General features: G+C 36.5%; 1 pseudogene; it reads right to left on the bottom strand.

Annotated features, from left to right (window-relative positions):
• Positions 1 to 42552: 42552 nt before the first annotated feature.
• LOC123840852 (tigger transposable element-derived protein 1-like) lies at positions 42553 to 44316 on the bottom strand (annotated as a pseudogene).
• Positions 44317 to 72089: the final 27773 nt, after the last annotated feature.

Raw genomic sequence — 72089 nt, 5'->3', positions numbered from 1 at the left:
TCTGGTTCCATACAAATTTTAGGATTATTTGTTCCATTTCTTTGAAAAAAGTGGATGGTATTTTGATGGGGATTGCATTGAATGTGTAGATTGCTCTAGGTAGCATTGACATCTTCACAATATTTGTTCTTCCAATCCATGAGCATGGAACGTTTTTCCATTTCTTTGTGTCTTCCTCAATTTCTTTCATGAGTATTTTATAGTATTCTGAGTACAGATCCTTTGTCTCTTTGGTTAGATTTATTCCTAGGTATCTTATGGTTTTGGGTTCAATTGTAAATGGGATCGACTCCTTAATTTCTCTTTCTTCTGCCTTGTTGTTGGTGTATAGAAATGCCACTGATTTCTGTGCATTGATTTTATATCCTGCCACTTTATTGAATTCCTGTATGAGTTCTAGCAGTTTTGGGGTGGAGTCTTTGGGGTTTTCCACATTAGGTATCATATCATCTGCAAAGAGTGAGAGTTTGACTTCTTCTTTGCCAATTTGGATGCCTTTTATTTCTTTTTGTTGTCTGATTGCTGTGGCTAGGACTTCCAATACTATGTTGAATAGCAGTGGTGATAGTGGACATCCCTGCCACGTTCCTGACCTTAGGGGGAAAGCTCTCAGTTTTTCCCCATTGAGAATGATATTCGCTGTAGGTTTTTCATAGATGGCTTTTATCATATTGAGGTATGTACCCTCAATCCCTATACTCTGAAGAGTTTTGATCAAGAAAGAATGCTGTACTTTGTCAAATGCTTTTTCTGCATCTATTGAGAGGATCATATGATTCTAGTTCTTTCCTCTGTTAATGTAGTGTATCACGTTGATTGATTTGCGGATGTTGAACCAACCTTGAAGCCCAGGGATAAATCCCACTTGGTCGTGGTGAATAATCCTTTTAATGTACTGTTGGATCCTATTGGCTAGTATTTTGGTGAGAATTTTTGCATCCATGTTCATCAGGGATATTGGTCTGTAATTCTCCTTTTTGATGGGGTCTTTGTCTGGTTTTGGGATCAAGGTAATGCTGGCCTCATAAAACGAGTTTGGAAGTTTTCCTTCCATTTCTATTTTTTGGAACACTTTCAGAAGAATAGGTATTAATTCTTCTTGAAATGTTTGGTAGAATTCCCCTGGGAAGCCATCTGGCCCTGGGCTGTTGTTTGTTGGGAGATTTTTGATGACTGCTTCAATTTCCTTAGTGGTTATACGTCTGTTCAGGTTTTCTATTTCTTCCTGGTTCAGTTTTGGTAGTTGATACATCTCTAGGAATGCATCCATCTCTTCCAGGTTATCTAATTTGCTGGCATAGAGTTGCTCATAATATGTTCTTATAATTGTTTGTATTTCTTTGGTGTTGGTTGTGATCTCTCCTCTTTCATTCATGATTTTGTTGATTTGGGTCATTTCTCTTTTCTTTTTGATAAGTCTGGCCAGGGGTTTATCAATCTTGTTAATTCTTTCAAAGAACCAGCTCCTAGTTTCATTGATCTGTTCTTTTAGTTTCTATTTCATTGATTTCTGCTCTGATCTTTATGATTTCTCTTCTCCTGCTGGGTTTAGGCTTTATTTGCTGTTCTTTCTCCAGCTCCTTTAGGTGGAGGGTTAGGTTGTGTACTTGAGACCTTTCTTGTTTCTTGAGAAAGGCTTGTATTGCTATATACTTTCCTCTTAGAACTGCCTTTGCTGCATCCCAAAGATTTTGAATAGTTGTGTTTTCATTTTCCTTGGTTTCCATGTATTTTTTTAATTCTTCTTTAATTTCCTGGTTGACCCATTCATTCTTCAGTAGGATGCTCTTTAGCCTCCATGTTTCTGACTTTCCTCTTGTGATTGAGTTCTAGGTTGAAAGCATTGTGGTCTGAAAATAGTCAGGGAATGATCCCAATCTTTTGGTACCGGTTGAGACCTGATTTATGACCTAGGATGTGATCTATTCTGGAGAATGTTCCATGGGGACTAGAGAAGAATGTGTATTCCGTTGCTTTGGGATGGAATGTTCTGAATATGTCTGTGAAGTCCATTTGGTCCAGTGTTCATTTAAAGTCTTTATTTCCTTATTGATCTTTTGCTTAGATGATCTGTCCATTTCAGTGAGGGGGTGTTAAAGTCCCCCACTATTATTGTATTGTTGTCAATGTGTTTCTTTGCTTTTGTTATTAATTGCCTTATATAATTGGCTGTTCCCATGTTAGGGGCATAGATATTTACAATTGTTAGATCTTCTGTTGGATAGACACTTTAAGTAGGATATAATGTCCTTCCTCATCTCTTATTACAGTCTTTGGTTTAAAGTCTAATTTGTCTGATATAAGGATTGCCACCCCAGCTTTCTTTTGGTGTCCATTAGCATGGTAAATGGTTTTCCACCCCCTCACTTTCAATCTGGGGGTGTCTTTGGTTCTAAAATGAGTCTCTTGCAGACAGCATATCGATGGGTCTTGTTTTTTAATCCAATCTGATAGCCTGTGTCTTTTGATTGGGGCATTTAGCCCATTTACATTCAGGGTAACTATTGAAAGATAGGAATTTAGTGCCATTGTATTGTCTGTAAGGTGACTGTTACCATATATTGTCTGTGTTCCTTTCTGGTCTATGTTGCTTTTAGGGTCTCTCTTTGCTTAGAGGACCCCTTTCAAGATTTCTTGTAGGGCTGGTTTTGTGTTTGCAAATTCCTTTAGTTTTTGTTTGTCCTGGAAGCTTTTTATCTCTCCTTCAATTTTCAATGACAGCCTAGCTGTATAGAGTATTCTTGGCTGCATATTTTTCTCATTTAGTGCTCTGAATATATCCTGCCTGTCCTTTCTGGCCTGCCAGGTCTCTGTGGATAGGTCTGTTGCCAATCTAATGTTTCTACCATTGTAGGTTACATATCTCTTCTCCTGAGCTGCTCTCAGGATTTTCTCTTTGTCTATGAGACTCGTAAGTTTTACTATTAGATGTCGGGGTGTTGACCTATTTTTATTGATTTTGAGGGGGGTTCTCTGTGCTTCCTGGATTTTGATGCCAGTTTCCTTCCCTAAATTAGGGAAGTTCTCTGCTATAATTTGCTCCATTATACCTTCTGCCCCTCTCCCTCTTTCTTCTTCTTCTGGGATCCCAATTATTCTAATATTGTTTCGTCTTATGGTATCGCTTATCTCTTGAATTCTGCCCTCGTGATCCAGTAGTTGTTTATCTCTCTTTTTCTCAGTTTCTTTATTTTCCATCATTTGGTCTTCTATATTACTGATTCTCTCTTCTGCCTCATTTATCCTAGCAGTTAGCGCCCCCATTTTTGATTGCACCTCATTAATAGCCTCTTGATTTCTACTTGGTTAGATTTTAGCTCTTTTACTTCTCCAGAAAGGGTTTCTCTAATAACTTCCATGCTTTTTTCAAGCCCAGCTAGTATCTTTAAAGTGATGATTCTGAACTCTAGATCTGACATCATACTAATGTCCGTATTGAGTAGGTCCCTGGCAGTCGGTACTACCTCTTGTTTTTTTTGTTGAGGTGATTTTTTTCCATCTTGTCATTTTGTGCAGATGTGAATAGATTAATGAGAGAACAAAATGCTAGCAGAGTAACCACGTCCCCAGAAAATATACTCTAAACAAATCAGAAAAGACCTGAAGCAGTGGAAAAAGAAACGGAAAGAGAGAAAAAAGAAAAAGGTAAAGATAAAAACAAACAAAAAGCAACAAAACAAAACAACAGCAACAACAAAAAAACCAGAATGTGATCAAATATGATCAGGCTGGTATATAGATCAGTGCCACACACTAGATTTGGGGTGTATTTTGGTCTGTTAGAAGAAAGTGCCTCCCAAAATTTTAAGGAAAGAAAAACATATATGTACAAAAATAAGGGTTGATATGATGAAGGGATGGAATATGGCTGTAAAGATGGAAATTATAAAAAATTTTATAAAAGGAATTTATAAGAAGTTGTTTGAAAAAAGAAAGAAGAGGATTTAAAAAAAGAAAAAAGAAAAAAAAAGGGAGAGAATGTGATCAGGCAGGGGAGTAGAAAAAACCATATACTAGAGATTTAGGGTATATCTTAATCTGTTAGAAGAAACTATCTCAAAATTTTAAAGAGAGAACAACTTATATATATATATGCCAAAAATAGGGGTAACTACTATGAAGGGCTAGAATATGACTCTAAAAATGAAAAATAAAAATGTTTTTTTTAAAAAAGGGATTGATAAGATGTTCGTTGAAAAAGGGAAAAAGAAAAATTAAAAAAAAAAACAGTTAAAAAAATTAACTTTGAAAGACTAAAGGATCATGGTAAAAAAGCCATGAATTCTATGTGCAGTATTCCCCTAGCGCTGGAGTTCTGCCTTTCTCATTGATCGGTAAACTTGGTCTTGGCCGGCTGTTCTGGCTGATCTTCTGGGGAGGGGCCTGTTGCCGTGGTTTCCAAATGTCTCTGCCAGAGGCGGAAGTGCCCCGCCCTTGCCCCCTCCTGGGTAAGTAATCTGCTCGGGTTTGCTCTCCGGGGCTTTTGTTCCCTGTGAGCTTTCCGTAGAGCTTTGGAGGCCAAGAGTGAAAATGGCGGCCTCCCAATCTCCACCCCGGAGGAGCCGAGAACTCAGGGCCCCGCTCCTCAGTGAGCCCCCAGAGAAAAGCCTTCAGTCACTCCCGTCTCCCCGGTCTCCGGCTGCACTGCGTGCTCACCCGGCCTGTGACCGCGCGTTTCTATCTCTGGCACCCGACCCTGTGTGGAGTCTCCAAACCCAGCAGATCCCCGCAGTGCGCTCCCACGCGGCTCCTCCCGGGGGAGGAAGGTGAGTCTCCCCGGATCTGCCGCTTGTTGGGTCCCTGCTGGAGGAGCAGGGGCCCGACTGTGCCGCGGATCACGGTCAATGGCAACCCCGAGCTGAGAGCCCGCGCCTCGGCTCTGTCTCTGCAGCCGGCTTCCCCGATCTGATACCTGGGAGCTCTGCTGCACTCAGGCACCCCCGGTCTTTCTGTGACCCCGAGGGTCCAGAGACCACACTGTCCCAGCGAGGGTTCCACCCCTCCCCCCCCCCCCCCCCCCGCTTAGCCACTGGAGCAACATCCCTCAGAGGAACCCACTTCTAAAAGTTCCAATTTTGTGCTCCGCGGCTCTATGACTTGCCAGAAGCGACCGACGGAGGCCCCTCCCCCGCCGTCTATCCTCCCGAATATCGCCTCGGATTCACTTCTCTGCACATCCTACGTTCCAGAAAGTGGTCGCTTTTCTGTTCAGAGAGTTGTTGCTATTCTTTTCTTTGATCTCCTGTTGAGTTTGCAGGTGTTCAGAATGGTTTGATCCCTATCCAGCTGAATTCCTGAGACCAGACAAAATCCAGGTCTCCTACTCCTCTGCCATCTTTCTCCGCCCTATAATTTCTCTTTATTGATTGTCTCTAACTGATGAAACTTGCCATACTGGCTTCCTTTACTTCCTTAAGTGTGTGTGTGTGTGTGTGTGTGTGTGTTCTTTTTTTTTTTTTAGTTTTTAAAATGTGCTTAAAACGGGTGGATTGAAACAGTTGTCTGTTACATCCCACATCCAGACCCTTACGTGAAAAGTTTATGTTCTCTGATTTTTTTTTCCTTTTAAAGGTTCACACAACGTTGATTCTTTGCATATCTTGCAATTTTTGTTGAAAACTAGTCATTTTAGGTAATGTAGCAAATATGGATTCTGATTCCTTTCCCTCTTGGTTTTGTTTGTTTGTTTGTTTTAATTATTTGAATAGAGTATTTGAGCAAAGTTTACTTCCTTTGCTTATGAAGTTGTTGATGTCACTTCCCAGAGGGCACAACTGTGGGCATGCATGCAGTCACCATGGGATGGGAATGGTTTTAGTTCTCTTTTCCTGATCTCTATTTTCAGCTGTCTGCTGCATTTAGTTTCACATGCAGTTGTTAGGTTCCACTAATTCCCCCCTGATTGCTCTATTGTTGTTGACAAGGTCTTGGGACATAAATTGCTCTATAATTGGATCCTTTTAAACTTGTGTAGGTGTAGTATTTGAATTTTTTTCTGACCCCAGAAAGGCACTTCTTAGTTGTCTTTTTCCATAGCCCTCTCTGGTGAAGTGACATAGAGTTTAGCTTGTTGCTCTTAACTAAGAAGAGCTATTGATTTTCAGAGTGCCCTGAGGCCTGAACTTCCTCAAACTCTGTTCAAATAAAGTCAGTTCCTTTGGGGGAGGTTTGGAGTCCTCTTGTGGACTGCTTCTTTCCCTGCACAAAATCTCTGAGCCACTAGTCCAGTTGCTGGCCAGAAGTGATAGTCTCTGATCTTCTTGAATTGTCTCATTCTGTGTGGAACCTCTGTCCTACTAGCAAGATGTGATGATGAAAATTGGTGCCCTAGTATTTCTTGGTCTGTTGTGCTTGGGAGCTGGGTGAAGGGAGGGAGTCCCTGATCTCTTGGCTTCACCCTCTAGGAATTTAGTCTCTGCAAATTAAATTTGGAGAAGATGAGAAATGTTGGCATCCAGTTCCTCTTGATGAGGTGCCCTATCCCTTAAATGGGAGCTGAGGGAGAAGGTAGTTTCATCCCCTTGGTCACACAATTTCATATTTGACTTTCTGTTAAGCTGAGGTAGGGACAGGTGGAGGGAGCATATCACTGCTCAAGGGCGACAGACTCTTGCTATTATTACCAAATTTTAGTAGATTTTCCCAAATAAATATTCCATCACTTGCTGTAGGTCCTTATGACAATTTCCAGAGACCTTACTTTTTAAAAAAAATAGCTTTTACCAATTAGGCTGGTATCACTGGGTAGCAAATCTGTAGACTTCTTATACTGCCATACCAGAAGTGAAACTTTATTCCTTCTTTATTTTTCCTCCTGTCTTAAAGAGTCTTGTTATCTGGTTGCCTTATATCTGAAACTGCACACATATATATCTAATATTTATCACTAGGAAAAGGTTGGTAAATATAGAAAGACAGCCAATTATAATTGCCTTTTTTTTTTTTTAAAGACTTTATTTATTTGAGAGAGTGAGAGAGAGCATGAGCAGGGGGAAGGGGCAGAAGAAGAGGGAGAAGAAGGCTCCCCACTGAGCAGGGAGCCCGACATGGGGCTCCATCCCAGGACCCCAGCATTATGACCTGAGCCAAAGGCAGGTGCCTAACCAACTAAGCCACCCAGGAGCCCCTGTTTTCTTTTATAACATAAGCATTTTATCTTTGATATTTGATATTAGCAACATGATCATATTTTTTCTTCACAGAACTTATGCTATTTAGCACTGTTCTTTGTCTTTTAACTTTTAGAATATTGTTGTGCTTTCTTCTGATTTCCTGATCACTTTCAGCAGTTAGGTAGGAATTTATGCAGAACCATGGGAAATCAATAATATGTCAAAGTTAGTTTTAGCAATTAGGGGAAAATTCCTACATTTTTTTTTAAAGAACTAGTAAACCAACAACTGGGCTAAGGGCATTTCCACAAAATGTTTTTTTGTTTGTCTGTTTGTTTTTTTATCTTGAAACAACTTCTATGATCTATAATCCTGACTTTTTCTGATTCAGGTTCAATTCCAAGGAGTGCACATTAAATTCCAACTCTTACCTATCAAATAATCTTGAGTTTCATAACCTCTCTGATCCATGCTTTTCTCAGCTGCTAATGAGAATAAATGATAATTGCTCTTCCTTATAAGGTTGCCACAGGGACTTGATGAGGTAATGCAAATGAAAGCTCTTATAAAGTGAGAGACAGATGTTAGAACCCATTGTGATATTTTTGTGTGGAATATCCCAGGGCCTTAGAATGCGGACTTACAAGTACTTTATTGTATACACCCCACATGGGACAAAATACATTATATTATATTTCAATAAGTAATAAACTCTTAGAACTCTAATTTTGATGTTTTTAAAATGTACAAAAACTTTTAAATGTCAGTAGCCTGAAGGCACAACAAAAAGCAGCTTTCTTTAGTTAATGCAGTTACTAGTTACAGACGGCCCAAGAGAGAGAAGCAAATTAAAATATTTAATATGTCTAGTCCATGATAAATTTTTTCCTTACCTTTGTTCTTTTTAAAGAATGAATTCTAAAGAAAAGAGGAGTATTATTTCCACCAGTCTAATTTTCTATGTCTTGCTTTGGGATTCTAAGTTTTTTGATTAGCCACAGGATATGATGTCTAATATCTAAAATCTACATTTAGTCAAAGGTTACATTTATTTCCCAGGAGCTAATTTCTCATTTCTGGTAGCACACAGGCACACAAAATAAAACAAAAAAGATTTGCTACAGGTAATAAGAAAAAAATGTTATTTTGTGTAATTATTCTAAAGTTATGGGTAAATTGTAATAATGGCAACACTCTGAACTATCCTAGGATAATACATATTGAGACAAAGTCCTTTGCTTGTCATTTAGACTAGGACACATCGAAAATGAAGACTAAAGAGTATTGGGTGTTAGATAAAATAAAATAACGTAACTGAGGTCATGTGCAGACAAGACACAAGTTACCTATTACCTGTAAAGCCAAACCTTCAATCAGCCACCATTTGCTCACCTACGTGGTTTGGGGTATACATAGAAAAATGGAATCTGTCATGTCAAGTTAAGAACTCCTGATGCTTGGGCGCCTGGGTGGTTTGGTTGCTTAAGCGGCTGCCTTCGGCTCAGGTCATGATCCTGGAGTCCCTGGATTGAGTCCTGCATCAGGCTCCCTGCTCGGCAGGGAGTCTGCTTCTCCCTCTGACCTTCCCCCCTCTCATGTGCTCTCTCTCATTCTCTCTTTCTCAAATAAATAAATAAAATGTTAAAAAAAAAAAGAACTCCTGATTCTTAACAACCATGAGAAAAGAGGATCCAAATTATTTTCTAATAAATTTTCCATTTGCACTTTTTCCCAACAAAATAAATTCTTTCCATAAATACCTTTTTATCTAAAAGATAGTTTATGTACTATCAGTATTCCAAAATTCATTTTAGACATGCAAATTCTCAGATTGTTCTTTACCACCTGACACATCTTGATTCTCCATAGATTTTTTTCCCTGTCTTCATTTACTAAATTCAAAATGTTAGCAAAGGAAATTAACATGCTTATTTGTAGCAACAGATGCAGTCAAATCAACTTAACTTTGGAGGGTGTTTCTGATCAAGGACCTAAAAGAGGTTAATTAACATACAGTTCAAACCATCAATCAAAAACCAGGAGATACAGCTTTGCTAAAAGCCTTCATTAAGGTCTATTCCTTCACAAACTGTTGAGAAGTACAAATGAAACTCCTTTCTGAAACGTTAAACCCACCCCTGACACACACACCGCAATCGGCACGCAGCCCAGTATTTGTGAGTCGCAAGTCCTCACTATGAACTTTTACACATACACGAGGAAACACGATGAGTTACTCCCAGTATTGCTATCACATGCAAGAAGATTCTGATAATTTTAACTTTGCAAAAGATTGAACTTCTTTCGAATGTTTACATTCATGAGCAGCATGAAGTAATTGCAGATAGATGATTTTGAACTATGGGAGTGTTTGAAGGTTCTAGTAAGCTAGAACATAAGGCTGACTAGAAACAAATTTAGTTGACAGCATTTCACTGAAAGATAATTTGGCATTGTGGCTGCCAACCCACACTGAGCGATTCTGGAGGCAAAACAAAACACACCCACACCCACACCCACCCACACACGCATACACACAAATAGACCATAGACACCTCGTTAGAAACAGTGTTAACCATGTTAATCATCCTAATCCAGAAACTGTTTTAAACATATGGAAATAATGGGGGCGCCTGGGTGGCTCAGTTGGTTAAGTGACTGCCTTCGACTCAGGTCATGATCCTGGAGTCCCGGGATCGAGTCCCACATCGGGCTCCCTGCTCAGCCTCTGCCCTCTTCCCTCTCATGCTGTCTCTCATTCTCTCTCTCAAATAAATAAATAAATAAATAAATCTTAAAAAAAAAAAACATATGGAAATAATGAATGCTTGGAGAAAATGGAATCTCTATCTAGAAAACTTTTTTTTTTAATGTATCAGATTTTGTTCTTTCTTAGCTAATTTTTAAAGAGAACAACAGAAATTCCTAGATGCATATTGATTTTGTGGAAGTCTATATTAATTATTCAGAAGATAGCTAGAGATAAACAGGAAAACCTGGTGTTAGATTTCTGTTTTCATTCCTCCCTCCTGCCTATAGCTCTAGCTTGAGCCCCTATGACATCTTCTTGGGTTGATCATTTGGCCTTTTCCAGTATAGCCAGTATAATTCTCTTTGAACCAAGCTGAGTATTTCACAAATTTAATGACAAGTTCTGAGAGAAAATCCTAGCTGATTTTCTCTCAAGACATACCTGATTTTTTTACCTGTGTTAGCCATTACTGTAATAATCCCAAATACGATTTAAAAAATCAAAATCCTCCAAGTACAATTGGTAATATTTGCAACAAGAATTAATCTACAGATTAAGTATTGAAATCTGAATTTATATGATTTAGCTTTTCCACGTGAAGTCAATATATTCTGACAAAATTGTTTTATCTGGCTAATCTAATTTTCTCTCTCGTTATTGTTTCTTTACTTGGAAAAAACCAAAGTACTTCAGAATGTGAACATGACTTGGCCTACTAACAAACATACCAGGTAAAATTTTTGAGACTTTTTTTTTTAATGTAGCATGCACAAGTGTCATGAAACAATTTCCAAATTTGAATTTTGAAGATCAAAATCTGTTTAAAAATTGTTAATATCTTCTCCCAATGTTTCTTTGCCATCGTACTAGTCCTGATGATTTTGAAATTATAAACAGGCACCATATAAAATAAGAAACACTGAAAAATTTGGAAATTAAAAAATTTAGATTTTTTTTTGCATTGGGAGCAAATTTAGATTTTATACTACATCCAGATAAAGTAAAGCATTATGCAATATGATTTAGGAACAGATAGTTATTGTTGTCCATTAGAGGGGAAACTGTGACCTACCATAAATATTCATTCATTCATTCATGTGAGCCCCCATAAGTAAACAATTCCAAAGACATCACAAGATATTTAGACAGTTTATTTTGAAAGTGTGACATGTAGGATACCAGAGTCCTATGGGATAAAACTTACCTACATATGGAATATTAATGAAGAATATGATTACCTTGATTATCAAAACAAATTAAAAGTCATTTTCTATTTTGGTATATTGATATATGTTCTGTAGCAATATGCAGACGTAGATTAGAACTATCTAATTTTCTAAACTGATTTTAAAAATAGTAATTTTGGCTTAGTTTCCAGGACCAAAAAACATAGGATGTGAGAGAGACAGAAAAGAGCCATGGAGGTTGGTGCTTTTCTTGTCTTTAACAGTACATTTGTGAATTAGGGCTATTTTATGTAAACAACTTTTCCACATATGGGAAAAAATACAAAAGGAAATCTCTTCAGGTCTTGAGACCAGTTTTCACCAGATCCTTGATTTGATTTTTCTTTCTAACTTTTGGTTCTGTTGTTAACTATCTATACGCTGGAAAAAGCAATGAGGTGTAAGGTCTTGCAAATTAAAAAAAAAAATCTTGGGACACCTGGTTGGCTCAGTCAGTTAAGAGTCTGCCTTTGGCTCAGGTCATGATCCCAGGGTCCTGGGAGGGAAGTCTGCTTCTCCCTCTCCCTCTGCCCCTCCCCCCACTTGTGTGCTCTCTCTCACTCTCAAATAAATAAAATCTTTAGAAAAATAAAATAAAAATAAAACAAATCTTAAGAGAGTACACCATTAATGCAAGTAAGTAACTGTTTAAACATAAAAAATGATGATTTGGGCAGGATCCATACCTGTTTTCTGTTGTATGTTCCAACATGAGGTCATGGGTAACTCAGATTCCATATTTTACATAGTGTACTTTAGACCACAAAACTTACACACAAAAAATTTTCAAATTAATTTCATTTGTAGCATATGTTTCCATTTTGTGTGCCAGGCTAAGAATAAATAGAGACAAAATTTGTTCCTCCACCACACAATCTTGGCCATAATCATTGTCAAAATCAGTTTAAACATGTGATCCACTCTATGTTGATGGCTATTTTATTTACCTTATTAAGTGGAAGAATTAGATAAATGCCTTACTAGTAAGTTCCTAAAATCAATAATCTGATTTTCCTTTCTTAATTACTAATGCTACAGTCAGGATATGAAATTGTGGTTTGCTTCCAAAGGGTTCAGAATGAGCCTCCCTAAAATATGCCACATTGGCAGGTGGATTACTTTGAAGATTTTCTTTTTTTTTTTTTTTTTTAAAGATTTTTATTTATTTATTCATGAGAGACAGAGAGAAAGAGAGAGGCAGAGGGAGAAGCAGGCTCCCAAGGAGCAGAGAGTCCGATGCGGAACTCGATCCTAGGACTCTGGGATCATGACCTGAGCCGAAGGCAGATGCTCAACCATCTGAGCCACCCAGGCGCCCACTTTGAAGATTTTCAAATGTAGTTGAAGTCAATGAAGACCCCAAAAACTCAGGAAGACGTTTATCTCCCCCTTAACTGCCTAAAATAATCTAGATAGACGACCTGGTCCAGGAAAACCATCACCAGAGGTAACTACAAAGTATATGGGCCAGTGTGGTAAGCTGGTGCAAAACTCAGCAGGGCCTGTTCACATTCCTCTCTGTGTCCCATTGTCTCTGTGTGACATGACAAACATCTAATTACCAAACATCTGCTCTTCTTATTGTCTTGTGAATTACCCTCCTTCCCTTTGAAGCCCCAGAGCCCTACCCTCTTCTCCTTAGCTTAGGATGCTGTATTAACCTCAACTGCCTGTCTTTGGATCTCATATTCTTATGAAGTTCCTGAGTGTATGTAATTAAACTTATTTTTCTCCCGTTAACCTGTCTTATGTCAATTTAATTAATAGACCAGACAACAAACCTAGAAGGCTAGAGGAAAAATTCTTCCACCCCTACCCTTGGAGTGAATGAACATTTCCTCATTATCCAAATGATATTTCCAGTTGTAAGGATGCATCTATTCAGTTACTCTAAGAATCTTCTGAGAACCACTGTTCCATATAGCAGTTCCATGTACACATCAGTTCGACTTTCCTCCTTGTCCAATTACAGCATTCTATTAGAGATTACTATCAGCATCTTGCACAAACCCTGGTGATTATCGGGACATATGCCTCCAGTAAAGAGGTCCAGGAGAAAGCTATTTTAATGTTAACCACTAGTCATAGGCAGCGATTCTCAGTCCAAGCAAAATAATACCCAATTTTGAAAGGCTGCAATTGAGAACACCATGGGAATATTGAATTTCCTGTGTTTTTTGCTTAGCACTACATGGTAGTGCTCTCTGCCAATTCATATTATTTTTTTTAATTGGCATTACCTTTTCCTTCCTTAGCCAACAACCCTATTCAATACATTCCATTTGAATAATTCTGGCTTTCTCACAGCTAGTCAACTTTGCTGCCTGAATTTCCTGTGAGTGGTAATTTTAATTGACTTTCTTAGCTTTCTATGTACTCAAAATGAAATGAAGGACAGACCTGTCAACATTTCAAAACTCAGCACGGGTGGTATACAGGCTTTCCTTGGGAAGCATTTGTGGTCTGCCAGTGAGTCAACATATACTCACAATTCAATCTCCCAAAATGTTCAAAGCAGAAACAAAATGGAGTTCAACCAATTTACACAAACTCTCCACCACTAATTTCTATGGATTACTTTTTAATCCTCTCTGATTAATCATATTTCAACTTTATCCAATAAACTTATCAATAAATATGCCCTGAATTTTGGTAGTGAATGATATATACAATTTCTTGAAAAAAATAGTGATATCTGTAGAAAATAGTTTTTCTTTATTCTTCCATTGCCAGGCAATGTACAGCTATCATTAATGACAAATGCTCAAGTGAGTGAGCTATATTCAGAAGTCTTTTACAGCAATGCAAGAACAAAATATTTGCAAATAGAATGACAGAAAAAGTAGGAAACTAGGAATCAGAATGTCTAACTCATCAGCCACATGATTTTGACAGGTAAATTGATGTCAGTGGGCTCCAGTTTCTCCAATTGTCTAACTCAGAGAGTAATTATTAACAAATTTTATGTTTACTTTTTAAAACATTTCACTATGGAGAGACAAAAGGTTACTTCATAGACTACCATTTGGGAGACAATGATTTCAGGTTTCTGTATGGGGACCATTGTATGGTATTATAAAGAGAAATATAAATGAAGAAAGCTAAGCACTACCTGCTTGCATATTCATCAGATGGGTGTGGAACTGCCTTGTGATCTGATCTTGCTTGTTCTCTCTTGCTTTTGCTTAATCTCTTCTTGTATTTTAACTTGCCTCATTGGAACCTGACTGGAATAATTCTTGAGTGGATGGAGCATAAAGTTTTAATAGATACCTATGAATTACTATTGTGATTCATTCCAGACTAGGAAATTCATTAGCTGCATAAGGCATACAAATCCAAAAACTCTGAGAATCATCCAAACGTGAATTATTCCCAATGGACCTGAAGTAGTTACGTCAATCAAAATTCAACTCCAATTTCTTATTTACTACTTTGATACAGGCTCATCTTGTTTAGAGCTTTTCCAAATGATTATTTCCTACTGGGCAGGACAATGTGATATATTGTCAAGAGTTCAGGATCTTAGAGATTGGAGTAAACGAACAATAAGGTCAATGAAATACCTATTATTTCAAACCATTATAGTTGGTAATCCATTTCAAACCAAAACCAAATGAGTTGAGATTTGAGTGGAAAAGAGGGAGGAAATTCTTTCATCTTATATTCTCGGGAAATCAGTTCACCAGAACTAACCATGCTTGGGGTTTAGCATACTAAAACCATTCTAATAAACTGGAGTTTTCAATTAAGAACAATGGAGATTCCAAGATAGAAACTCCACTTAGTGGAGCCAAAAATATTTTAAGCATCTCTTGGGAAGTAATAATCCTCTTTTGCATGTTGTAATAACAAGATGCTTTTGCAGATTATCTGCTAAAATCTTGAAGGCACAAATTCAGAGTGACTCAGGTGAATTACTTTTAAATGTTCTATGTATGCTTAGGAAAGTGATTACTTTTGGTCACATTTTCTATGGATGTGCCTGTCCCAATGCACATATAGGAAGAAGTCTTGGAATTTTGTGCCTTCTCTCCATCCCACAAAATCAGGCTGGGTGTTGAGAGCCTCTGTTCTTTTTCCCAAGGTAGTGCCCTGAAGTGTTTAAGGTTGTGTGCCTTCTCCTAATCCTGCAGAATGTAATTGATGGCTGATGTCAATGTGTGTTCTCTGGGAGTTTGTGCTCCCCCTCTGCGGAGCTCATTCTCACCATCTGTGAAGGCTTGTGTACACCATCTGTGACAGCATGTGCACACCATCTGTGACAGCATGTGCACACTGAATGTGGAGGTTCACATGTGCTGTCTCAGGGGGCACGCACAGAGTGCTGGGGGCACTTGTCAGCCAGTTATGGGGGGCTGTAGGTAAGCTGTCCCATGGGATTCATGGCAGAGCCTCTTGGTGGAATCTGTGAACCAGTTAGTAGGGTTGTGGTTGGTTTTTCAGATCCATGTTGTGGTTGTTGTGAGACCCTGTCCCTTTTCCCTGCTCCTAGGCCCCCTCAGGCTATTTTCAGCCTGGCTGCTATACTGTCAGTGATCTGGGTGGGGCAAGCCAGAAGTGGCTTCTCAGGCAAAGTTGAGGCTGGTGAAGCCCTGTGGCAGGGAGCTATGCTGCCTTGGGAGCAAGGTGACATGGGTTAAGTCAATCTGTTCTTCCTTTTTTCATGTTCCTTTAAGCCTTGCATCTAGTCTCAGAATTTTTGCTCAAACAGGCTGCTGGATTTTTGACTGCACTCTTGGGTTCCCACAGGGGTATTCCTGTCCAGGGATGGTTGTTAAAATTAACATTTCTGTGGGGGTATGATGGCTGGAATCTCCTATTCTGCCATCTTGCTGATGTCACTGCTGAACAATGATTTCTTCATTTGCTGTATGCCTTTAGGATAATTTTCAGAGTTTCTTAAAAATTTCCATCAATTATGTTTTTTTCCACTGATAAGAATGTCTGTGGGGCACCTGGGTGGCTCAGTTGGTTGAGCGACTGCCTTAGGCTCAGGTCATGATCCTGGAGTCCCAGGATTGAGTCCCCCATCGGGCTCCCTGCTCAGCAGGGAGTCCGCGTCTCCCCCAACCCTTCCGCCCTCTCATGCTCTCTATCTCATTCTCTCTCTCAAATGAATAAATAAAATCTTTAAAAAAAAAAAAAAAGAATGTCTGTGATGTTCTTTATGAAACTACTATGGGAATCTTTTCCATTGGCTTTCTTTTGATTAATATATTCATGAGATATATATATATTTTATCCACTTTCATTTGTTTTCTAGGGTTATGTCTGAAGGGAGTACAATGGGGACAGCAAATATTTTAATCTCTTTTTATTGGTGACTTCTGACCATTTACTTTTAATGCATTTGTTGGTATGTGAGGGACTAAGATTTCCATTTTATTTTTTGTTTTTTTCCTTTTTTTTGGTTCCTGTTTTCTTTTGGTTACTTGAAGAATTTTTAGAATGTTATTTTGATTGATCTGTCTTGTTTTAAATTTGCATATTTGTATAGCTTTTAGTAGTTGCTGTAGGTATTTACTTTATATAATAACTTACCGTATTCTACTGGTGTCATTGACAAATTCACATGAAATACAGAAACCTGGCTTCCCTTTACATCCACTTTCCCTTCTTTATGTTTGTCTTAAAAATTTCCTCTACCTACGTTTAGAATGACATGAGATAATGTAATTTTTGCTTCAATCCTTAAATACATCTTAGAAAACTCAAGTGGAGAAGGCAAGTCTATTCTATTTAACTGATGTTTTTGCATACAGTATTCTTTTTTTCCTGTAAATTCCAAGTTATTTTCCTTTATAGTTTCTTTTCCTAGTGCATTTCCTTTAGACATTCTTTATTATAGATCTGCTGGCAACAAATTCTCTTAGTTTTCCTTTATATGAGAATATCTTCATTTTCAATCAGTCATGAAGGATATTTGGATTGACAATTTTGTGTCAGTATTTGAAAACTGTTGTGCCACTTTTTTCTTGTCTCCATTGTTTTCAATGAGAAATCCCCTGTGTTTCAAACTGTCCCCCCCACCACCGCTGTCCTAAGGTGTTGTTTTTTTTCCCCTCATTACTTTTTTAAAGCTTTTATTTGTCCTTAGTTTTTATTAAATTTACTGTGATGTGTCTTGATGTGTCTTTCTTTGGAATTTTCCTGTGTGAAATTTGTTCAACTTGCTGGAATCTGTAGGTTTACATCTTTTGTCCAATTTGGGAAGTTCTAAGAAATTATTTCCTGGCATTTTTTTAGTCTACCCTTTATCTTAACATGACAATGATGACATAATCTCAGATATTAGTGAGATTGCCACATAATGTGCAACTTTTTCTTTAGCCTCTATATCCCACATATTTAATTGGAAAATAATTTAAGGGGAAAATATACTGAGAATTCAGGGATCACCTTCATGTATTTTTCTTCTCTCTGGATGTGACTCCTCAAGTCGTAGTTTTATTTTTTTCTGAAATCTTCAAAAAGTTGTTTATATTTCTATTCCACCCTCATTATGTTTTGTGGCAAGAGAGTTAGTTTGATACTAGCTACTCTAATATAAGAAAAAGCCAAACACTTCAACTAAGAATTTTAGAAGCTCCCAGAATATCATTTTTTTTTCCACGCACTTAAAAAGCTGGCAGGAAAAAATTGAACGAGGCAACCATTTCATTTACTATTAAAGATACATAGGACAGGGGAATATGTCTTGCTCAGTCCTGTATCAGAAACATTATCTATCTCAGAGATAGTGGTTTAATAAATATTTGTGGCATGAATGCATGAATAAATGAGAAAATTGGCAAGTGCTTCCATTTAATAAGTAGCCTGAGGGGAGTCAGACTGAGAGTTGTTAATGGAATAATATATTTCCTGAAAATTTCATGAATTCTAAATTAGTTAATTGCTAAATATTTTGTAATGGAAAATAATGTAATTAAATGAGTTGTAGACTAGAGGCCAGAAAACTCAGTTTTTTCTCTCTGTAACCTTAGGAAGATGACTTGTCCTCTTTTATTTTTTATAGTTTCAAGTTTTTATTTAAATTCCAGTTAGTTAACATATAATGTAATATTAATTTCAGGAGTAGAATTTAGTGATTCATCACATAATTCAAAACCCAGTGCTTGTCATAACAAGTGCCCTCCTTAGTGCCCTCACTTGGCCTCTTTCAAAGGAAGTTGTTGGACAGCAAGGTCTTAAAACCTTAACTTTCTATGATATTATGTGTTTCATCACATTAGTAAGAAGAGAATTAGCGTGACTTAGATGCCATGGTGACAGCAGATATATAAATACAGGGATGGGGACTTTATCTCTCTTGCTCATTCTCAGGGATGAGAAGAGTAGTGATATAGGGCGCCTGGGTGGCTCAGTTGGTTAAGCGACTGCCTTCGGCTCAGGTCATGATCCCGGAGTCCTGGGATCGAGTCCCACATCGGGCTCCCGGCTCGGCAGGGAGCCTGCTTCTCCCTCTGACCCTATCCCCTCTCATGCTGTTTCTCTCTTTCTCTCTCTCAAATAAATAAATAAATAAAATCTTAAAAAAAAAAAAAAAGAGTAGTGATATAATGCATATCTATTTATGTAGATGCTGACATTGTATATGTGCAATTTTAATTCAATAGTCACTCTTAAATATCCGTAGTGAGTTCTAGCTTGCAGAAAAGATAAAGTATCCACAGTTAAGAATTTATAAATTAGTTTTAAGGGAAAAAATGGAGCAAAAAGGGACATTGTATTTTACCAGTCTTTGCTTTACCTTTGGGCTTCTTGCTGTACCTAGGGATTGTTAAAAAGAGCTAACGTTTATGCTTTATTAGTTTGTAAGTTTTAGCAATAGCTGGCCCTTTAGGGAAGCAGTAGCTGGAGATAACTGAGCTAACCTTTGTCCTTTTAAAAAGAATTGTAGGGTGCCTGGGTGGTACAGTCAATTAAGTGACTGATTCTTGGTTTCAACTCAGTTTGGGATCTCAGGGTTGTGAGATCGAGCTCCCCCTGAGATTGAGCCCTGTGTTGGGCTCTACACTCAGTGTGGAGTCTACTTAAGTCTTCCTCTCCCTCTGCCCCTCCCCTCCATTCTCTATGGCTCTCTCTCTCTCAAATAAATAAATCTTAAAAAAAAAAAAAAGAATTACAACTGCAGAACTGGATACACTTAAAATTTTTTTTTCAAGACTGAAAATTGGGATGGGGTAACAGGGTGATGGGCATTAAGGGAGGGCACGTGATGTAATGAGCACTGGGTGTTATATACAACTGATGAATCACTGAACTCTACCTCTGAAACTAATTAATTGAATTTAAATTAAAAAAATTTTTAAAAGACTGAAATTTAAATAAATCAGGGAATCTCTAAACTGAGTGAGACAAATTCTTTTGACAGGGAGGACCCTTTTCTTAACACTTCTACATTTTCAGTAATGTTCTGCCTCTGAGGAAATAAGGGATGTCTCCATAGCTTTCTCCAAAAGTATGTCATCAATTTGAAATGTAATTTAATTTCTGTTCTGCTGTTTTGTCTGTGAAGATTAGGTAGTTCAACACAAAAATCAATGTGCTCTAACTTAAGTTGGGAAAACATGACACCATCAGCAGGTAGTAACACACAAAAAGAGGATTTGGTAAATACCTGCCTCTCCTGGACTTCTCCCAAGAATAAGTGGGCCTAAACTTTGCCAAATATAACAGAAATTTTAATGGGATCACCTTTGATGAAATCACATTTTGCCAAGCAGATAGAATATGCACTTGGGCTATGGTGCTGACCATATACTAGAGGATTATCTCAAGGTGGTGAGAGAATGGAATTCTCCACTGCCTAAGAGACTTCATTCAAAGTTTACTCAGCTTAGTTTTTTATTTTATTTTATTTTATTTTATTATTTTATTTTTAGGGTTAGGACTAAGGTTGGGGCTAAGGTATGTGCCTGGCATCCTGCAGTTCAGAGGTCTCTTCAGAGAATAAAACCCCAGACTTCTGCTGAGGTGAGAATAGACATGGCAGCCATCTACCGAGCTGAGGAAAGTCGGGGATTTGGTACTCTAAATTTATAAAACTCTACACCCAAAAAATGAATAATCCAATTAAAAATGGGCAGAAGGCATGAATAGACATTTTTCCAAAGAAGACATCCAGATGGCCAGCAGATACATGAAAAGATGCTCAACATCACTGATCATCAGGGAAATACAAATCAAAACCACAATGAGATATGACCTCACACCAGTCAGAATGGCTAAAATTAACAACACAGGAAACAACAGATGTTGGTGAGGATGCAGAGAAAGGGGAACCCTCTTACACTGTTGGTGGGAACGCAAGCTGGTGCAGCCACTCTGGAAAACAGTATGGAGGTTCCTCAAAAAGTTAAAAATAGAACTGCCCTATGATCCAGCAATTGCACTATGAGGTATTTATCCAAAGAATACAAAAATAATGATTCAGAGGGATGCATTATCAACAATAGCCAAATTATGGAAACAGCCCAAATGTCCATCAACTGATGATGAATGGATAAGGAAGATGTGGTATATATGGTCTATGTAATATCACTCACCCATAAAAAAAAAAATGAAATCTTGCTATTTGCAATGATGTGGATGGAGCTAGAGAACATTAGGTTAAGTGAAATAAGTCAGAGAAAGACAAATACCATATGATTTCACTCATGCGTGGAATTTAAAAAACAAAACAAATGAGCAAAGGGAAAGAAAAGAAAGAGGGAGAGGCAAACCAAGGAAGAGACTCTTAACTATAGAGAACAAACTGATGGTCACCAGAGGGGAGGTGGGTAGGGGATGGAAGAAATAGGTGACGGGGATTAAGAAGGGCACTTGTTGTGATGAGCACCAGGTATTCTATGGAAGTGTCGAATCACTATGTTGTACACCTAAAACTCATATTAGACTGCATGTTAACTGACTAGAATTTTGAATAAAAACTTAAGAAAAGAGTATTTAGAGCCACAGGGAGCCTTCTTTTAAACTTTACTCTTGTCCTAGGACTTGTTGTTTAACTTTTTTAAGAGACAGCATCAAAGAAAATGTGAAGTATTTCATTTACCTGTCCATTTGTGGGTACTAGCAAAAAATAATTAACAATATGAACCAAGGGTGGTTTGCCAATTTTTTTTTCAGATATGGAAGACAATCTGCTTTTTTTTCTTAACACACAAAAATAAACCAAGCTGCTTAAAGATAGTAAAACTTTTCTATGCCTTGTAATCATTGTTTACTCTGGGCTCCAGTGTTTGGAAACTTGATGCCAATAATAATAAGTAATAAGTAATAAGATAATAAGTAATTATTTAGGTGCTCACAAAGGAATCTACTTCTTTTTTTTTATTATTCTTATGTTAATCCCCATACATTACATCATTAGTTTTAGATGAAGTGTTCCATGATTCATTGTTTGTGCATAATACCCAGTGCTCCATGCAGAATGTGCCCTCCTCAATACCCACCACCAGGCTAACCCATCCTCCCACCCCCCTCCCCTCCAGAACCCCGTTTGTTTTTCAGAGTCCATCGTCTCTCATGGTTCGTCTACCCCTCCGGGAATCTACTTCTTTAAATACATAACATTTCAACTTTTTGAGTTGCCAATCCATTTCCTTACAGCAATCCTTGGGACAACGAGATTTATTTCTGCTCTATGCTCTGCTCTTATGTGTTTTTACCTCCTCAGCTTGATGAATATCATTTGTGCACCCTCAGAGTTCCAATAGAACTTATGGTTAGTACTCATCTAGGTACTTAGCCAGTACTATCCAAAATCATAGATATCCCTTCAGAGATGTTTGTGTCGTGATCTCACCCAGAATGTAAGCTCCTGGAGAACAGTGCATCTGAAGTTCATTTTGTACCACTCGACTTCAACACTCAGATCAATGTTTTCCATTTAGCAGACATTTCAGTAGTTACTCGTTTCTGTGCCTAAGGCCTTTAAAAACTGCCACAGAGGCTGAGAAGTATACTGAACTGGAATTCAATAATTCCTAAATTGTCACTGATGTGGCACTCTGGACCTCTTCCAATAAATCCATAGAACTGTAAACATTCGTCTCAATATAACAATGAATACAATCTAAGTTAGAAGAGACTGATTTTAAAGAAGATACATGAGCTTCTCAGAAGCTCCTTCTGTGACACCTGTCACTTTAAATTCTAAGCATTTTAACAGTTTCAAGTTCTGGCAAAACAGTACAAAGGAGATGAAAAAAAAAAATGTATCCTCTCTCAAAGAGAGTCCCTGACCTAAATTCAGACCATTCTGGCTATAGCTTGTGAGCTATCAGATGCTTAGAGGCATTTAAAGTTTAGAACATTCATTCTTGAAAGCCTGGGTTTTCACACAAGTTGAAAATGAAAGCGCCTATAAAGTGGCTTCTTCTGGAAGACTCTGCTCTCCATATCTATGTGGTTTGTAGCATCAAATGACTTAGAGGTTATGTTTGGGCCACAAGACTAATATCCATTCTGTATTTGTCTCCCTTTGGCCCCTCTTCTTCCCTTTTGTGCTGAATGTACTGCACTTCTATCTAAATAAACCTATTCAGAATTTTGGAGTTGTACTGTTTGAAAACCAGACTTAAGGGTCTGGAGTTAAATGGAAGAAAGGTGAGCAGATAGGTGTGTGCACCTTACATATGCACTTACATCTTTATACACGCGCGTGCAGTGAAGGCTGGTAGCACCTGTCATATTCGCCCACAAAATTCTTAGACCTCGCAACCAGAATAAAGGAAGCAATGTTAATTCACCGTTAAAGAGAGTGGGGCAAAAGTGTATATGTCTTTGAATAGGCTCATACTTACTGAATAAATTTGCAGAATGACAGTTTTCCAAAAGGACGATGCAGAATAGAAATAATGGAAAATGAGATCTCCCCGAATTCGAAACCCAATGGAATGCAAGACGAAACACAATTAATCATGTGTAGGATATCATTTAAACTTCAGTCAGATGATTGCTTTCCTCTAATTTTGGGGTGGCCTGCTTCACTTCAGTGAAGCAAACTTTATTGTGTGCTGGGGGAACAGAATGACTAGGGCTCTTGAGTTGCCAATTGCTTCAGAAAATTTGTGTCACTGAGTATTAATTAACCTAAGAGGGCTAACAGATTTTAAAATAACAATGAGAGGAAATGATATTCTTAACCATACACTTGACTAAATAACACTCCACGTGACTTAACATAGACAATTTTTGCCATAGAAAATAGATTATTATAGTTTGTTTATACAAAGCATTTCTGTAATTTGAATTGCCTCCACATACTTATCTCATTTTATCAATGCCACACTTTGTTGTTGAAGGACTAAATAAAAAATTGGTTATCTCCGTAAAAATTTGCATTTATTTTTATAATAATGAATGTCTGAACGTCAAGTAGTGTTTGTTTTAAATAATATAGTGAAATATATACAAATAAAGAAAAGACCGACATAGGCGTGCCCAGAAAAATTGAGAGTGCTTTGTAGGGAATCTCTGAGTCAGATTCCACAAAACAAAAACTGCTGCTTCCAATAAAACATAACTATTCTCTCTGCCTTCAATTTCTCAGTCTGATGACAGTTTCAACACACTAAAATCTTCATGGCGTCCCAGGAAGTCCTCACAGCTTCCTGCTCCTCTTCCTCTGTGTGCCCAGTTTCCATCTGTTTTCTTCTTCATTTTTGCCATATATAAACTCTTTCAAGACCCAGCTCAAATATCACCTTCTCCACAAAGCCTTTAATGATCACATTTGCTCAACAGAACTTCTTCCTTTTATTTACTTCTGTAGCATCTTCTTTCTTTTTTTTTTTAAAAGATTTTATTTTTTTTAAAAGATTTTATTTATTTATTTGACAGAGAGAGACACAGTGAGAGAGGGAACACAAGCAGGGGGAGTGGGAGGGAGAGAAGCAGGCCTCCCGCTGAGCAGGGAGCCCGATGCGGGGCTCGATCCCAGGACCCTGGGATCATGACCTGAGCCGAAGGCAGATGCTTAACCAACTGAGCCACCCAGGCGCCCCCGTAGCATCTTATTTCTACTTGTCTTCTGATGCTTACCCTCTTCTGTCCTCTGTTAGAAATATATATAAAAAATATATAATATTCCTCTATTGTATTCTACCAAGTAAGATTCTCCAGGGAAGGATCTGGGTCTCATGCATATTTTGTTTTCTCTATAATGTCTATCACATAGCCAAGCATACAGTCGATTTTTGAAAAGATTTTATTTATTTGAGAGAGAGAGAGTGGGGGGCAGATGGGGAGGGAGGGAGAGAAGCTCAAGCAGACTCCGTACTGAGCACAGAGCCCAACGGGGACTCGGTCCCATGAGCCTGAGATCATAACTTAAGCCAAAACCAGGAGTCAGACACTTAACCGACTGAGCCACCCAGGCGCCCCTAGTCGATTTTTAATAAGTATGTTCAGGTGAAAATCTTCAAGCACATGGATAATACAGCAGACAGTGCCTTATGACAAAAATGGCATACTTTCTGTCTTAGAATTACCAGATCGAATACTATCAAAACATAAAGATTCCCAAACTTATAAAGTTTTGGAGATCCAGCTGTTATTTTCCAAATGCAGAGCGTCAGGTCCTAAAAGAAGTCGCTGGCTTAGGGTCAAAAAGCTAGCTGGTAAAGACCCAGGAGTAGAATCCTGAGATGCTGACCTGGACACTGGTGCCTTAACATCCATCTGCACTCCTTCTCTCAGGACATGATCCTCCTTTCTCCTATACAAGACTATGCTCAATTTTATTCATGTTTTGCTTATATTGTTACTTTGTATTCAGTTATTTGACAAAGTCACAGTTGATGCAAGAAAAAACTTTGTAGAAAATTCAGAGTATTGATATTCATGGTTACTAAAAGCTGCAGACTGAGGTATCTGTTCCTGGAGAAATTAATCAAAAGGGAATGAATTAAAAAAAAAGCACAAAACTAAAAACAAAGGGAATGAGTAATGTGCTGGAAAGAGATTTGTACTTTAATCCATGGATTAGCATTTGTCACATTAATGTAGGTGATTTGAGATAAATCTAAGAGCTACAAGATCTATTTTCTTTTTAACGATTTCACACTGGAGGCAAAAGCAGCTGACACAGAATCTGAAGTACAATAAACATCTATTGATTGGAATATTTTCTGCTTTGAGAATGTTGCATGGGATGAATTGAATGTCACAACATTTGTTGCCTTATGTAGGGGGAAGAGTTTTAACCTAATATGCAATTTTTCTATGGTAAGTTGATTGGCATGGGGTTCAAGGGCCCAGAGATACCTGAACTCACTGTAGAACAGCATATGTGCCCAGAATGGATATTCATCTCTTCTGATTGGAACCAGTATCAATTGCTGGTAAGGGTCTTTTCAAACTTTTATATTTATAATGTGATAAATCTTTTACACCACATTACACAGTTGGGGGATTGTAAGAGTGCACTGACCAGAGATGGTAAGGTACATTGAAAGAATATGAATAGAGAAATTGTTAATTAACTGAGTTATCAAGATTGACTGCTTGAGAGTCCTCAGTGCGCAACATGTGTATAAGCCCTGCGTTTGCTGATGTTTTGGGATTCCTTTCTGTAGACTTAGTGCCAATGAGGAATCAACTCATTTGTGTAGTTGGCAGCAGTTCTTTAGTTAACTCTCTCCAGGTTTCATCAATAATATGGATTTCTTTGCCATAGTAGAGGTCACTAACTATTGCTATGTCCATCTTTTATTTAGGAAACACTGAGTCCTTTCACCCCTCATATTCTTTGCTTACCCTTTTTGGGCTTTTCCTACTTCATAGAATCTGTTTCCACGACTGTGACTTCCCTTGGCACCCCATTCCTAAAACTCTGGCTATGCTGGTGTCCTTCAGAACATAAAATTTTGGAAAATTTCAGTCATCACTGTAGCACAATGCAGAGAATTGCTAGAAATTAAATTCTTTATGGAACTATGACTAGAGTGACTTAATGTCTTCAAAAGCTATAAGCATTCTGGAGGAATCACTCACCCAATGCACAGATCACATTGTCTTATTCTTTAATATCCATACTAGAATTCTTGCTGTCTCGAGCAAGGCAATAAAGAAGGGTTTGTATCTTGATAAATGTTCTTAGCCAAATATACAAATTTCATTATGAGAAAATTATGCATTTCTCTACTATAGGATTTGAAATATGATTCAGTTGAATTTGGCTCTGTAATGAAAATGCCACCACAAGTAACCTTTTCTTGCTTTATTCCTGCTGTATTGTTAGTACGTTTATCTCCTTAGAACTGCTAACTTAATTAACTCTCCCAGTGTGATAGACTGGCATAGTTTTCCTGAGTCTCTGAAGAGAATATGATCTGGGTGATTAAGAATGGCTTGGGTCGGGGCGCCTGGGTGGCTCAGTTGGTTAAGTGACTGCTTTCGGCTCAGGTCATGATCCTGGAGTCCCGGGATCGAGTCCCGCATCGGGCTCCCTGCTCAGCGGGGAGTCTGCTTCTCCCTCTGACCCTCCCCCCTCTCATGTGCTTTCTCTCTCTCATTCTCTCTCTCTCAAATAAATAAATAAAATCTTTAAAAAAAAAAAAAAAGAATGGCTTGGGTCTAGGGCCTTCCATAACCTGAACAACATGGAGACCATGCTTTCAAGGGCAGTGTTCTGTAGTAAAAAGTTCCAATATAGCTTTTTGTCATTATTATTAATTTAATACTAAACTAGTTATGAATACTATCAATAGACCTATCATTTGCCCGTTATTAAGATGAATGAAGAAATATGGCTAGAATTTGGGTAACTGGACACTTGGTAAGTATGATGATATGAGAGGCAGGGAAAATAAGTTATGTAACGTTGAAACTGACATGGTATATACAAGAAAAAGGGAGGAGACTGTCCTTTATAAGCAACATTCTTCTAAATTATTTTTTGTCTAGTATGTGCTTGATTTTGCACAAGACAGGACTCATTGGAGGTAAAGCAAAGCCTGATCACTGATTACTTTCAAAATCTCTCTTGATTTTAGCAATAGGAGTTTTGCTAGTGGTTCATTAAAACTGCATATCTTTATTATGGACATATTTAAACACACAGAAGTATATAGTTTTTTTTTTTTTTACAAAAATATATTTTAAGAGAAAAATATATTAACCCCCACATACCCATCATACTGCTTCAGCAATCATCAACCCAGGGTAAACCTTGCATCTTGTTCCATCCATTACCTCCCATCATGTTATTTTGAAGCAAAATCCAGACATTGTATCTTTACATCCGTAAGTATTTCAGTATGGATCTCTAAAGAAAAAAAAAAAAAAAAGCATTTTTAAACATAAAAAGAAGAACACTATCACAGCTAAACATTTTAAACAATAATTCCTTAATATAATCAAATGTCCAGTGTTCAAATTTCCAAATGGTCACTAATGACATAAATTTATTTTTGTTTGAATAGACATGTAAATAAGGCTCATACAATGCAAATGAAAAATACATCTTTAAACTCCTTTTTAAAATTTATGTATTTTATTTTCAAGTAATAGTAGATTCACATGCAGTTGTAAGAAATAATACAGAGAGATCCTGTTTCCTCCATTAGTAATCTCCTACAAAGCTATAGGACAATTTCACAACCGCAATATTGACATTAATACAATTGAGATACAGAAAGTTTCCATCACCGTAGGATCCCTCTCCTCTTGCATGTTTACAGCCACACACACTTCCCTCCTGCCCCAACACCCCCTTAACTCTTGACAACCACTAATCTGTTCTACATGTCGATAGGGTTTTTTTTGACAGAAAATACACATTCATTATAAAATAATGTTTGTTTCATGAAGAGAGTAGAAAAATAACACCATGAGCTACTAAAAAATTCTGGAACTATATTTTTTGTCATCTCAACACTGCTGTAAAAATGGGGTCATACAGGGAATAAGCTTTTAGGATTGGCTTTTGTCCACACAGTATAATTCTTTGGAGATTCATCCAAGATGTTGATTGTATCAATAGTTTGCTCATTTTTTTTATTGCTGAGTAGGACTCAATGGACTGGATGTAAAAGAGTTGTTTATTCATTTACCCATTGAAAGACATCTGGGTTATTTCCAGATTTTGGCTATTGTGAGCAAAGCTACTATTAACATTCATGTACAGATTTTTGTGTGAACATTAGTTTTCTTTTTTTTTTTCTGGGAAAAATGCCCAGGAGTGCATTTGCTGAGTCATATGGTAGTTGCATGTTTTGTTTTTTAGGAAACTGCTAAACTATTTTCCAGAGAAGCTATATTATTTTACATTCCCACCTGCAGAGGAATCCGGTTTCTTCATATCCTCACCAACATTTGGCGTTGTCACTATTTTTATTTTAGCCATTTATTTATTATTTTGCCATAGGTGTGTAGTGATATCTCACATGGTCTCAATGTGCATTTTCCTAATGGCTAGTGATGTTCATATGGTTATTTACTACTGGCATATCCTTATTTGGCGAAATGTCTCTTTGTCTTTTTCCTTTTTCTGATTGGATTTTTTAAAAAGACTTCATTTATTTGAGAGAGAAAGAGAGCAGAGGGAGAGAGAGCACGAGCAGGGTTGAGGGGCCAAGGGAGAGGGAGAAGCAAACTCCCCACTGAGCAGGGCCCACCCCCAGGCGGGGCTCTATCCCAGGAGCCTGGAATCATGACTGGAGTGGAATGCAGGCACTTAACTGACTCAGCCACCCAGGAGCCCCTTGATTGGATTTAAAAAAAACAAAACAAAACATCGAGTTTTGAGAATTTTCATATATTCTAAATACTACACTTTTGTTGGATATGTGGTTTGCAAATATTTGCTACCAGTCTGTGTTTTTTTTTTTTTTTTTTTTTTTTTTAATCTTCACATCTTTTGATGGGCAAAAGTTCTAGATTTTCATGAGGTACAATTAATCAAATTTTCCTTTTTTCTTTTCTTTTTTTTAAAATTTTGTTATGTTATGTTAGTCACCATACGTTACATCATTAGTTTTTGATGTAGAGATCCACGATCCATTGTTTTCGTATAACACCCAGTGCTCCATGCAGTATGTGCCCTCCTTAATACCCACCACCGGGCTAACCAATCCCCCCTCCCCCCTCCCCTCTAAAACCCTGTTTGTTTCTCAGGTCCATAGTCTCTCATGGTTCATCTCTCCCTCCAATTCCGCCCCCCCCATTTTTCCCTTCCTTCTCCTAATGTCCTCCATGTTATGTTATTCCTTATGTTCCACAAATAAGTGAAACCATATGATAATTGACTTTCTCTGCTTGACTTATTTCACTTAGCATAATCTCCTCCAGTCCCATCCATGTTGATGTAAAAGTTGGGTATTCATCTTTTCTGATGGCTGAGTAATATTCCATTGTATATATGGACCACATCTTCTTTATCCATTCATCTGTTGAAGGGCATCTTGGCTCTTTCCACAGTTTGGCTATTGCGGACATTGCTGCTATGAACATTGGGGTGCATATGGCCCTTCTTTTCACTACATCTGTGTCTTTGGGGTAAATACCCAGGAGTGCAATTGCTGGGTCACAGGGTAGCTCTATTTTTAAATTTTTGAGGCACCTCCACACTGTTTTCCAAAGTGGCTGTACCAACTTGCATTCCCACCAACAGTGTAAGAGGATTCCCCTTTCGCCACAACCTCTCCAACATTTGTTGTTTCTTTCCCTGTCCATTTTGGCCATTCTAACTGGTGTAAGGTGGTATCTCAGTGTGGTTTTGATTTGTATTTCCCTGATGGCTAATGATGATGAACATTTTTTTCATGTGTCTGTTAGCCATTTGTATGTCTTCTTCAGAGAAGTGTCTATTCATCTCTTCTGCCCACTTTTTAACTTGATTATTTGTTTTTTGGGTGTTGAGTTTGAGAAGTTCTTTATATATCTTGGATACCAGCCCTTTATCTGTAGTGTCATTTGCAAATATCTTCTCCCATTCTGTGGGTTGCCTCTTTGTTTTGTTGACTGTTTCCTTTGCTGTGCAGAAGCTTTTTATCTTGATGAAGTCCCAAAAGTTCATTTTTGCTTTTGTTTCACTAGCCTTTGGAGATGTATCTTGAAAGAAGATGCTGTGGCCGATGTCAGAGAGGTTATTGCCTATGTTCTCCTCTAGGATTTTGATGGATTCCTGTCTCACATTGAGGTCTTTCATCCACTTTGAGTTTATCTTTGTGAATGGTGTTAGAGAATGGTCGAGTTTCATTCTTCTGCATGTGGCTGTCCAATTTTCCCAGCACCATTTATTGAAGAGACTGTCTTTTTTCCATTGCATGTTTTTTCCTGCTTTGTCAAAGATTATTTGACCATAGAGTTGAGGGTCCATGTCTGGGTTCTCTATTCTGTTCCATTGGTCTGTATGTCTGTTTTTGTGCCAGTGCCATGCTGTCTTGGTGATCACTGCTTTGTAATATAGCTTGAAATCGGGCAACGTGATGCCCCCAGCTTTGTTTTTCTTTTTCAACATTTCCTTGGTGATTTGGGGCCTTTTCAGATTTCATACAAATTTTAGGATTGTTTGTTCCAGCACTTTGAAAAATGTCATTGGAATTTTGATAGGGATGGCATTGAAGGTATACATTGCTCTGGGTAGCATAGACATTTTAACAACGTTTATTCTTCCGATCCATGAGCATGGAATATTTTTCCATCTTTTTGTGTCTTCTTCAATTTCTTTCATGAGTGTTTTGTAGTTCCTAGAGTATAGATCCTTTACCTCTTTGGTTAGGTTTATTCCGAGGTATCTTATGGCTTTCGGTGCTATTGTAAATGGAATCGTTTCTTTAATTTCTCTTTCTACAGTTGCGTTGTTAGTGTATAAGAAAGCAACTGATTTCTGCGCATTGATTTTGTATCCTGCCACCTTACTGAATTGCTGGATGAGTTCTAGTAATTTGGGGGTGGAGTCTTTTGGGTTTTCCACATAAAGTACCATGTCATCTGCGAAAAGAGAGAGTTTGACTTCTTTGCCAATTTGAATACCTTTTATTTCTTTTTGTTGTCTGATTGCTGTTGCTAGGACTTCTAGTATTATGTTGAACAACAGTGGCGAGAGTGGGCACCCTTGATGTGTTCCTGATCTTAAGGGAAAGGCTCTCAGCTTTTCCCCATTGAGGATGATATTCGCTGTGGGTTTTTCATAGATGGATTTTATGAGCTTGAGGAATGTTCCCTCTATCCCTATACTCTGGAGAGTTTTAATCAGGAAAGGATGTTGTATTTTGTCAAATGCTTTTTCTGCATCAATTGAGAGGACCATATGGTTCTTCTCCCTCCTCTTATTAATGTGTTCTATCACATTGATTGATTTACGAATGTTGAACCACCCTTGCATCCTGGGGATAAATCCCACTTGGTCGTGGTGGATGATCCTTTTAATGTATTGTTGGATCCTATTAGCTAGGATTTTGTTGAGGATTTTGGAATCCATACTCATCAGGGATATCATTCCAAAATTCTCCTTTTTGATGGGTCTTTGCCTGGTTTGGGGATTAAGGTAATGCTGACCTCACAGAATGAGTTTCGAAGTTTTCTTTCTGTTTCTATTTTTGAAACAGCTTCAGTAGAATAGGTATTATTTCTTCTTTGAATGTTTGGTAGAATTCCACAGGGAATCCATCAGGCCCTGGACTCTTGTTTTTTGGGAGGTTTTTGATCACTGCTTCAGTCTCGTTACTGGTTATTAGCCTATTCAGGTTGTCAGTTTCTTCCTGTTTCAGTCTTGGCAGCTTATAGGTTTCCAGGAAGGCCTCCATTTCATCCAGATTGCTCAGTTTATTGGCATATAGTTGTTGATAATAATTTCTAATAATTGTTTCTATTTCCTTGGTGTTGGTCGTGATCTCTCCCCTTTCATTCATAATTTTATTAATTTGGGTCCTTTCTCTCTTCTTTTGGATAAGTCTGGCCAGTGGTTTATCAATCTTATTAATTCTTTCAAAGAACCAACTTCTAGTTTCGTTGATCTGATCTACTGTGTTTCTGGTTTCTAATTCATTGATTTCTGCTCTAATCTTAATTATTTCTCTTCTAATGCGTGGCTTAGGCGTCGTTTGTTGCTTTTTCTCTAGTTCTTTAAGGTGTAGAGTTAGTTGGTGAATTTGGGATTTTTCTATTTTTTTGAGTGAGGCTTGGATGGCTATGTATTTCCCCCTTAGGACCGCCTTTGCAGTATCCCATAGGTTTTGGACCGATGTGTTTTCGTTCTCATTGATTTCCATGAATTGTTTAAGTTCTTCTTTGATTTCTTGGTTGACCCAAACATTCTTGAGCAGAGTGGTCTTTAGCTTCCAAGTGTTTGAATTTCTGCCCCATTTTTTCTTGTGATTTAGTTCCAGTTTTAGAGCATTGTGGTCTGAGAATATGCAGGGAATAATCTCAATCTTTTGGTATCGGTTGAGACCTGATTTGTGACCCAGTATATGGTCTATTCTGGAGAAAGTTCCATGTGCGCTTGAGAAGAATGACTATTCTGTTATTTTAAGGTGGAGTGTTCTGTAACTATCTATGAGGTCCATCTGGTCCAATGTATCATTCAAAGCTTTTGTTTCCTTGTTAATTTTCTGCTTAGATGATCTGTCCATTGCTGAGAGTGGAGTATTGAGGTCTCCTACAATTAACATATTGTTATCAATATGACTCTTTATTTTGGTGAACAGTTGGCTTATGTAGATGGCTGCTCCCATGTTGGGGGCATAGATATTTACAATTGTTAGATCTTCTTGTTGGATAGACCTTTTAAGAATGATATAGTGTCCTTCTGTGTCTCTTATTACAGACTTTAGCTTAAAATCTAATTTGTCTGATATAAGAATTGCTACCCCAGCTTTCTTTTGAGGTCCGCTGGCATGGAAGATAGATCTCCATCCCTTCCCTTTCAGTCTGGATGTATCTTGAGGTTCAGAATGAGTCTCTTGTAGACAGCATATGGATGGGTCCTGTCTTTTTATCCAGTCTGCAACCCTGTGCTGTTTTATGGGAGCATTTAGGCCATTCACGTTGAGAGTAATTATTGAAAGATATGAATTAATTGTCATCATGTTCCCTGTGAAGATGTTGTTTTTATAGATTGTCCCTGTAAATTTCTGTTGTAGATCACTCTTGGGGTCTTTCTCCTTTTATAGAACCCCCCTTAATATTTCTTGCAGGGCCGGCTTAGTGGTCACATATTCTTTCAACTTCTGCCGGTCGTGGAAGCTCTGCATCTCTCCATCCATTCTAAATGAAATCCTTGCCGGATAAAATGTTCTTGGCTGCATGTTCTTCTCATTTAGTACCCTGAATATGTCTTGCCAGGCCTTTCTGGCTTGCCAGGTCTCTGTGGATAGGTCTGACATTATTCTGATGTTCCTCCCTCTGTACGTAAGGAATCTCTTCCCCCCAACTGCCCTTAAGATGGTTTCCTTGGTTCTAAGATTTGCAAGTTTTACTATTACATGCCGGGGTGTTGGCCTGTTTTCCTTAATCTTAGGGGGGGTCCTCTCTGCCTCTAGGACTCGAATGTTTGTTTCATTCCCCAGATTAGGGACGTTCTCAGCTACAATTTGCTCAAAAACATCTTCTAGCCCTCTCTCTCTTCCCACTCCCTCTGGGATTCCAATGATTCTGACATTGGAACGCCTCATGATGTCACTTATTTCTCTGATTCTATTTTCATGGATTCTGAGTTGTTTTTCCCTGGCCTCCTCTTTTCCCTTTTTATCTATTATACTGTCTTCGAGATCGCTTATTCTCTCTTCTGTCTCAGTTACCCTAGCTGTTAGATTATCTAGATTGGATTGGATCTCATTGATAGCATTTTTAAGTTCTGCCAATTCCCCTTTTATTTCTGCCCTTAGAGACTCTATGTTGCCATTAATTGATTTCTGCATTCTAGCCATTGTCTTCACAATTGCTAGCCTGAATTCCATCTCCGACATCTTGGTTATATCTGCATCCATTTGTAAATCTGCAGCATAAGTCATAATCTCTGAGTCTTTTCTGTTTTGGGGGCTCCTCCTCCTAGTCATTCTGTTGATGGGTGTTTGAGGGAATGTATAGAGTCCAAATTATTGACCAGAACCCAAGCAAGATGCACCTGTTTTCCTGGGACCTTAGGGCTGCTGGCCTCTTGTTTTCCCAGCCTGTCTTCCGGGGCAGGGGCCTGCCGCGCTGTTACTCAGGCAACCCTGTTTGGGCAGAGTTGCCCTGCGCCCCTGTGGCAGGGGATGGGCTCAGTGGGAATCAGTCTTTGGGGCTTTTGTTCTCTGGCGCTTTTCCCTGGCGGCTTTCCAGGTCTCTTCCACGAGTCAGAGCAGAAGAGACAGTTTCCAACCCTCTGCCTCAGAGCAGAGAGACCGCAGTCTGTTCTTCAGTGAGCTCTCCAGGCCACACCGTCTCCGTTTCTGTCCCTTCTGCTCTAAACTGCAGGGCCTGGGTTGTGCGCCCCTCCGCAGCGCCCCCAGTCCTGCCTCCAGGTCGGGGCACGTCTCTGCCCTTTGTGCTTCTAAAACCACCAGCCGCTCTCAGTTAGCGCACGTGTGACTCCACCGCTCGGGGTTCCCACCCCGGGGGTTGCAGTTCACCAGCAAGATCCCGGCACACCGGGTTTCTGTCTCGGAGGCTGCAGTTCGTGTGCGCGCGACCGTTGCTCCAGTTTCTGTCGGTTGGTGGTGGGGGGTGGGCTGCAGTTCGCGTGCGCGAGACCCCGCCGGTCTGGTTCTCCACCCCGGGGGCTGCCCTAAAGTCCTTTCCGGACGCTACCCGTCTGCGAGTTTGTGCCCCGCCCGCAGCGCACGAGGCTGTCACTCACCAGCGGTGTAGGATCCCCATGTCCAGGCACCCTCCCGCCGCCGTTTATCCTCCGATATCTGCCCGCAGAATCACGGCTCTCCGCTTCGTACCTCAAAACCAACCGCCTGCGATATTCTGTTTGTAGAGATCCAGATCTTCTTCTTACATCTCAGGCTGGTTTCGTGGGTGCTCAGAGTGGTCTGTTAGATATCCAGCTCAATTCCGGGAACCAGTTGAAATAGGGTCCCCTACTCCTCCGCCATCTTTCCCCCCTCCCAAATTTTCCTTTTTTCATACATTTTGGTATTAAGTCTAAGAACTTTACGCACAGTTCTCAATCCAAAGATATTCTCCCATTTTTTTTTTCCTAAAATTTTTATAGCTTCTGTTATACATTTAAGCCCCTGATTAACTTTCAGTTAATTTTAATGTATAATTTTAATTATAATGTGTGAGTGGTAGGTCCAGTTAATATTATTTGTTCTATTTATTATGAATTTATCATTTTATTCTGAGGCAATTTATTTATTTTTGTTGAACTTTAATTTTCTAAGATCACCTTGTTAAAAAATCTTTCATAGCATTTTATTGAGGTATAATTCACATATTTAAAATTCACCCTATAAAAATCACAATAAAAATTACATTATGAAGTTCAAAGTGTACAATATAGAGCCTTTTAATATATTGAAAAAGTTGTTCAACCAATGTTTAATTCCAAAAAATTTTTATATTCTACTTGTAGTCTTTCCTACTCATCCTTCCAGCCTCTGGAAAACACTAATTTACTTTAAATCTCCATTTATTTACCTATTTTGGAAATTTCCTATCTAAGGATTCATACAAATTTGACCTTTTGTGTCTGGCTTCTTTAATTTAGCCTGTTTTCAGGATTCATCCATATTGTAGAAAGTAGAAGTACATTCTATTCCTTTTTATGACTGAATAATATTCCATTGTATGGAATGTGTATATCCATTCATTCACTGATGGACATTTGGGTTTTAATTTTTTGGCTATGATGAATAATGCTTCTATGAACATTTATGTACAAGTTTTTGTGTAGACATATATTTTAATTCTCTTGTGTGTATAGCAAGGAGTGATAGCTCTACGTTTAACTTATTAAGAATCTGCCAAACTGTTTCCCACATTAGCTATACTATTCTACCTCCCACTGCCAATGTAAGATGATTCCAATTTTTTCCCGCAACACTTGTTTTTTCATCATTTTTTATTCTAGTCATCCTGCTGTGTGTGAAGTGATATTTCATCATGGTTTTAATTTGTATTTTCCTAATGAATAATAATGTGTACCTTTCCATATGCTTATGAACAACTTGTATATCTTCTTTGAAGAAATGTCTTTTAAAATCCTTTGTCCATTTCATTTTTCCAAAGAAGACATCCACAATGCAGAGTACTAACCACTATACGATCACGGCCCCAAAGAAGACATCCAGACGGCCAACAGACACATGAAAAAGTGCTCAACATCGCTCGGCATCAGGGAAATCCAAATCAAAACCTCAATGAGATATCACCTCACACCAGTCAGAATGGCTAAAATTAACAAGTCAGGAAATGACAGATGTTGGCGGGGATGCAGAGAAAGGGGAACCCTGCTACACTGTTGGTGGGAATGCAAGCTGGTGCAGCCAGTCTGGAAAACAGTATGGAGGTTCCTCAAAAAGTTGAAAATAGAGTTAGCATATGATCCAGCAATTGCACTACTGGGTATTTACCACAAAGATACAAAGGTAGGGATCCGAAGGGGTACATGCACCCCGATGTTTATAGCAGCAATGTCCACAATAGCCAAACTGTGGAAAGAGCCCAGATGTCCATCAACAGATGAATGGATAAAGAAGATGTGGTATATATACACAATGGAATATTATGCAGCCATCAAAAAACCCGAAATCTTGCCATTTGTAACGACGTGGATGGAACTAGAGGGTATTACGCTAAGCAAAATAAGTCAGTCAGAGAAAGACAAGTATCAGATGAACTCACTGATATGAGGAATTCTTAATCTCAGGAAACAAACTGAGGGCTGCTGGAGTGGTGGGGGTGGGAGGGATGGGGCGGCTGGGTGATAGACATTGGGGAGGGTATGTGCTATGGTGAGCGCTGTGAAGCATGCAAGACTGTTGAATCACAGATCTATACCTCTGAAGCAAATAATACATTATATGTTAAAAAAAAGAAGAAGAAGAAGATAGCAGGAGGGGTAGAATGAAGGGGGGGAAATTGGAGGGTGAGACGAACCATGAGAGACTATGGACTCTGAAAAACAAACTGAGGGTTCTAGAGGGGAGGAGGGTGGGAGGATAGGTTAGCCTGGTGATGGGTATTAAAGAGGGCACGTACTGCATGGAGCACTGGGTGTTATATGCAAACAATGAATCATGGAACACTACATCAAAAACTAATGATGTAATGTGTGGTGGTTAACATAACATAAAAAAATAAAAAAAATAAAATCCTTTGTCCATTTTAAAATTGGGATCATTTTATTTTTATTTTTGTGTTGTAAGAGTTATTTATATATTTTGGATATTAATCCTTTATCAGATATATGATTTGACAATATTTTCTCCCATTCTGTTGTCTGTCTTTTCCATTTATTGACAATTTCCTTTGAAGCACGGAAGCTTTTAATTTTATCAAATTTGATTCATCTATTTTTTCCTTTGTTGCTTATGATTTTGATGTCATTTCTAAGAAATAATTACCTACTTTGAGATTACAAAGATTTATGACTATATTCTGAATAGTGTTATATACTTTTACTTCTTACATTAAGGTCTTTGATATTACAGTTTCCATTTCTGTCAAAATTTTGTATTAATTTTTGTACATGGTGTGAAGTTGGGGACAAACCTAATTCATTTACATGTTGATATACAGTTGTTCCAGAACCATTTGTTGAAAACACTGTTCTCCCCCCCACCCCACTGAAAAGCCTTGACACCTTGGTCTAGAATCCATTGACCGTAAATGTCATATTTTACAGCTGGAATCTTGATTCTACTCCATTTATGTGTGAGTATTTATATATATATGCCTATATATAAGCCAATCTTTATGCCAGTACAATACAGTCTTGATTGCTGCAGCTTTGTAGTAAGTTCTGAAGTCTGGATGTGTGAATCCTCTGACATTGTTCTTGTCTTTCAATATTGTTTTGGTTATTTTGGGTCACTTGCATTTCCATATGAATTTTTATAATAAGCTCATCAATTTCTGAAAATACGGCAGCCAGAATTTTGAGGAGGAGTGCATTGAATCTGTAGTTTAATTTGGATAGTTTTGCTATCTAACAATATTAAGTCTTCCAAGCCCTAGACATGGGATATCTTTCAAATTATTCATAACACCTACAGTTTCTTTCAATAATGTTTTGTAACTTTTAGTGTACAAGTTCACTAAAATTATGAAAATTATTCCTATTTACTGTTTTTGATGCTATCATAAAAATTTTTTGAATTTCATTTTAGGATTGTTCATTACAAATTTTTTGAATTTCATTTTAGGATTGTTCATACAATTAATTTTTTCCAACTGCATTGAGATATAATTGACATATCACATCACGTGAGTTTAAGATGAACAACATGTGGATTTGATGCACTCATGTATTTTGAAATGATTACCACAGTATTGTTAGTTAACACTTCCAGCACCCCACATAATTACCATTTCTTTTTGTGTGTGTAATTTAAGAGCTAGTCTCTTAGCAACTTTAAGTATGTAATACAGTATTGTTAACAATAATCACCATTGTATACATTAGATTCCAGAACTTATTCATTTCTAACAGGAACTTCGCACCCTTTGACCAACATCTTCCCATTTCCCACACACCTAGCCATTAGGCTGCTGTTTTTTCCTCTGATTGTGGGGTTACTTGTTTTCAAGGTTGCCAGGGCCCTGGGAAGAGGAGGATGAAACTAGGACAAATTAAGTTCAACAAAGCATTCTGTTCTTGAATAAACACTCCCTTGATTATTGCAAGCCTTTGGTTCATATTCAGAGTTCTGGGAAAATGTTGATTTTGACAACTTTTGCCAATGTTTAAATTTCTTTTAATGAGGAGACAAGTTTTGGAGGTTCGTCCTTTGCCATTCCTGTTGACATCATTCAAAGATTCATATTTTTGGCTATGGGTATGAACTGATATGTTCTTTTTTCATTTTCACTCAGTTCATCATATGTTTTGCTTTCCCTGAGACTTTCCTTTTGACTCATATGTTATTTATATGTGTCTTGTTTAGTTTCCCAGTGTTTGGAGATTTTCTTCTTATTTTTTTATATTTACTTTGATTTCATTGTGGTTAGAGTGTATACTCTGTATGATTTCAATTCTTTTAAATACGTTGAGGCTTGTTTTATGGCCCAGTCTGTACTCTATCTTGGTATGTGATTTCTGGGGACTTGAAAATAATATGTGTTCTGCAGTTTTTTTGTCCACTGTTTTGTAATTGTCAACTACATACTGTTGGTTAATGGTATTGTTGATTTTTTTTATATCCTTGCTGATATTTTTGGGTTGTTTTATTAATTGTTAAGAGAGGGGTGTTGAAATCTCCAATTATAATTGTGGATTTCCTTTTTTTCTCCTTTCAGTTATATCGTATTTTGCCTCACATATTTGTAGCTCTTGCTTGGTACTTACACAAACTCTGTCTTGCTATACCTTCTTAGTAGTTGACCTTTTTGCCATTATACAATGCCTCTCTATGTCTCTGGTAATTCTGGAGTCTACCTTATCCAATATTAATATAGCTATGCCTGCTCTATATTTATTAATGTTTGCTTTATATGTATGTTTGTATCACTTTACTTTCAATTTGCCTGTATCATTACACTTGATATTTGTTTCTTATGGACAGTATATAGTTAGGTTATTTTTTTTTTTTTAAGATTTTATTTATTTATTTTGACACACAGAGAGAGACAGCAAGAGAGGGAACACAAGCAGGGGGGAATGGAAGAGGGAGAAGCAGGCTTCCTGCTGAGCAGAGAGCCTGATGCGGGGCTTGATCCCAGGACCCTGGGATCATGACCTGAGCCGAAGGCAGACGCTTAACGACTGAGCCACCCAGGCGCCCCCACTTAGGTTATTTTTAAAATACACTCCTCTAACCTCTGTCTTTTTTTGTTTTTTTACTTTTTATTTGTTTTTAACAGTAGCAAAGAATTGGAAACAAACAAGATGACCAACAATAGGGGGCTGGTTACCAAAAGATGGGTATATTACACAATGGAGTGATATTTGGTCATTTAAATGATTTTGTGAAAGTATCTTTCCTGGAAGAGGGGTCCTGATATTTATTAAGGGAAAGGAGTTTAAAATATGCTCCGATCATATATATATTATGTTCCCATTTGTGCACACATGTATACACACACACACACCCCTCTCTCTGCATATCAAAGTCTACACATGACCCAGTGTTTGGTTTTTCATCTTTTTTTTTAAACTTCATAACATATTTTCTAATTTATACATCCCACTATGTATGACAAATGTATTAAGTTGTTGCTCTTTTTCACATTCCCTTGTATAATGACCTTAAGTAATGGATCAAAATGGTTTATTGTAGGTGAGATTTCACAATGTGGTATAAATTTTACCTTCATGCAGTATTATCTTCTTCCAATCATTTTCAGGCCTGAACCACTTCTGAAACATTTACAACTCAAAATAACAACACTATGACATTGGCATTAAGTTTAGTCAATAAATGTAATGTAAACTTAAATACTAGTATCGATATAGGTTCTATTAATATGTGTTATAGTTCCACGGGATGCATGAACAGAGCTTTCATTTTTCCACTTCTGAATTTCAATATTGGTATAGGTGTTAGAGATCTTTTTCAACTTTTTAGCTAATATATTATATGTTAATTTTAAAAAATAAGATTACAATAGTGAGAAGATGTTGGGAGCCAACACTTGTCTTTTAATTGGTGTATTTAGATCATTTACATTTAATTATTATGTTAGAGTTTAAATCTATCATTTTATTTTATTTTTGTTTTCTGTTTGTTTTCTCTGTTTTTCTTTTTTTCTTTTTTCTTTTTTTTTTTTTTAAAGATTTTATTTATTTATTTGAGAGAGAGAATGAGATAGAGAGAGCATGAGAGGGGTGAGGGTCAGAGGGAGAAGCAGACTCCCTGCCGAGCAGGGAGCCCGATGCGGGACTCGATCCAGGCACTCCAGGATCATGACCTGAGCCGAAGGCAGTCGCTTAACCAACTGAGCCACCCCAGGCGCCCTGTTTTCTCTGTTTTTCATTTCTGTTTTCTCGTTCCTGCATTGCTCTTGGTTACCTTTTATGTTTTTGAGAGTTTCACTTTGTGTAGATTTTTTTATTTATTGTGTTAGGAATCACATTACACAAACATAATTTACCACTGACTGACTAATGGTGTCATAATTCTACCAGTTCAAGTGAAGTATAGAAATTTTATCTCCTTTTAAATCCTTTTATCCTCTCTAGTTAATAATAAATTGTCTTCAATATTTCTATATACATTTAGAAACAATCAGACTGTGCTATAATATTTTCTCCTATCCATGAAATATAATATATAACATACAAGAGGAGAAGGAAAATGTATTTACTGATATTTTTGTTTACCATTTTCTTTCCTCTTTCCTGATTATTTCAGGATTCCTTATTTTATCATTTCTATATAGAGGACATACTTAGAGACATTCTTTTAAGGTAAATCTGCTGGTGACAGATTCTCTGTTTTGTTTTGTTTTGTTTTTTCATTTGAGAATATCTTGATTTCCTCTTCATTCCTGAGGGATATTTTTTCTGGATATAGCCTTCTAGATTGATAGTTTTCTTCCAGCATTTGAAAAATGTGGTGCCATTTCCTTGTAGCCTCCATGGGTTTTAATGAGAAGTTCAATGTATTTCAATGTTTTCTCACTAAAGTATTGTTTCTCTTTGGCTGCTTTGAAGATTCTTTTTTGTCATCATTTTTCTGATTACTTCTCTGATTTTAGCTACTTTGTCCCTCTGTTTCTGTACCTTCTGTAAATTAGCTGTGAAAGCTAAAAACTTTATCAAGTTTCCATTTTGTTTTCACAAACACTTCAAAAGTGGTGGTGTATTCTTCCACCAAGAGGCACATAATGGATTTTAGGTTGCTGTTATTGTTATTGTGATTATTTGTGATGTCAGATTCCATTGATGTCCAACGCCTAGATCTAACAATTCATTAGTGGTTTTAAAATGACAATATTCTATCCTTTATTCACTTAATAACAGGAACAATTTTACAAACAGAAATTTCCTCTCATCTACTATTTGGTTGTTTTTGAATAGTTTATTTCATACAAGAAAATAAGACATGTATTTGTAGCTTTTTTTCAATTTGCCCATTAATTTCCAAAATAATAGGTTGTTTCTCTAATGGTGATCAATTTTATTATTACAGGCATACCTCAAAGACATTGCAGGTTGGTTCCAACTACTGCAATAAATCAAATATCACAGGGAAGTGAGTCAAATGATTTATTTTTAAATTTCCCAGTGTGTATGAGAGTTATGTTTATACTATACTGTAGCCTATTAAGTAAGTGTGCAACAGCATTATGTCTAAGAAAACAATGTACATGTATATACCTTAATTAAAAAATACTTTATTGCTAAAAAATACTAACCATCATCTGAGCTTTCAGTCAGTTATACTCTTTTTGCTGGTGGAGGGTCTTTCCTTGATGTTGATGGCTGTTGGCTGAGGAGGGGTGGTAGTTGCTGAAGGTTGGGGTGGCTGTAGCAAGTTCTTTAAATAGGATGACAATGAAGTTTGTGGCATTGATAGACTCTTTCTTTCATAAATGAATTCTCTGTAGCATATGATGCTATTTGAAAGCATTTTACCTGCAATAGAACTTTTTTCAAAACTGAAGTTAGTTCTCTCAAACCTTGCTGCTGCTTTATCAAATAAGTTAATGTAATGTTCTAAATCCTTTGTTGTCATGTCAACAGTCTTCACCATAGGTAGATTCTATCTCAAGAGAACACTTTCTTTGCTCATCCATAAGAAACACCTCCCCATCTACTCAAGTTTTATCATGAGACTGTAGCAATTCAGTCACATCTTCAGGCTCTACTTCTAATTCTAGTTCTCTTGTTATTTCTACCTCATCCACAGTTGTGTCCTCCACTGAAGTCTTGAATCTCTCAAAGTCATCCATGAGAGTTGGAGTCAACTTCTTCCAAATTCTTGTGAATGTTAATATTTTGACTTCTTCCCATGAATCACAAGTGTTCTTAATAGAATCTAGAATGTTGAATCCTTTCCAGAAGGTTTTCAATTTACTTTGCTCAGATCCATCAGAGGAATCACTCTCTATGGCAGCTATATGTTTACAAAATGTGTTTCTTAAATAATAAGACTTGAAAGTCGAAATAACTTCTTGATCCATGGGCTGCAGAATGGATGTTGTGTTAGCAGGCATGAAAACAGCATTAATTTCATTGTCCATCTACATCAGAGCTCTTAGGTGACCAGATACATTGTGCAAGAGCAGTAATATTTTGAAAAAAACCTTTTTTTCTGAGCAGTAGGTCTCAGTAGTGGACTTAAAATATTCTGTAAACCATGTTGTAAACAGATGTACTATCATCCAGGTTTTGTTGTTCCATTCATAGAATATAGGCAGAGTAGATTTAGCCTCATTCTTAAGGGCCCTAGATTTTTGAAATGGAAATGAGCATTGGATTCAATTTAAAGTCACCAGCTGCAGTAACCCCTTCAAGAGAGTCAGCCTGTCCTTTGAAGCTTTGAAGTCAGGCACTAATTTCTCCTCTTTAGCTATGAAAGTCCTAGGTGGCATCTTCTTCCAGTATACAGCTGTTTCATCTAGATTAAAACTCTGTTGTTTAGTGTAGCAACCTTCATTAATTGTCTTAGCTAGATCTTCTGGAGAACTTGCTGCATCTTCTACATCAGCATTTGCTACTTCACCTGGCGCTTTTATATTATGGAGATGGCTTCTTCCTGTAAACCTAATGAACCAACCTCTGCTAGTTTCAAACTTTTCTTCTGCAGCTTCCTCACCTCTCTCAGCCTTCATAGAATTGAAGAGAGTTAAGGCCTTTCTCTGGAGTAGGCTTTAGCTTAAGGGAATGCTGTGGCTCATTTGATCTTCTATCTGGACCACTAAATCTTTTTCCATGTCCACAATAAGGCTATTTCTCTTTCCTATCATTTGTGTGTTCACTGGTGTAGTACTTCTAATTTCTTTTAAGAACTTTTTCTTTGCATTTAAAACTTGGCTGTTTGGTGCAAGAGGCCCAGCTTTTGCTTATCCCAGCTTTCAAAATGCTTTTCTCACTAAGCTTAATAATTGCTAGCTTTTGATTTAAAGTGAGAGATAAGTGACTCTTCCTTTTACTCGAATACTTAGATGCCATGGTAGGGTTATTAATTGGCCTAATTTTGATATTGTTGTGTCTCAGGGAACAGGAAGGCCCAAATAGAGGAAGAGAGAGAGGGGAATGGCTGGTTGGTGGAACAGTCAGAATACACACATTTACCAATTAAGTTCACCATGATATGGGTGTAGTTCATGGTGCACCAAAACAATTACAATAGTAACATGAAAGATCACTTAGCACAGATCACCATAGCAAATATAATACTAATGGAAAAGTCTGAAATATTGCAAGAATTACTGAAATGTGACACAGAGACATAAAGTGAGCAAATGCTATTGGAAAAATGGCACCCATAAATTTGCTCAATATGGGATTGTCACAAAGCTTAAATTTGTTTAAAAAAATACAATACCTGTAGAGGGCAATAAAGCAATACACAATAAAATGAGGTATGGCTGTATTATCAATGGATGAATTTGAAAATATTTCATGTTTCAATCCATTGAAATTACCCTCCATATTGATGTTCAACTTCTTTTTGTCTATTTTTGCCAGTGAGACATTCTTCAAATTGACTCTTGAATTGTGACACTACTTTTTGCCACACCAATAGCTGCCTTTGTTTTCTTTTTGCCACACCACTAGTTGTCTCTGATGGTTTTTGTTCTATTTGTCAGGACAAGTTGTTTCAGGGTCATCTTGTACACTTCCTGCCTCTGATATGGAATTACATATTCTTCACGTGGTCCTTGTTCCTTTGAATGGGAAAAGGTATTACAAGACCACAGTTTGGGCCCTAAAGAAGTTCACTGTTATTGGGTTTGCCACTGTTTCTTGGCCTTTACCACTGACAAAACTGGTCTACAGAATTTTTACCACATCTTGTTATCTTACATCTTTATTTCTCCCATGCCAACAATCTCAGTTCTCAAGGACACAGAGGATGACAGAATTAAATATCCCTCATTTGTTCTTACCACAGTATCCACACACCAGTCTCAGAATAACAATACTAACATTATTGCTCACAGTATGATTGCTGAATACAATTTAAGATTTGTCTTGCAGTTATATTTTTACTTAGGTTATATCTCACTAGGGATGTTCAAACATATTACTGTGTTTTAATCTCACTTTGTTTAATGTTTTAATGTATTTTACTGTGTGGTGAGGGCACCAATCGGGTAAAAATACAGTTTCTTTTTTAAAAAAGTTTATTTCTATGGATTTAAATATTATTTTTTGTTTATAGCTAGATGAAATATTTACATGATTCTAAAATCAAATACAGAAAACAAGATGTACTTAAAAAGATCACCTTTTATTTCTTCCCCCTTAGCTTATTTCCTACCACTTACTATGTGTAACCATTTAATAGATTATGGTTTATTCCTCCATTGTTTGTTTATTTTTATTTATTTATTTATTATTTATTTATTTATTTATTTATTTATTTATTTATTTATTTATTTTTAAGTAGGCTCTACACCCAGTGTGGAGCCCAATGTAGAGCTTGAGCTCATGACCCTGAGATCAAGACCTGAGCTGAGATCAAGATCTTAGACACTTAACTGACTGAGCTACCCAGGCACCCCATTGATTGTTTATTTTAATATGAGTGGAGTATATTTTGAGTATTAAGAATGTTTGATTTTAGCTAATATCTTTTTATCAGTGTCTTTATAAAATACTGTTAAGTTGCTCTTATTTTTGGTTATAGAATATTGGTTCTTTACTATGAACAACTCAGGTATTAGCTAATCTCTTCTTTCATCTCTTTTCATTAGAATTTAATTTAGAGTTATATCATTTTATTCATGGTCACAACTATATGGGAATCACAACATGTTTATTATAATTCTTTTTCATAGGCTTTGTCCATTGTCTTCCTCTTTTTTATAGTTGTATTATATCTGAGTTGTTTGAGCATATAGCCATTGTATAATATATTCTATTCTTACACAATATTATTCAGTCTTAGCTCAGTGGTCAAAGTAAGTACTCTTCTTTGATTTCCTGGTTGATGCAAACATTCTTGAGCAGAGTGGTCTTTCACTTCCAAGTGTTTGAATTTCTGCCAAATTTTTTCTTGTGATTGATTTCCAGTTTTAAAGCATCATGGTCTGAGAATATGCAGGGAATAATCTGTCTTTTGGTATCGGTTGAGACCTGATTTGTGACCCAGTATGTGGTCTATTCTGGAGAAAGTTCCATGTGTGCTCGAGAAGAATGAGTATTCTGTTGTTTTAGGGTGGAATGTTCTGTATATATCCATGAGGTCCATCTGGTCAGTGTGTCATTTAAAGCTCTTGTTTTTTTTTTTGTTGATTTTCTGCTTAGATGATCTGTCTATTGCTGAGAGTGGAGTATTGAGGTCTCCTACAATTAACATATTATTATCAATATGACTCTTTATTTTGGTTAACAGTTGGCTTACGTAGATGGCTCCTCCCATGTTTGGGGCATAGAGATTTACAGCTGTTAGACCTTCTTGTTGGATAGACCCTTTAAGAATGATATAGTAGAGGAGAACATAGGCAGTAACATCTTCAACATGAGCCACAGCAACTTCTTTCAAGATACATCTCCAAAGGTTAATGAAACAAAAGCAAAAATGAACTTTTGGGACTTCATCAAGATAAAAAGCTTCTGCACAGCAAAGGAAACAGTCCACAAAACAAAGAAGCAAACCACAGAATGGGAGACAATATTTGCAAATGACACTACAGACAAAGTGCTGATTTCCAAGATCTATAAAGAACTTCTCAAACTCAACACCCAAAAAAACAAATAATCAAGTCAAAAAATGGGCAGAAGACATGAACAGACACTTCTCAAAAGAAGACATACAAATGGTTAACAGACACATGAAAAAATGTTCATCATCATTAGCCATCAGGGAAATTCAAATCAAAATCACATTGAGATACCACCTTACACCAGTTAGAATGGCAAAAATTGACAAGGCAAGAAACAACAAATGTTGGAGAGGCTGTGGAGAAAGGGGAACCCTCTTACACTGTTGGTGGGAATGCAAATTTGTACAGCTACTTTGGAAAACAGTGTGGAGGTGCCTCAAAAAATTAAAAATAGAGCTACCCTATGACCCAGCAATTGCACTCCTGGGTATTGACCCCAAAGACACAGATGTAGTGAAAAGAAGGGCCATATGCACCCCAATGTTCATAGCAATAATGTCTGCAATAGCCAAACTGTGGACAGAGCCGAGATGCCCTTCAACAGATGAATGGATAAAGAAGATGTGGTCCATATATACAACGGAATATTACTCAGCCATCAGAAAGGATGAATACCCAACTTTTACATCAACATGGATGGGACTGGAGGAGATTATGCTAAGTGAAATAAGTCAAGCAGAGAAAGTCAGTTATCATATTGTTTCACTTATTTGTGGAACATAAGGAATAACATGGAGGACATTAGGAGAAGGAAGGGGAAAATGAAGGGGGGGAAATCAGAGAGGGAGAACCATGAGAGACTATGGACTCCGAGTAACGGACTCCGAGTAACAAACTGAGGGTTTTAGAGGGGAAGGGGGTGGGGGGATGGGTTAGCCCTGGTGATGGGTATTAAGGAGGGCACATACTGCATGGAGCACTGGGTATTATATGAAAACAATGAATCATGGAACACTACATCCAAAACTAATGATGTATTGTATGGTGACTAACATAACATAATAAATTTAAAAAGGAAAACTCTGATTTTTTGTTTAAATCTGTCTTAATCTATGTTCTAGAATAATGAATTTCAAAATATTTTTAATTTTTGTGAGTTACATGTTTATACATACTTATGAGAAAGAGAGAGGGAGAGAGGAAGACAGAGAGAAGGAGGGAAGGAAGGCTTTGCTTTGGTCATAACATATCAAAAACATAATGGATCGAGATTCATAATTTGAAAACTTTCAGAAAACATGCTAAAGGGAAATCTGGAAATGCCTTTAAATATTGCTAAAACTTTTGGTGAAGAAACTACTTTTTCTATGTGGATTAAATAACTAAACAATAAACATCTAGTAACAATGTCTTGGCATAGAATAAACCCAACCCCTTTTGTAGGTAAAATTTTCCCCAATTGCAGAGAAAATGGTCTTCATATACACATTGAGCCCACACCTCTCTCACCACTGGATTTTGGAAACTTATGTGGAGCAAAAATTCAATTTCTACATTAGCTAAATAAACAGAAGATAATTAATTACAAGGTAAGAGTCAAGCACCAGTTAGCAGAAAAAGAAAGCCTATGGTAGTCAAGAGACTTCTGTCAATAGCAGAAGAAATGCTGTAGTGCTTTCAGTACTCAAAGTGCTTTCAGTACCTCAAAGAGGTATAATCAGGTGTCTAGGAGTAGAATAATGTCATGGAAAACTCAGTACAAAATCAAGATGACTTCTTTTCTAGTTTATAGAGCCAGTGTTACATTGAAACACTAGTTGTCAGCCGTCAAAATTTTTTTTGAAAATATTACTAACTTCTAAATATGTTTGTTTTTCTTTTAAAACACTACATCCTCATCTATCATGTAGACAAATTAAGAAACATGTAAGTAACCAACAAAAACAAAGTGGTTCCTTCTGGTGAGTAAGGAACTATTGCTTCTTATTATTAGCCCTTTATTTGTGAGCAAATATATTAAATATTTGAGAAAACATTTTAAAAATAAATAAATTAACTTAAATCTTAATCAAAACTGGGTATATAATTATCAGCATTGAATTTATTTTTAGGCTTGACTTGATGTAGCTCTAGTTCGATAGAAAAATCATGAGTCTCTGGGGAAACATGATATAATCTCTTTGATTTAGTTACCTAAAATTCATTTGAAATTTTCTATTTCAGCCATATGATCATTGCCACCCACATGCCATCTGGTGGCACATCTCCAGATGGCACATAGGAAGTCATAAGCCTCTAGAATTTTGCCCTATAAATCCAAACCAAGAAAGTGCTTATAAACAGCTTCACCTTGCCGAATGATGATGTAGAATTTTCTGTCTTTTAGGAAGTATTTTAATTTTAGCGAATTAAACAGCACCAGCAACAACAACAGAAGCCTGGCCTTCTCCTCAGTGTTATTTGATTGAAATTCTAGGTCTTCTAGAAAAACGACCAGCTTTCATGTGGACAAAATTCACCCTCCCAACTTCAATGCCTGGTTCTGGTGGATCCCCAAAATGTAAGAGCTAGTAGGAAAATATTGTGATAGCATATCTTGTTAGTCATGAAAGTTGCTATGGAAAATTGCCTCTGTTTAATGTAAACTCCTAGAACAGTGGTTCTGAGCATTGGTTGTATGTTAAAATCTCCTGGGGTGCTATGAAAAATCCACATGCCAGAAAACCACGCACCACACGGATTATATAAAATTCTCTGAGAGTGTGATAAGACTCTCTGAGAGTGTAAATGAAGCCCTAAATTTTTAAAGCTTTCCAGATGTTGATAATGTGTAGTCAAGTTAACATTGTCTGTTTACCTTAAAACTGTATTCTCACATAAATAAAAGACTTTGAGGAATTTTAAAAATATAAAAAGTATATTGGGATTAACTAGGTCATAATTTGGGGGATTGGAACAATGACAAAAAGTACGAGACATATACTTTGTTGGTACATCGGACTGTAAAACGAGGTAAAAACCAAACCTTTTATGTGGTTTAGATCTGATGTTATTTTCTAAGCAGTGTTAATCATCTAATCCTGAAAAGACAAAATATAGCCAAAAAGGATATGAATGATATAAGCTATTTAATACAAATGAGGAAAATAAACCTCTTTCATAAGATGCATAAGTTTTCCAAAGACCTAGTACAATTTCTTAAATTGAGTGCAACAAGCCTTCTTTTAACACACTATAAAAGAAAATAAACATCATAAGAAAACTAGATTATTCATATGTTATGTTTCCCAAACACTACTAGTGTTAATTTATTCATTTATTTTTTTGATAATGCATTATCCATATATCTCTTTGTGTGTAACCCTTGGTTTAAAATTTACATAATTTCAAATAGTTTTGACATTTTCTATTATTATTTAAAATTCTTATTTATTTTATGTCATTTTCTAGTCTGACCTAGAGTTTGGTATAAAAAGAACATGGCTGTTGATTACAAAAACAACTAAAAAAACCACAAGATTTATTTTCTTTTTAACTTACCTCTGCATGTTCTCATTATCTCTTTTGAAGACCTTACAGTCTAAGCAGAAAATAACAGCACTTATGTTTCAATTTATGCTGCAAGTTTTGCACCTGTTATATATTTATATCATTTATATATAATTTCATTTGAAATTAAAATGTTATTCACTCAATAAAGATTAGAAGATGCCTCATATGATACCATCACCTAGGAAAACCTTTCCTTAAGACAAAGTTTAATAGCAGTTAGAAAATCAAAACCTAATTCCCAATTACCAAAATAAGAGTCATGTTCATGTGAAATATTCTGATGGATTCATGTATTTGTACAGTGATTATAGTTTGCCCTTTAATATATTTATATATTGCATATTTATATATGAAATATATAATATAGAAAAAATATATAAATATATGTATAATATATACATATATACAAAAATATAAAATGTTATGTATATATTATAAAATTCATATATATAATATATATACATCCTATGCCATCTAGAAAGAAAAAGAAAATTAGAAAATAAGTTAATCAAAAGTTTTAATTTTTTAGTCCCACACAATCTTCCAAGTGTACTTTTTGTTACACCTTGAAAAGAGCCATAAATATTACCATCACTATTCCTGAGTTTGACCAGCATTTTTCTATTTAAGTGTTTCAAAAATATTATTCCACATTTAAATGAATTTCAAAAAGTCACACTGACTGATTTGGAAAAAAAAACCAATGTTGACTTAAATAAAACAAAAACGTGATACATCCATACAATGGAATATTATTTGGCAATGAAAAAGGATGAAGTACTGATATGTGGTCTAACATGGATGAACCTTGAAAACATTATGCTAAAGTGAGATAAGTCAATTGCAAGGACACCATGTTATATGATTCAGTTTGTCTGAAGTGTCCAGAAGAAGCAAATCCGTATACAGAGAAAATAGATTGGTGGTTGCCTAGGGCTGAGCACTTGTGGGAGATTGGGTGCAGATGGAATTTCATTTATGAGGTGTTGAAAATGTTCTAAAATTAGATTGTGGTAATAGTTGTCCAGCTCAATAAATACACTAAAATACATAGAATTGTACACTTTAAATGGATACATTTTACAGTATGTAAATTAAGAAAAATTTAAAGAATAAATGCTAAAAGGCGAATTTGGGGTTAATTCTTCTTATGAGATAACCTACTCACATAGAGTATGAGACCCACCTTATATCAACAGTGCTGAAGTCAATAATGTGGGCAGGTAAGATACATTATGGGCTTCCTACCAAAAATTCTGACAAATTCAGACCGAATTCTTGTGGGTTGCTGTGTGATGTGAGACAGAGCACCCAAATGCATGAGATAGCAGAGGTAAAGTGCCTTGCATGGTACTTGTCCATTAACAGTGTGCATAATGAATGAGTTATTTTTATCATTGTCATTATACTTATCACGGCTACCATCATTATTACAACATTTTAGAAAACATATGGATACACAGACCTTGTCTCACTTTTGGAAAGTATACCCAGTTGAGTGTAAATGTAACATTGGTGTCATTTATCATCTGCTGTCAACTACCACAATTACAGATAGTGTGACTCTGGGAAAATTAGTAATTTCTTTTGGGCTTATCTGTAACATTCAATCCAATTAAGTTGGGGAAAATCTCACTGTACTTGCTCATGGTTGAGAAAATTTACATTCCTTTTAAAAGACAGAAATTATATTCTTAATTATGGAAATGAACGTCAATGCAGCTTTCTTTTTTAAAGCCAGTTTGCTGATAAAGCTTCAAGAGAAATACTATGACACAGAAAGAAATTTTAAATCGTAGAGGTAAACTTTTTATTTTGGGGGAATGGTGATCTGGAACTTTGTGACATTATTTTAATAAATACTCCAAATTCTTTGCATTGCATTAGTAAGTAGAAAACACTAATTGAGTGTATGTGGAAATTATATAAAGATAATGCCATCCCTAGTTATCTTAGGAAATAGGAACTAATGGACCATGCTATTGTGGAGGATGAAAATAAATGGCCAGTTTAAGAAAAAAAAAGGTAAAATAACTTTCTTTATTTGCAGTCCCAGTTTGATTTATTTCAAAAACTTGACATTTCCACCCCTGCCCCCCTCCCAACTTATGGAATTTTGAAAGCATTTTAGTGGTGCTTTTAATGGACTAGCCTATTTGGGGCTTTTGTGAGAGGAAAGCTCTGTAAGAAGCATTACTTGTAGTACTGAAAAAATAACTGAAAGGTCATTTAAGTTCTACCTGCTCTCTGTCAATATTGAATATTCATATGAGTATCAGATATTCTAAATATTCTGTCAATATTGAATATCTTATCTGAGATTTAGTTCTATGGGATAATATTTTCATATGAAGAACTCCTTTACTGTTTCCTTTAGCAATCTTTTCCAGGATCTACCTGCCACCAATTTCACATTAAATTCTCTCCTAAACCGGGCGCCTGGGTGGCTCAGTTGGTTAAGCGACTGCCTTTGGCTCAGGTCATGATCCTGGAGTCCCTGGATCGAGTCCCACATCGGGCTCCCTGCTCGGCAGGGAGTCTGCTTCTCCCTCTGACCCTCCCCCCTCTCATGTGCTCTCTCTCATTCTCTCTCTCTCAAATAAATAAATAAAATCTTAAAAAAAAAATTCTCTCCTAAACCTGCTTTACTATTTTAGATAATTGGTCCCACCATCTTTTCAGTCACCCAGACTTGGTATTTCAGTTATTTTTGACCCTCTTGTTAGCTGCCAAGCTTATCTGAGAGAGAAAGAACATATCTTAAAGGGGTAATGGGAAAGCCAAAAGAATTATTTTCTCTTACACTTGGGGAAATTTGCATAATCAGTTATTATTTCCTATTTTCTACTTTTCAGGAGAAACACCTTGGTGATAAAGGGAAGGTTGTTAGTATCTATCTGTTTAAAACATGTCGACTATTATTCTGCAGATGAGTGACACGCAAGAGTACACATCAACCAGTGACTTATTAGCTGAGGGAATAGTGTCCCCAGTCAAATATTGTCTGAAGATTCCCTTTCTGGTGAGGAAGAGAAACAACAAGCAAGGGCAAAAGAACTTTGCTCCAGACCCAGAACAGTTAAAACAATTTATTAGCAGCCAATCAAACATAGTTAAGTTTTTCTCAGAAAGCAGAAAATCAGAATATAACCATGTTTTCCTGACAGTTAATGTAAGGCTAATTTTAGAAGCAGAGTTTCAACTATTTACTAAATGAGGCCAAACATTTCAAAAAGGAAACCAACTTCAGAAAAGAAATAATGTTTAGATCCATGCCTATATGGCTCATATTTCTACCCATCTAGCTTGGCTTACCCTTGGGTGGCAGCCAGTAGGTACAGGCTAACAGTAGTTAGGGACTTGCTCAAATTGGGAGCCATTAAAGTTTCAAGGTGACTTCATAATGAGTCATCATTTCGAGTAGACACGTTCAGCTTTTTCTGAAACAGTAATTCTGAAAGCATGTTTAGTGAGGTAGAAAGTTCATCAATACTAAACACATTATTCTTTTTAAGTCTTTGCTCCTTTTGTTATTTTTATATTCAATCATGTCCTAGACTTGGGTACTTACTAATTGGTTGTTTAAGTTACAATGATATTTATTTTAATACAGATAAACACTTTATGGTCTGATGAAAGAATCTATTGATGGAAAGTTGTTGTCAGAGACCTTATTGAAGTCCTTGCTCCTCAGCATCACCATCTAGTGGTGAGAATCTCAAAAAGACTATGGAGGCTTCCAGAGATTCTAAACCTATAGAATGCAGGCAGCTAATCCAACCATGATACACCATGACACAAATACCACAATTTACTTAGAAACTAACATATATTTTTGTTCAAATTATCCGACAGAAAATATTTTTATGCTGTGTTAGAGGGAAAAAAATTACATTGTCATTATAGGTTGTTTGTGTTACATGAATATTCTTATCATTTAGAGAAACAAGTAGACCCATGATATACCCTGTTTGTATATATTCACATTTTTACCATAGTCATATTTCCAATGGTATGATCATTGTTATTAATTTACTGCTTGGAAGATTGATCCCTTTGTTCCCCAGGGATTTTTTATACACAATGCTTGACAAGCACAATCTCTGGATCCTTACCCTCCTCTCCTCTTTACTATTAGGAGAGTTTCGGAGAAGAATCTCTACTCCTTCCCAAGGCAAATCTGTTTTCATATGGAACTAAAGCACCATCTGGGCCCACCAAATATCACTGTTAGGATTTGAATGTTTTTGGATGCATAGGTTTCAAAACCATTTTTTCCTTCAACCTAGACCTAGGATCTCGTATTAAAAATCCCTGCCTTGCCTTTGCTACCCTCTAACTATAGACTCTTTTAGACCACACTTCTAGAAAAACTAAAATGTACTCAATGCTTGTACTTCCTTACCTTGAAGTCTTTCCTTAACTCTTCAAATAGAGCATCTGGCCAATTTCTCTCTGAAAGATCACAAATGACCTGGCTAAATTCAAGTCTACCCTTCATCCTACGCCTTATAACTAAGTCTCACAACTTATACTTCATTCAGTATATTATGTAATATTTTAGACAGATATATAGATATATAGATATAAAGAATAATGTATATGTATAGATATATAGATATAAAGAATAATGTAATGAGCATCTGGGTTTCAACTAAATGTGGTTCAATACATAATACATTACAAAACTCTGGTGTACGTGTCTCTTCTCAGGTCACATTCCCCTTTTCTTCCTTATTGCTTCTCCCTCTTCCAGGAAACCACTATCCTGAATTTTGTATTTATCTTTAATATTCATTTTTATACTTTTGCCACATGTATATGTATCCCCAAATAATATTATAATATTGACCCAAATGTTATAAAATTTTATTTAAATGGAATTATATCATTTGTATTTTTATGCAATATGCTTTTTATATTTTTAATATTCATCTTAAATATTGGCTGTAGATGTATAATATCCATTTATATTGTGCATAATATTCCATTGCATGAATACAACCACAAGTTATCTCTTCTGCTCTTGAAGGGCATTTAGGTTTTTTAGGGCATTTAGGTTTTCCCCCCACTTTTATTGAGATATAATTGACAAACAGCACCAAAGAAGTTTAAGGTATGCAGCATAATGACTTAACATACATATGTTGCAAAATGATTGCCACAGTAAATTTAGTTAACATCCATCACCTCATAGAGTTACTAAAATTTTTTTTCTTGTAATGAGGACTTTTAGGATTTACTCTCTTAACAACTTTCAAATACGTCATACAGTGGTGTTAACTATAGTCATCATGTTGAACATCACATCCCCAATACTTGTTTGTTTTATGACTGAAAGGTTGTACCTTTTGACCACCTTCATTCAATTCCCTCCCACCTCCCACCTCTGGTAACCACAGATCTGATCTCTTTTTCTGAGTTTGGATTTTGTTTGCTTTTTAGATTCCATATATAAGTGAAATCATATAGTATTTGTCTTTGTCTGACTTACTTCAATTAACATAATGCCTTCAAAGCGCAACCATGCTGTTGCAAATGGCAGGATTTTCTTCTTTTTATGGCTGAATAATATTCATATATATATATATATATGCCACATAATAACTACATTCCATTATGGATGGATGTATATATAATCCCACAACTTCTATATCCATTAGTTTGTTGATGGACGCTTAGGTTGTTTCCATGTCTTGGCTATTGTAAACAATACTGCTATGAGCATGGGGTGCTGATATTTCTTTGACATGGTGATTTCTTTTCCTTTGGATATATATACCCAGAAGTGGGATTGCTGAATCAGATGGTAGTTCTCTTTTTAATTTTTTAAAGAGGCTCCATACCATTTTTCATAGTGGTTATACCATTTACATTCCCACCAGCAGTACATCAGGGTTCCCTTTACTCCAGATTCTCACCAGCATTTTTTTTTATCTCTTGTTTTTGATAATAGCCATTCTAACAGGCATGAGGTGATATCTCATTGTGGTTTTGATCTGCATTTCCCTGATGATTAATGATGTTGAGCATCTTTTCATGTACCAGTTGGCCATCTGTATGTCTTCTTTGGAAAAATTTCTATTCAGGTTCTCTGACCATTTTTTTAATTGGATTCTTTGGTTTTTTGATGTTGAGTTATGGGAGTTCTTTCTAAATTTTGGATATTAGTCCTTTATCATATATGGTTTGCAAATATTTTCCCCATTACATAGTTTGCCTTTTCATTTTGTTGATTGTATCCTTTGCTATGCAGAAGCTTTTTAGTTTGATGTAGTCCCTCATTGATTTTTGCTTTTGTTGCTTTGCTTTTTGTGATATATCCCCCCCCAAATTATTACCAAGACTGAAATCAAGGAGCCTTACCCTTATTTTCTTCCAGTCTTACATTTAAATCTTTAATCCATTTTGAGTTAATTTTTGTGATGGGTGTAAAATAGGGATCCAATTTCATTCTTTTGTAGGTGAGTATCCAGTTTTCCAACACAATTTATGGAAGACTATCTTTTCCCCACTGAATATTCTTGGCTCCCTTGTCAAATATTAGTTGACCATATATGCAAGGGTTTATTTCCCAATCCTCAATTCTGTTCCATTAGCCCATGTGTTTATTTTTATGTGAGTACCATACTAGTTTAATCACTATAGTTTGTAACATAGTTTGAAATTAGGAAGTGTGATGCCTCCAGCTTTGATCTTTCTCAAGATTGCTTTGGCTATCCAGGGTCTTATGTATGTCCATACAAATATTAGGATTGTTTTTTCTATCTCTGAAAAACGCTGTTGGAATTCTGATAGGGATTGCATTGAATGTATAGATGGCTTTGGTAGTACGGACATTTTATCACTTAACTCTTCTGATCCATGAACACAAATTATCTTTCCACTTACTTGTGTCTTTATTATTTTTTCTCATCAGTGTCTTAGAGTTTGTTTTCACTTACTTGGTTTTATATATAAGATCTATTGTATTCTGTATCTTAATTTTATAGATTCCTACTTTACTAAATTTTTAGCATATTTATAATATTTTCCATGGATTCTTTTGGGTTTTCAGTTATATAATCATATCATCTGCAAATAGTCTTACCTCTTTTAGATTTATATTTTCAATTGCTCTCTCTTATCCAATTATGCTGGCTAATACATCTAATGCAGTATAAGAGTAGAAAGAGTGAGCATAGTTTAGTGGGGGAAGTCTGTGACACCAATTGAGAAATATGCTGGTTTGGAGACTGACGGTTTTATGTATGGAAGTATACATAGATTCCTATTTAATTTAATGTTTTTGAAAAAAAATGAATGGTTGCTGAATTTAGCAGAATGCCTTTTAGGCATCTTATAAAGATGATAATGTGTTTTTCCGCTCTTAGTTCTATTAATATGGTAATTGTGTTCATTTGCTCTTTATGTTGAACCACTACTGCATTCGCAAATAAATCCCAATGAGTTATGTAATCCCAAATCATACGTTATTTTTTAATGTGCTGCTGGATTCTGTTTGCTAATGTTTTATGTAAGGTTTTTGCATTAAATATTTGTAAGTGATATGAGACTGTAGTTTTCATTTGGTTATCAATGTTATATTTGCCATATAAAAATAATTTGGAAATTTTCTTCCTTTATATATGCTCTGTAATAGTTTTAGAAGCATTGAGGTTAACAAGTCTTTAAAAGTTTTGTAGAGTTTCCTTGGGAAGATAAACAGGCCTAGTGCTTTTCTTGCAGGTGAATTCTTTAAAATTTTTTCTATGGGAAATAATCTGTTTAGTACTTTTATTTTGACCGCCATTGAATTTTGTAAACCGTATTTCTTAGGGAATTCTTTTTCTAGATTTTAAAATTGAATTGTATGTACTTGTGCAAAATAGTCTAATTTAAAATAGTCTAACTGATGGTTTCTTTCCACTTGTCATTTCTGATTATGTGAATTTGTAGTCTCTTTCCTCTTTCATTAATGATGTATAATTTTAAAAATTTTTTACAATGAATCAGCTTTTTTGTTTATGTATGATTTCTACAGTTATTTTCTAACTCATTAGTATCTAATTTTATAATTTCTTTAATTTTTTTTCTTTTGCTTTATGTTTTAAATTCTTTTTCTGGATTTTTTAGTTGTAGTTCATTTATATTGATTTTTCACTTTCGTTGATGTAGATATTTACTTCCATAATTTTCCACTGCTAAGTGCTTTTGCATTTCCATTATTCTTTTTCCATTATTCCTTTATTGTTATTTACAAGAAATTCTCCAATTTTTGTTTTATCTTTCTACTTTGGCCTAGAAGTTATTCACTAGCATGCTTTTAAACAATTTTCCAAGTAAAAAGATATTTATAAAAATTTTTTTATTAATTTCTAGTTTTATCACACTGTAGTCAGAGAATTCTGTCTCTAACATTTCCATATTTTGGAATTGCGGTTTTTCACAGAAACCAAATATGTGGTCAGTTTTCACAAATGTTTGATAAGCACTCGGGAAAAAGAAGATATATTCTTTATAACCCAGGGTACCAGGGAAAACATTTACCTATGCGATATTTATCATATCATTGTGAATTGTAGATGTAGCATTAGAAACTGTTTCTTTTCATGCCTGTTAGTCTGAATTCTACCTTGTTAGAAATCAAGATCTTGACTCATGCTCTCTTTTTATTTGCTGTTTCGGTATGAAAATGAGTAGCCTTTTATTAACCTTTTGAAGCTTTTTATGTTAGATATGACTTTGTATCAAGTATAAACTTTATATAAAGTTTTGATTCTGCTTTCTCAATCTAAACATTTTTCTTTTAATCTGTGAGTCAAAACTTTATTAATATGTGTGATTTATTTAGTCTTAGTTCTGCTTTTTATCAAACTCTGTATCTAAAGTTTTTTCCTATCAGATTATTTCTCTCTTTCATATTAATGCAGGTATTTAGGAAGATTTTATTTTTTGTTCTGATAATTGCCATCATATTAATCCTTTTATTTAATATCCTTAATCTCTTCTTTCTTTTAAGATACTTTGTTAGTTTCTTACTATAAGCATTATTAAATAGCTACAAACATCATATTCTTTTTTCTTTCCTTACCCCAGTCATCTAAAGCTATAATCCTTATGTTCCCAATAAAATATATATAAGGCAATCAGCCAGCTTATTTTAGTTACCACTGATTCTCCTTCTCCCTACCATTTTTGATAGTCACAATATATGTGAATACATCTATTCATTCACCCTTAGCCTCATCATTTACACTTAGTGATATAGTTAAATATATTTAATGCTCTGGGCGCCTGGGTGGCTCAGTCAGATAAACGGCCGACTCCTGATTTCAGCTCATTTCATGATCTTGGGGTCACAAGATCAATCCCCGCATAGGCTCCTAGCTCAGCAGGGAGTCTGTTTCTCTCCCTCTGCAGCCCCTCTCCCTCTCTTTCTCAAATAAATAAATAAAATCTTAAAAACATATTTATATATATGTTTTAATACATATATTTAATGCTCACAACCAATTGAACATTTGGTGGTCTGAAGCTCATCCCTTAGTAGATTATTCAGGAAGAGCTTATATGAACAGTATTCTCCGAATTCTTGCATGTTCACAGCAGTTTCTTTATGGTATGGATCTGGCAAGCCTTTCGGTCTCATGTGTTCTTTGAGTTTCTTATATTACTTTAGGAACTTCTGGTTTAGGGCAATATAGGGGGATCTATGGCATTGCAGTCATAAAATGTATGATAACCTTGGATTGTGAATTCATGATCAGTGCTAAATTATTCGGTCCCACTCTCTCATATTCTGGGGCTTGACATGATGCTTTACCACCTGGATTTGCTCTCCATGGGTTATCGTTGTTAGTTTATTTGAGCTGTGTGTGTGCGCACGCACGCATGTGTGTGCGTGTGCGCATGCACCTGTTTGTGGAAATTTAGGCAGAGACAAAAATCATACTGCCACCACTGCCTCCGCCACTGCCACCACCTTTGAGATGTCCTCCCTAGTCATAAAATATATGATAATTTTGGATTGTGAATTCATGATCAGTGTAACTTTGTGGAAATCCTGGGAAGCCTGGTTTGAGGGTTCAGAGCGCCATAAATGTGTGCTAGATTCTGAAAGACATCTTAGTTTACTAACAACCAAGGATCAAGTTAAATTAATTTCTCAGTTTATGTTTTCTTGGGTCATGTAGCTATTATAAATTAAAACCAGAAGATGAAATATAGATACAGTCAGGCCTGCTGATAAGACACTGCTCTTAGGAAGCTTTTAACTACTCAGAGCCATGCCTATTTTTCTTGTTTATTTTCCTTTACCATCGGGTAGATTTTTTTTTTTCAGTTTACCCATTCATTGAGTATTTAGTTATCTCAGGTTTTTTGGGGGCTGAAGAAGTTCTGTTGCGATTCTTTACCTTGTATTGGCCCAAGGTTATGTCACCTCTGTCCAGGTGATAGATTATTACAATAGGAGCCTCTTAGTTAAGGAGACAGGCCACCACTTGCAGAGCTCTAGTAAGTTTATCTTCAGTGTATCATTTTCTTTTCCAGCTCTTTCTTCAGAAGTTTTAATCCCTGGGAATTTTACTTACTTTCTTATGAGCTCAGCCATGTATTGATTTGAAAAGATATTTATTAGTTTTATCCATCGCTTCTGCATTTTTGAGATTGTTGACACTTTGTGTCAAAATACCTAGTTAATCATATTGCTGGAGATAGAAGTCTTCTACTCGACTAATTTACACACTTATTGCTCTCACTTAGGCAATTATGAGATCCTTATTTTCCTTATTTCAGTTCCCAGTCTTTTTCAAACTACATTTCAATCCTACAAATCAATGCATGATTTTAATAAATCACTGCAGCAATCACATCTTTCTAAGAATTTAATTAGATGCCTATTGCCTACAGATGCTTTAATCTGATATTCAAAATTATCTACTGTCTTGTCCTAACCCACCTTTGCTCTTTGCTCTCTAGTCTCTCTACTTCCTTTGTATTCTTTGCAATCCAGCCAGACTAAATTGCTTGCAGTCTCTAAAGTATACAACATTTATTCCAGTGTGATTGTGTGCATACTGCTTTCTCTGCCTGAAATGCCCATTTCTATATTCTTATAGGAATACCTGTGTTTCTAAATCCCTTTGGAAGTGTTAATGTGATGTGGTTGATCAGTAGGATTGGAGTGAAACATACAGGAGTTCATTTTTCCATCTCCACAGCTTCCTAGGTGTGTGGTCTCTCAACCATAATTTTCTTATCTGTGGAACAGGGAAAACATTTCTCTAGTTCTATGAAAGAATTGCTGGGAAAATGAAATGAGGAAACATGTAAGTGTGTTCTGTAAACTTAAAATTGCTGTAAAATTACAAGTATGAGTTTGCCTTTGCTTGACCTTATTCATTCTTTGAGGCCAAGTTCAAACACCACATCCTTCCTTAAACCTTCTGAGTCCTCTCTAGTCCCGCCAGAAATTTAGTACTACCACGTTACTTTGTGTTTTTTTTTAAGATTTTTATTTATTTATTAGAGAGAGGGAGGGAGCATGCGCGCGTGTGCTCACACACACACACACACACACACACACAGAATGGGCGGAGTGGGGCAGAAGGAGAAGCAGACTCCCCGCTGAGCAAGGAGACCAAGGCGAGGCTCAATCCCAGGACCCTGAGATCATGACCTGAGCAGAAGGTAGATGGTTAACCAACTGAGCCACCCAGGCGCCCCTACCACCACATGTTACTCTGTATCATTAATTGTCCCCAGCTCTTATATCCCCAGTTAAAAGGTGGATTTTTCAAGGACAGGGACGACGTCTAACTCCCCTCACATAATTCCTCGAATATTGTAGGTGTTAAATATATATTATTTGAAATAATTGAGTTCTTAAATACAGCAAATCAGGGTAGGTATAAAATGTGCTGGCAATGGACTTTTATTAAGTCATTCATTTTTATACTAAAATTATTTATAGGTATTGACTCTTATTAAAAATAATCTCAATTTCTCTATTTTTTTAAAACTAATATTTGTGATAAGGTTTTCTTCAGGTCCTTTGGTAGATATGGTACACTGATTTATTCAATATGTTTCAACTGTGTTCTTTGAATGGCAGATGCTGGAAGGCCTTGTAGCTAAGGTTTCAGGTTTCCACCAATCAGAGGTATTTACCCAAAACGTACACTCATAACTGCATTAAATGTCAGGAGAGACACTAGCATAAGAAACATCTATTTTGATGGTATGGATCTGGCAAGCATGGTGTGATTCTACATCTACCACTTTTGTCAGTGGCTCTCTGATCTCCAAAGCATAGCCCAAGTGATAGACACTTTTGTGCACCACTTTTTACAATGGCTTCTTAATTTCTTAATGGCTGATTGTGGTATAGATAGCTCCTATGGAGGAAAAATTCTGCTTTGTTCTGGGAGTTATTCTTCATTCCCAGTCTAAATTTTGCTCACTCAGCCCTTCTAACAATTTTGTAAGCACATTTCCTGTATTAAAAATCTTTCTGTTCAAAATAGCCAGAGTGATTTGTCTTACAGATTGATACTTCCCATAAACATTTCTTTTTTAAAGATTTTATTTATTTGAGAGAGAGAGAGAGAGAGCATGAGTAAGTGGGGCAGAAGGAGAGAGAGAATCTCAAGCAGACTCCACGCTGAGCGTGGAGACCAATGTGGGGCTCGATCTCAGGGCCCTGAGATCACAACCTGAGCCAAAACCAAGAGTTGGATGCTTAACCAACTGTGTCACCCAGGTACCCTTTCCCATAACCATTTCTGAGGTTCTACATAATTAATTATGTTATGTATGTAAAAAAATCCAAGCATCCTAATTTCAGTATATTACTAAGAATTGAGTTTTCCTCCTATTTCAAGTTTCATGAACCAGTTTTTCAGAAACAATTGTATTATTTAGCTAGGATAGCTTCAACTCCATAGTGTGAGAACTTATACATGTAAATTTCTATTTTTCTTAAACTTTGTTGCCTTGCTGAATCATGATTATTTTAATATTGTTAGTATAATAAAAGCATCCTGGAGAGGATCAGAAAAAAATTGAGAATCATTACGAAAATACTAAAAAATATAACCAGTAAACAATGAAGGAGATGGAGATAGTAAGACAAAAATAAAGAACTTGATTATTATCATCATTTCAATACGGCTAGCTTGTCAAGTGACCTTCCACTTTTTTCACAAATCAATCTTTTTAAATGTCGAAAAAGTATTTCTGCAACAGGAAGTATACATAAGCTATTTGCCTATGTTTGGATCATTTATGTCAATGATGAAATGGACAGTGATCAGAATGTCAGTCTGTGCACAAAATCTTTTTTGAACATCTGATGTTTTGCATATGCAACTTCATGCTCAATTGGGCATGCAACAGTGTGTACAAAATCCTGTTGCAAATTGCACTCAACTGCTTAAATAGCTCTTTTGAAAACTATTTCCATTTATTTCCATGTGAGATTTCACCTTATCCCATGCCAAGATGCATTCTTAGAAATTTTCTTTCAGCAAAATTGGCAGCAGTTTTACAGGACAAGGGGAATATGCATCAATTTTCTCTGAGGGGAGGACCAAACAATGCAAGTGTGCAGGTTAAGCAGAACAAAACTTAATGAGTTAAATTCTTTTTTGAGAGAGCTTACTTTTTATACCTCTACAAGAGCCTTAATAATCACAGGCAAATAAACTCACTCAAAATCCTTGACAAAAAGAATGCCACAATAGCTCAGAATGGATTGATGAAATGTTTGAAAGCCTTTTATTAGAATTCTGCAAATTGGGAACACTTCTGTGAGCAAACCTTCCAAAGAAGGAATTTTTCATTTGACTGCCAGGGTAAGCCCAACAGCATTAGACTCACTCTGTGTATAGTCACAAAGAGATGCCTTTTGATAATCTGGAAGCCTTATAGTAGCTTTGCTTATTTTATCTTTGATCCTTGTGTTTAGTCCTGATTGGGTCTTACTCTAAGCTAGTCGAGCTAGCTAGCTAAAAGGAAAGCTAACTACACAGGAATCTGAAAACCTGCATAAAAAATCCAGCTTTTGCCACTTAGCTGGATGGCTTGGGGTAGGTTACTTATGCACTCTGAGCTTCAGTTTCCCCTACTATATCACGAGAATAATAAAAGCACTTATTCCACTGGGTTGTTTTGTGGATTAAATGAAGGTAAATTGTCTATAAAGCCCCTCGCACATTGATTGGCATTGTAGTAAAAGCTAATTAATGCGAATTTTCTCCCATTTTCTTTTTTTCTTTCCACAGGCATCACCTTCAGTCTGTGATACGTGATTTGCTCTAAGTCTTCGGGGGTGGGGGCTAGCTGGAGATACTTATTGTATGATGCAAATTTGTATGATGATGTATCTTTAATCATAATCAAGTAGTTGATTTGAAGCCTTGAGGAAAGGAAGCTAATCATCAGAAAGGTATGTGGCATATACAAACCTCAGTGCATGAGGTGGGATTTTTTAGGAATGTCATTACTCTCACCAATTTTCACATGAAGACAAAGAATCTCTGTGAATGTGAATCTATCAACTGTTGTGGTGCCAAATAATTCTCAATCCTAAAATTCATTTAATGACCATAAAATTTTAATAAGGTAGGTGCAAAAGTGTGTGCTGGGAGCAGTTTCCCTTAAATCACTTTCTTTTTTGTTCACTTTCTCTTCCAATATCTCTAGCTCAGGTGCTAAGAAATATTTTTTAAAGACAGTCCACAGTTTAAAATCACCTCAGTAAATATTGCAAATCATACTTTCAACTGTAATAAAGGAGGGATTTGGTCACAAATCACTTCTTTGAAACACATTTTTATGGATTCTAAACTAATTAAGTCAGAAAGTCTCATCATCTCCACAGATCCATAAAGGAGGGAAATACTTCTTCAAAGACAAAGCAGTTCTTAAAGTTTAAAACCAAGTTAAAACCCCCAAACTTGCCGTATCAGAGTGACTTGACCAGATAAAGTACTCAAGGGGAAAAGACCCAAGACTGAAAGATTGGAGGGGGACTGGGTTCTAAGTCCATGGTAGTAAACTCATATGCCCACAGAGGCCAGTAAAATAATGTAAATGAGTGAGCTGAGCCAAATGCATGGTCGCAATAGATGGTGGAACTGACGGTATATCTCATGGGATGGCAGTTCTTTGGCTCCAACCAATTGTTGCAATGTGTGATTTCAGTCCAGAATTTCATTATGTTCCAATATTTAAGAAAACCTGGACATCCAGATTTGTCTTTGAATTCTCCCAGTTTTTACATATCAAAAACAATTCAAATCTTATTATAGCCTTATGTGGAACCAAACAAAACACATCTTCTGGGTTGGCCACAATATCACTACAGCTCTTGATCCCAGTTAATCATCAATTAGTTTTGTGATCCCGGGAAAGACATCTCAATTCTTTGTGCCCCAGTTTTCTTATTTTACATATATGGGAGATTAGGGACGAGTAAACTATTGCCTGTTTTGTAAATAAAGTTTTATTGGAACATAGCTACACTCATTTTGTTTACATATTGTCTACGGCTTCTTCCATGCTACAACAACAGATTTGAGTAGTTGTGATGGACATCATATGGCAAACAAAGTCTAAAATACTTAATATCTAGCCCTTTATGGAAAAAGTTTACTGACACAAGGGGTAGATGTTTGGTTCTTTATGTTTTAAAAGTGTTGCTGGAAGTGAGGGAAAGTAATATGTTCTTAAAAAGTGCACACATGTGACTACTTCTCAAAAAGAAAGATTAAGAAAATAATTGTAGTAGATTACATTATTGGCCCCAATCAGTTCACCCTTCCTGTGTCCACACCCTTTACAATGTAACTTCACAGTACCTTGCCCCTTGACTCTGGGCTCAGGCATGTGTCTCACTTTTACTAATATCTATTGGGTATTACTGTATGTGACACAGAAGCTCAAAATTGGCACATGACTTGATGCCTACTCTTTTTTATCATTATCATCATCAGGAGAGCATGCTGACACTAGCCTTTTAGAACCCGGGTAGGCAAACTTTCTATAAAGGTATAGATAATAAATATTTTAGGTTTTGCAAGCCATATAGTTCTTTTTTTTTTTTTAAAGATTTTTTATTTATTTATTTGAGACAGAGAGAATGAGAGAGAGAGAGCACATGAGAGGGGGGAGGGTCAGAGGGAGAAGCAGACTCCCCGCCGAGCAGGGAGCCCAATGCGGGACTCGATCCAGGGACTCCGGGATCATGACCTGAGCCGAAGGCAGTCGCTTAACCAACTGAGCCATCCAGGCGCCCGCAAGCCATATAGTTCTGCTACAACTGTATCACACTGCTGTTGTAGTCCAAGAGCAGCCATATATAGTATATAAACCAATGGGCAGGTCTGTGTTCCAATCAAACTACACTTACAAAACCGGTGGTGGGCTGAATGTGGCCTGTTAATCCTTCTATTGGAGGATGAGAGACATGTGGTACAGAGCTAAGTCACCCTATCCACTCCACCTGAGACAGCTGACCAGCGAGCTAACCCACAAACACGTGCAAACCCAGACAACATACGTGGAATTGCCTGGTTCAATCTCAGATGCATAAACAGTAACTCCTTATTGTTGTTTGCCACTGGGATCTTGAGGCTCATTGTTACACAGCAAAAGCTGACTGATTCAGTGATTAGTCTTCTAAAATTCCTGTGTGAGGAGTTTGACAAAACTCAGACACACACAGACACAAAGACACACACACACACACACACACAGGAACTAAACAGTATTTATAGATATCTTGTGTCTACCCTAATAAGAGTAGCTGCAATTTCCAGATTGCCTACTACTAAGGGGAAAGCAATGTGTTAAACTCCATACATAATCACTAATCCTTGAAACTTCCCTGCCATATAGATTTTTAAAATTATCTAATTTTTTTCAGATGAGGAAATAAGCTTATTATGCAGAACTTGGCCAAGTTCGTAAATATATGAAGTATCAGAGCTTGGTCAAGGTTGTAGATATATGAAGTATCAAAGCTAAATCTATCTCCAGATTTCTTAACATCCAAATGTTTGGACATACTATAGATATCTGAAAATTCAAATAACATTTCCCAATTCAATGTAATCACTTTATTTCTTTCCAGTATAATTTTTAAAGTATCTTTTAAGTCGAAGTGTTTTCAAGCACCTTGATTGAAAAAATCCGATTAAAACACACCAATTCAAACGTTTTTTACTTTGCAGGATGAATCTTGGGCGTAAGTAAAAACTGACTAGATTTTCACCAAGAGTCCAGAATTCTGTCATTTATAGAAGAACTTGATCAATCTATGCCCAAATCTGATCTTGTCTTCTACTATAAAGTGATAGGTCAATTTCAATTTGTATGTGATAGTTCAGTACATGTTCTCTGATATATTTTTTAAATATATGGTAATGATGCTATTTGCATATCTAGAATTTGTGTACTTCTATTTTATCTTTCCGCTAAGTATAAAAAAAAATCAACTATCTCCCAGTTAGTCTGATTATCCTGGCCTTAGGAAACAAAGCAAGGTCTTAGGAAACAAAACAAAGCAAATAAACAAAAACACTGCAGCAATTATCAAGGAGAACAAATAAATCAAGGAGTAATGAACTATTAAATCCTTGATTAGAGCAAAATTTAATTAAAGTAACAGTCTAAAAATTCAGCAAATAATATTAAGGTATCAAAGCCAGTTTTATAACTTTTTTCTTTATTTGGTCTCCAAACTTGAACTCAGTTTTGATGTGAGTAGTGGCTATTTTTTTTTAAAGATTTTATTTATTTATTCATTTTAGAGACAGCCTGTGCACTCTCCAGAGAGGTGTGGGAAGGAGAGGGACAAGCAGACTTTACACTGAGTGCAGAGCCCTGATGTGGGGCTTGGTCCCAGGACCCTGAGATCATGACCCAAGCTGAAACCAAGAGTCTGACGCTCAACGGACTGAGCAACCCAGGAACCCCAATAGTGGCTATTGCTAAAAAAAATATGTATTTTCACATGTGCAAAGGACTTCATTAAATTCTAATTCGATTCTTCAATTGAGTTGTTTGACCTCGAGCAAATCACTTGACCTCTCCAAGCTGGAGTTATCCTAATCTGTAAAATAGAGAGAATAATAGTATCTACTTCTTTAGAATTGCTATGAAAATTAAAATGCTGAGGGCTGCAAAGTGCTAACTAAAGTCAGTGCCTGGCACATACATAAAAATTGCTCGTTAGTTGTTTGTCGAATCTGATTCTATTGCTGAAAACAATGGTAGTCAGTGTAGCTATTTAATCTTTATTTACATATCATTAAAAAGTACTTCAAGTGGAACAATAATTAAATATATGATGTCGTGAATGATATGTGAGATTGATTGTGCATTTGATTATATTCTCTTGTGGAGAGGAGATGAAAAGTCAAGCAGCCATGTTTCTGCTTACAGAGGGCATTGGCTCCAATCATAAACTGATCAACTTATTTTGGTGCCAGTAAAATGTGTCTTTGGAGACAAATGAAAGCTTATAATGGGACTCATTTGACCTGTCTTCTGAACAGTAAATAATGATATATGGTAGCTGGTTAAAATTTCTAAGAAATAATCATAGCAAAGTAATAATAATAATCAGCAAAACAAATCTTATCATTTTAAGATACACAAAATAAATGAAAGAGATTTTATACAGTTAAGACAGTAAACCAGTTTGTTATTATTTGTTACCTTATGACCACATAATAAGGTGGCAATGTATAGTGAAGTGTATGGAAAAAATCTGGAACATTCTGAGCATCAAATGTGACTATAGTCTACCACTTACTAGCTAAATGATCTTGGGCAAGTTTTTAAATCCATGGGTTTCTGACTTCTATAAAATGACAATCACTCTTTACTCATTCATTTAACAAATATCATTTGGGTACCACTGTATAATATAGACTGCAAAAAAAAGGTGAACAAAATTGACAAGGCATATATGGATATCTATCTATATCTATCTACCCCTCTATCTCATACCTTCCTCAAAAAGCTTTTAGTACCGTGTCTGGTACTTATTTTGTTCAGGAAACAGTTTTATTCTTAAACTATCTGCTACTAATTGAAAGTTGTGAAAACCTCCAGGACTAGTTTTGTGTAAAGAGATTGAAATGCAATAATAAAGTATTATTAAGTATGTAATTAAATATTTAATAATAAAGTATTCCCTGACTAGTGGTGGGGATCTCTGAATCATTTATTTTCAGCACATAAAGTGTCCATCCAAAGGGCACCTGGGTAGCTCAGTTGGCTTGGTGTGTGATTCTTGATTTTGGCTCAGGGTCATGATCTCAGGGTTGTGAGATTGAGCCCTGTGTCAGGCTCCATGCTCAGCGCAGAGTCTGCTTAAGTTTCTCTCTCCCTCTGCCTCTGCTCCTCCCCCCTTAAAATAAATTTTAAAATCTTTTTTAAAAAGTGTCCATCCAATAAAGAAGTTGTATTGCATATATTCTTCTGCTGCTCACTCAAAGATGGCAATCCCCAAAGCATTTGAATCAGCCACATCATTACCATGTACTTTGTAGGGGACCTTCAATATGGGGCCATACTTGACCCCCACCAACAACCTCTCAATTGCTTCAGTATTTTCTTTTATGGAACAGTAAGAACACTTGATGATAAGTTCCAATAAGAAGGGACTGATACTGGTTTTTTAAAGTATATCTTCTTCCTAGTTGTATTATGCCATCATACTATCAGATAGTAAGATTGAGGGGATTTTTCTTCAAAAATAAGTTCTGTATTTGATAAAATGGCATATTTGTTAATTCATATCTGGTTAATGTATCTATACATATTCTACATAATATCTACCCTATCTATCTATCATCTATCTATGTGTATCCTGAGGATATAATAAAATGCAACTCGAATTTAGCCTACAGTTAATTGAGATCTGAAGGGTAAATGTAAACCAGCTTTGAGTTGGAGGAGAGGCAAAGAGAGACAGCAACTTGTGCAAAGGTACTGATGCTCACCATGGCTAGGGTGTTGAGTGGGAGGAGGAAAACCAGCAAGACATAAGATTTAGAGAGGTAGGCAAGGGCCAAATCATGCATAGCCCTGTGTGGGGAGCCCCTGAAGGGTTTTAGGAAGGGCATGGCATGATGTAACTTTTCTGTCTTATCTTTTATTATCGGCAGGGTTTTACTTTTAAATGCGTTAAGCCTTTTTGCTGAACCATTTTTTTCATTGTTATCAGTTTCACTGTCAACCACGAAATGGACCTTTTCTCCTTTGTCTTCTAGTGTTCCCCTCTACACTTGGTTCTGAAACCTACCAGACACAAATTACTTCTGATAACCATCAGTAATTATTAAATCCTATGGCTACTGATAAACACTGTTTTTCCTAGCTATAAAAACAGATTGATCTTTTTATTCCTTTTCACACCATGTACCAGGGCTTTAAGGGATGTATCCAAGGTGTAAAATGTTTCTTACAAAAAGCACACTCGTGCAGAATTACATGAGAATTAAGAAATGACATTTTCATATATAATTTAATGCTGCCAAGTTCCTTTTCATCCATTGCTTTTTAAACTGAAGTAACTACTTTATGTAATTCTCTATAACAGCAAAAATTTTATGATTTCTGTAGTTTATCTTTACCTTTATCTTTTAGCTTTTGTTCTTTCTTGAAACAGTGAAACATACTCTCTTGTTGTCTATGACCCAGTGACCATTGGTTTCCCACGAGTCTCTCCTCTTATGTTGATTGAGCTCCATTCTTCCTCTGTACCACTCTAAAGTCATCTGCTGAATGAAGCACTGGGTGTTACACGCAAACAATGAATCATGGAACACTACATCAAAAACTAATGATGTAATGTATGGTGATTAACATAACATAATAAAAAAATAAAAATAAAGTCATCTCCTCTGCCCTTCCAATGGCAGAAGTCAACTCACAGATATTTCTATTCATTCTTGGCTAAGGGTAAAATTTTCATCTTAAACTTCAAGATGAGTCAATGGGAGACTAGATATATGCATGACACTTGCTATATTTTCCACCTAAGAAGATTTTCTTATCAGCGGTGTCTTCATTTTGAGATCACGTCTTTAAATGCCTTTGATTTGTACAAATTCAATTTGGTGTTGTTTGTTCATTTTATATAGTTTTGTCAACTTAGAGTAAATGAAGGTATGTGGTGACTTGATGAGGAATAAAAACAGGGAAAGAGGCTGGTATCAATGCATGCACAGGAGGAAGGAGATCGCCATTGACGCAAACATATTCAATGTTTTAATGGTTATAATGGCAGGAAGAGTACCCACCTCAATTCTGGAGTAATAGGATGGGATTAATGGAGTGAGGAATTTTCATAAATCCCCTTTTTTTGGAATAGCTTTCTGGGGCCTTTCCCCCCAGTGAGACTCACTCTCCTTCCTTTTATCTTATCCTCTTAAATATTTACTGGGTTACTGAGCTGAGATGCTTTTGGAATGGAGGTGGTACCGCCTGACGATTCATAATTGTTTGTTTTGTCTCTGATAGTGTGTCTATTTCAAGCAATTGCTTCAATGTGTTAACTTAAGGGAAAAATTTAGGTTTAGTGGCAAAAGTAGATAAGTTGTCTTTAGGGTCAAAACA

Source organism: Mirounga angustirostris, unplaced genomic scaffold, assembly GCF_029215605.1.
Source record: "Mirounga angustirostris isolate CCGP_5_RB_7025 unplaced genomic scaffold, mMirAng1.0.hap1 SCAF_11, whole genome shotgun sequence".
Classification (NCBI taxonomy): Eukaryota; Metazoa; Chordata; class Mammalia; order Carnivora; family Phocidae; genus Mirounga; species Mirounga angustirostris.
This window is presented reverse-complemented; position numbering and strand designations above follow the sequence as displayed.